At 42.6% G+C, this 60,948-nt stretch overlaps 8 protein-coding genes across 13 annotated transcripts; 3 read left to right on the forward strand and 5 right to left on the reverse strand.

Moving 5' to 3' along the window:
- Nucleotides 1-6,981: 6,981 nt before the first annotated feature.
- dolpp1 (dolichyldiphosphatase 1) lies at nt 6,982-11,424 on the reverse strand. The gene is made up of 8 exons (XM_030341976.1): nt 11,287-11,424; nt 10,537-10,637; nt 10,300-10,384; nt 10,105-10,204; nt 9,459-9,557; nt 8,758-8,886; nt 8,491-8,580; nt 6,982-8,230 (listed from the first exon to the last, which is right to left on the reverse strand). The coding sequence occupies exons 1-8, from the start codon at nt 11,360-11,362 to the stop codon at nt 8,194-8,196; spliced, it is 717 nt and encodes a 238-aa protein (XP_030197836.1). The 5' UTR covers nt 11,363-11,424; the 3' UTR covers nt 6,982-8,193.
- Nucleotides 11,425-13,491: 2,067 nt separating this feature from the next.
- Nucleotides 13,492-24,786, reverse strand: miga2 (mitoguardin 2). The gene is made up of 16 exons (XM_030342009.1): nt 24,704-24,786; nt 23,621-23,950; nt 23,178-23,391; nt 22,530-22,639; nt 22,288-22,408; nt 21,843-21,970; nt 19,802-19,925; nt 19,193-19,299; nt 18,370-18,482; nt 18,196-18,268; nt 17,431-17,517; nt 17,031-17,129; nt 16,789-16,923; nt 16,588-16,641; nt 16,254-16,370; nt 13,492-15,398 (listed from the first exon to the last, which is right to left on the reverse strand). Exons 2-16 carry the CDS (start codon nt 23,714-23,716, stop codon nt 15,204-15,206), a joined length of 1,773 nt encoding a protein of 590 aa, XP_030197869.1. The 5' UTR covers nt 23,717-23,950; nt 24,704-24,786; the 3' UTR covers nt 13,492-15,203.
- Nucleotides 24,787-27,078: 2,292 nt separating this feature from the next.
- On the forward strand, nt 27,079-30,293 carry st6galnac4 (ST6 (alpha-N-acetyl-neuraminyl-2,3-beta-galactosyl-1,3)-N-acetylgalactosaminide alpha-2,6-sialyltransferase 4). Its single transcript, XM_030341689.1, has 5 exons — nt 27,079-27,298; nt 27,413-27,556; nt 28,176-28,585; nt 28,870-28,977; nt 29,162-30,293. The coding sequence occupies exons 1-5, from the start codon at nt 27,287-27,289 to the stop codon at nt 29,346-29,348; spliced, it is 861 nt and encodes a 286-aa protein (XP_030197549.1). The 5' UTR covers nt 27,079-27,286; the 3' UTR covers nt 29,349-30,293.
- Nucleotides 30,294-30,519: 226 nt separating this feature from the next.
- Nucleotides 30,520-39,900, forward strand: st6galnac6 (ST6 (alpha-N-acetyl-neuraminyl-2,3-beta-galactosyl-1,3)-N-acetylgalactosaminide alpha-2,6-sialyltransferase 6). Of its 3 annotated transcripts, none has more exons than XM_030341686.1 (7): nt 30,520-30,639; nt 32,677-32,755; nt 32,943-33,140; nt 33,421-33,833; nt 34,094-34,201; nt 37,041-37,085; nt 38,443-39,900. In XM_030341686.1, exons 2-7 carry the CDS (start codon nt 32,732-32,734, stop codon nt 38,627-38,629), a joined length of 975 nt encoding a protein of 324 aa, XP_030197546.1. In that variant the 5' UTR covers nt 30,520-30,639; nt 32,677-32,731; the 3' UTR covers nt 38,630-39,900. The 3 variants fall into 3 exon arrangements, with proteins under 3 accessions (XP_030197546.1, XP_030197547.1, XP_030197548.1); XM_030341688.1 differs by having other exon boundaries at nt 30,525-30,639; nt 33,014-33,140; XM_030341687.1 differs by lacking the exon at nt 37,041-37,085 and having other exon boundaries at nt 30,521-30,639.
- Nucleotides 39,901-39,931: 31 nt separating this feature from the next.
- Nucleotides 39,932-45,386, reverse strand: spout1 (SPOUT domain containing methyltransferase 1). Its single transcript, XM_030341685.1, has 12 exons — nt 45,292-45,386; nt 45,158-45,197; nt 44,600-44,722; nt 44,304-44,463; nt 44,109-44,198; nt 43,970-44,019; nt 43,731-43,861; nt 43,553-43,625; nt 43,360-43,458; nt 43,170-43,272; nt 40,524-40,671; nt 39,932-40,285 (listed from the first exon to the last, which is right to left on the reverse strand). The coding sequence occupies exons 1-12, from the start codon at nt 45,337-45,339 to the stop codon at nt 40,214-40,216; spliced, it is 1,137 nt and encodes a 378-aa protein (XP_030197545.1). The 5' UTR covers nt 45,340-45,386; the 3' UTR covers nt 39,932-40,213.
- Nucleotides 45,387-46,813: 1,427 nt separating this feature from the next.
- On the reverse strand, nt 46,814-52,967 carry kyat1 (kynurenine aminotransferase 1). Of its 3 annotated transcripts, XR_003973986.1 has the most exons (14): nt 52,775-52,967; nt 52,408-52,466; nt 52,005-52,152; nt 51,569-51,718; nt 51,237-51,323; nt 51,000-51,119; nt 50,229-50,349; nt 50,057-50,133; nt 49,849-49,938; nt 49,374-49,560; nt 49,112-49,188; nt 48,280-48,366; nt 47,539-47,684; nt 46,814-47,489 (listed from the first exon to the last, which is right to left on the reverse strand). XR_003973986.1 is itself a non-coding variant. In XM_030341562.1 (13 exons), the coding sequence occupies exons 2-13, from the start codon at nt 52,458-52,460 to the stop codon at nt 47,625-47,627; spliced, it is 1,257 nt and encodes a 418-aa protein (XP_030197422.1). In that variant the 5' UTR covers nt 52,461-52,466; nt 52,775-52,967; the 3' UTR covers nt 46,814-47,624. The 3 variants fall into 3 exon arrangements, 2 of the variants coding, with proteins under 2 accessions (XP_030197422.1, XP_030197424.1); XM_030341562.1 differs by having other exon boundaries at nt 46,814-47,684; XM_030341564.1 differs by lacking the exons at nt 46,814-47,489; nt 47,539-47,684 and adding an exon at nt 47,858-48,191.
- Nucleotides 52,968-53,206: 239 nt separating this feature from the next.
- On the reverse strand, nt 53,207-56,085 carry surf6 (surfeit 6). The gene is made up of 4 exons (XM_030341565.1): nt 55,792-56,085; nt 54,997-55,227; nt 54,829-54,911; nt 53,207-54,148 (listed from the first exon to the last, which is right to left on the reverse strand). The coding sequence occupies exons 1-4, from the start codon at nt 55,883-55,885 to the stop codon at nt 53,432-53,434; spliced, it is 1,125 nt and encodes a 374-aa protein (XP_030197425.1). The 5' UTR covers nt 55,886-56,085; the 3' UTR covers nt 53,207-53,431.
- On the forward strand, nt 55,968-58,644 carry surf1 (SURF1 cytochrome c oxidase assembly factor). 2 transcript variants are annotated; one of them, XM_030341566.1, is made up of 9 exons: nt 55,968-56,179; nt 56,312-56,378; nt 56,638-56,774; nt 56,883-56,965; nt 57,048-57,239; nt 57,411-57,483; nt 58,001-58,163; nt 58,320-58,401; nt 58,486-58,644. In XM_030341566.1, exons 1-9 carry the CDS (start codon nt 56,117-56,119, stop codon nt 58,550-58,552), a joined length of 927 nt encoding a protein of 308 aa, XP_030197426.1. In that variant the 5' UTR covers nt 55,968-56,116; the 3' UTR covers nt 58,553-58,644. The 2 variants fall into 2 exon arrangements, with proteins under 2 accessions (XP_030197426.1, XP_030197427.1); XM_030341567.1 differs by having other exon boundaries at nt 56,000-56,179; nt 56,647-56,774.
- The last annotated feature ends 2,304 nt before the right edge of the window (nt 58,645-60,948 follow it).

A 60,948-nucleotide genomic window follows, 5' to 3' on the forward strand; every position in this document is an offset into this window, starting at 1 on the left:
AAACATAAATGTTTATCTTTAGAATTCACACATTGAGTTTAGTTATAGCGTTATGCAGCATTTGTTGCCAATTAAAATCGGCATCAATTAATATCTCTGTCATCTTCACCTTACCGTTTGTAAAAAAGATGACTAAATAATGTATAGTTTCTGAGAGAGATAGGGGAGTTTGTAGCTCTACACATCACAGAGACTGCTAGGGGAGTTTGTAGCTCTACACGTCACAGAGACAGGTAGGGGGTTTTGTATCTCCACGGCCATCTGTCTACTGCTGGACTCCACTTTCTATCCCCCCAAACATAAAACTTATACTGGATGAAAAACAAGTAACTAGTGAATGAATTCTGGTATTTAAGTGAGGCTGCCAGTAAACCACACATGATTATTGCATAGTAACACTCTATTAATAAATAAGAACAAAAAACCTGAGTGAGTGATTTAAATAGTTAAACAGCACTTTGAACATTCGTTCATTACACACATAATGACAATCTGTTTCACAGCAGCTCTTTGTATATCAGTTTAGAAATGCTAATTATAATTGCTAATATTGGCGATTGTAATACAAACTAAGGTGTCAGATTTTTCCTGGGTAGGTAAAATCACATAAATATTTGTGTCGTTTGAATTATACATGCCAAAACCTTAATTTTCATACCCTGAAAAAATCAATATGAATACAACTAAAAACGAGACATTTGAAGGAATATAATGACCTATACCTTCTTCCTTTTGAGTTATAAGTCACAAATAAAAATAAACTGCAGATGTTAATGTCACAGCAACCCTCCCTGACAACAGGGCCAGACGGAACCAATTAGCACAACAAGACACACCTGGCCTACCTGACCTCATACGCTGTGTGTGTGTGTGTGTGTGTGTGTGTGTGTGTGTGTGTGTGTGTGTGTGTGTGTGTGTGTGTGTGTGTGTGTGTGTGTGTGTGTGTGTGTGTGTGTGTGTGTGTGTGTGTGTGTTTTTGTCTGTGTGTGTGTGTGTGTGTGTGTGTTACAGTACATGTTGTTGTGGATTCTGACGTATGATACAGACGTCCAAAGGGCACACATCTTAGTGGACAGACAGGAAGTGGGCGGGATTGTTGTCATAATGTGCTCTACTACTGCACTACCCTGTCCAACCGCTGCACGGCTAACGACGGCCTAAGGATATCAAGGGGCTATAAGTTTGTTTAGATCACTCCAATTTCATGTGGGTGCAGTATATGCTCTTTAACATGAATATAAGATTGCATTTGAACTGAACTTCGATAGTATAATTACTTCAATACTGTTGTCCGACATTACGCTAGATTTATTAGTCAAGAAAATCCCCGGCACACCTCAAATTAAATTAATAATTATTTCAGGTTTGTCCTGTGACTGTATTGAGCGGCAGTGAGTGACACCGACACCTGGATCATTACAGAACAGCAACCAGGGCTGGAGCTGATTAAAGACTTGGATAGATCCACAAAGCAAGGCAAGGGACTTAAGGGGGCCCTCAACATCCCAAAACAAAGGTCTCTGTTTAGCACCTGCCATAGCGAAAAGCTTTTAAATTACCTAAAGTACCTATAAATATCAAAACAACATCATTCATGTTCTATGTTATTCTCTAGCATGAAGTAGGCTACACTAAACTCACATGTAGCCTACTATACAATCAGGCTTTGTTCTGTTTCATTTGATAAGCACAATTACACCCACACACTGCTAAATCTATGCCTACAACCCTGAACGGGGTCCTGTCTCACAGTTGGGTGCATGTCATGACGTCACTTAACAAGTGCATAGCATCATTTGACAAATAAAAATAAACCTAAAGCATTAATAGAGTGTTTTGAGTAAAAAATAACAGGAATTGAACAAAAAAATGCCTGAAAATAGGGAACACGATAAGCTTGGACAACATTCAATGTCCTGGAGTTCCCTGCTGGCTGGTCCATATTAAAACTGTCTTTCAAAATGCCAGTTGGCAGTAGAGTTGGAGTCTAGCTGTACTGTACACTGATGACAGAACGGTGGCTTTTAATAAAACAGTTGCATTTAAAGTCAATAGGAATTTGGCTGGTAAAAAAAAAAATGTGGGAGACTAGTTCTTGAGCAAACTATCCCATCATGCAATTATGTGTCAGTGAGACTGTACAACGAATCCGCCCTGAAGCAGCGCCTCCACACGACAGACCAGCCTTGAGTGTAAATTGGCCGGCTGTGTGCGTTTCTTTTTATAGGTCAGGGTCTTGGGGGGCGGGCCCGGTGACCCCGATCCAGGAGAGGTAACTGATGATAATAATGACCTCTCTCTAAGAATCGTTAAACCCTGCAAACACTTCCTGCTATTTGAAAATTAACTTAATGTCAACATTTATCTTATATCAAATTTCTTCGTTTGCACTTATCTGAAACTCAGCTCCCAGTTCCCTCTACAAAGCTAAGCCGCCAGTATCCCCATACAGTATATAGCGCCATCAAGTGGAGAGAGGTGGACAACGCATAAGGACTACGACGGTTACTCTTAAAGGCCCACTATGCAACTTTTTTAGCCAAAATTACATTAAGTATGCAGGTTGAGAGTTATGCTGATGGTTCTGCATCCATTTCTGGGTTGATTGGTGGGTGTGTCATTTACCCATGTCGCCTCTCCAGTGAAAAAGCGCATATGCAACTTGATCTGTTCGGACCGACACAATCCGGATGTGACGCAGCGGAAGTATCCTCGAAAATGTAGTCAGATTGTAGTTTCGAAAATGCTTTACGGCACAGACACACCCCCAAACATGGCACCGGCTAGATATAAACAGCCAGTTGCGAGGCAATTGTTGTCCGAGGTAGGAAACCCAAACGCCGCCGTGTTTGGGTGCATGATAGAGTTTAGATCGGGTTAGATTAAATAATCTCGGATATAAATAACGATCTCATCTCATCGTCATCCGTTTATCCGGGGTCGGGTCGCGGGGGGAGCAGCTCAAGCAGGGGGCTCCAGACTTCCCTTTCCCGGGCCACATTGACCAGCTCTGACGGGGGGATCCCGAGGCGTTCCCAGGCCAGTGTTGAGATATAATCTCTCCACCTAGTCCTGGGTCTTCCCCGAGGTCTCCTCCCCAATGGACGTGCCTGAAACACCTCCAAAGGGAGGCGCCCAGTAGGCATCCTTGCCAGATGCCCGAACCACCTCAGCTGACTCCTTTCTAAGTAAAGGAGCAGCGGCTCTAATCCGAGTTCCTCACGGATTACTGAGCTTCTCGCCCTATCCCGAGACGCCAGCCACCCTTCTGAGAAAACTCATCTCGGCCGCTTTTACCCTCGATCTCATCCTTTCGGTCATCACCCAACCCTCATGACCATAGGTGAGGATAGGAACGAAGATCGACCGGTAGATCGAGAGCTTTGCCTTGCGGCTCAGCTCTCTTTTCGTAACAACGGTGCGGTAAAGCGAACGCAATACCGCCCCCGCTGCTCTGATTCTCCGGCCAATCTCACGCTCCATAGTACCCTCACTCGCGAACAAGACCCCGAGGTACTTGAACTCCTTCACTTGGGCTAAGGACTCATAAATAACGATAATCGGGTTAAATAACTTCACATGGTGTGTCTGGTGTGTTTCCAGCATTCGTAGTGTTGATCAGCAGAGAAATAGTCCGCCAAGACGTTGAGGTTGCTTAGCAGCCAGAGACTCTGTCCATGCAAGTGAACGGAGCGTTCACTCTTCGTCATAACTATCAAACCAAACATCCTTCACATTCACCGAGCGAACATTCTGAAAGTAATATGCACATTTCTCGCTAAAAATGTTTCCATAAACGCATTTAATTGCGTAACTATGTTACTATTTCCACCCAGAAAAAAGAAAGATGTCGGCCGTATGCTTCTGTGCAAGGGTCACTACTATGGTCACTACAGTAACGAATTGCTTTACGGCACAGACCCACAAACACGGAACCGGCTCGATATAAACACAAGTAACTAATGGATGGTTATATTCATCATAGATCAGCCGACTAAAAAGAGACAGAGAAACCCAATGTCGGAGGAACAGAAGAAGAGAAAAGGGAGACAGACCGACAGAGAGGCCAGACACGAGTAAACGTTGGGCAAGCTTTTCAGGAATAGCGTGAACTGAAAGAAAAAGAAGACTGCAAATCAGACGCCGACTCGGCCGCGTTGCTTTTGAAATTGAAAGTACCCTTGGGTGAACTTTGTCTGCGTAATATTCTTGATTCTGATAGTCTCTGTACACATGTGTTTGCTCAACCATTTTTTTGAGCCCTGTAAAAATTGTTTTCTCGACCGTTTTGTTGTGAGCCCTGTTTGTTTCTAGCTTGCTTGGTTGCAACCATATAAACACCTTTGTTTCCATGGGTGTTTTGCTGTTCGTATGTCTCGTCCCCCAGATACAGACTGAATCCCCGAATCCAGGTTCTTGTTTATTTCGATTATTATGTTGGCCAAACCTCTTACACTGATTGTTCTGTTCAACCTAAGATAAAATAATTATAACCTAGGGTATAAATTCTCCCCGTCAACTATAAAAAATTATGGATTTATGTTTATTGCAATGCAAATACACCATTTTAAAAATGTATAACCTTGCCTACACTTTATGAACATCTATTTCGGACATGGCTCCGCGCATTCGCCGGCTTCTCTGAAAACAAATGCACATGGCTCGCGTAGAAGAGCATGGGGAAGGGACGTCAACGAGTTGTTACGACAGTGTTGTGAAATATCTACTACGAAGCTTTAGGGGGCGCTGTGTAGAGAAATGTGCGTGCCAAAACCAAGAAAACAGCCAAGAAATGCCCAAAGTTGCATAGTGGGCCTTTAAAGCAATTAATATGAACATAGGCCTATAGTTCGTTGATAGTTTTGTGCATGTAACCACATGTAAAAATACATATCGTTAATTAAATTTCCCCATTCACTAAAATAGTATTTAAATTAATAATAGCAAATATCTTAAATATCAATGCCTAAAATCATGTCAAACTCAACCCGCATCCCAGCTGCAGTTGCAACATCAGCTGAGTGAAGGATTATGTCAAGGGTAGTGATTGAGAGGCCAAGGAAAAAACAATCCTCACGCTGTACAATAATGTTGTCCCAGCAGCAGAAAGGACCAATGGCTTCAGATTGGAGCACAAGTGCTTCCATCAGCTCCAAACCAGCAGCCACATGGCTCATAACTGGCCTGTGCTGCCTGTCTGGACAAGGCCATTCTTCAACTCCAAACCACCCATAACACCACCACCACATGGGTCTTTTTAATCTTCAGGAAACAGAGAAAAACTTTCCATTCAATATGTTCCCAACAGACCATATCAAGTGTTTTGGAGCCCAGAAAACCCTATTTGTCTGTTCATCTGTGAAAAGAAGAATTGTGAAGTTTCTAATCATTTCTATGTTTCAAATTCAGGGGCACTAAAACAGCTAGAAATATATTGAAATCAAATCAGCCGTGATTAGGTTTTAAAACAATTTACTGAATTACATTACAGATTTCTTGAATTTTTAAATAGGACTATATTTAGAAAACAATTAAAAACTTAGCAAACTAAATTGATTCCACAGCAGTAGAGAGCTGTAAAAAATATAGAACTATTCTGACAGAAATATTTTTTTCTCTAACAAGTAGACCCCTGCGAGCCTTTGCCAGGGGCTGTATTATTCTCATTATTCCATTACGTGCAACTGTGTGCACCAAACGCGCGCACGCGTGTGTGTGTGTGTGTGTGTGTGTGGTATAAATAGCGGTCAATTAATATCTCAGCTGGTTGCATGTTATATTTAAGTAACTGGATTACTAAAATACACCAAACAGTAATGGGGGGGGGGGGGAGGTAAAGGGGTACAGGTCAGGCAGGAGGGGGACAGCAGGTAGGTGTTTGATCTCCTGAATGAGGCCGTGCAGCAGCACAACGGAGACGGCTTAGTACTTTATACATAATATTTGGCACAAGCTCATGGGATGATTATAGTTTCATGCATTGCGTCTACGATGTATGTGATCTCTAAATCCAAAGCTCTTATAAAACAATTGGATAATAATCATAATGTCATAATGTAATTTACATTCTGAAATATTTAAAGGTGTTTGCAGGTGGATGGATTGCTAGGTGTATACCGCACAGACTACAGATGGAGGGTTACTTACCTTTTGATTGGAATAAAACATACAGTAAGTAGGAGGCGCCATCTATTGGGAGAATGTGGCAATAGCACTATAGTAATAACACTAGTCCTGAGTCAATAAGGCATACCAACAATCAAATGAACAGTTTCTCGAACGTCTGAATACTAAACCAAGTGCAAAACAGTAACGGACAGCTTTCAGTCTATTCAGCAGCCAAGCAAAACTAAATTCTTGTAATCAGTTAATGTGAAATATATATAATTATTGTTAAATCAAACTCTTAATCAATTTATCAGCACTTGCAAAGACTATCGGAAAAGATAGCTATGAGCAATGAGAGGCAGACAGTGAATGAACATATTCTCTACTTAAAAATATATACTTTTGAAACACACGACTTGCCGAATATGGTGTTGCAGTCAGAGCAAATGATATACCTGCTATGGTTTACCCAGAAGGCTTATTTTACGGAAGCATTATTTACATAAAGCAGCTCATTAACTTCCCTCAGATTTCAGTGAGGTATTCTATTCTAGTTTCCAATGCATTATGGGCTAGTAAAGTAAGACGGATATTTAATGAAAAACCTGAACAAATTGATGGAATTGTACTAATTGTATTTTTAATAATTTGTTATAACAGCATTACTTTTTTTTGTCCAATATTAAGCCTATTCAATAATAAAATGCCAAAATATTTGCCTGTTGAAGTTCGGCATCGCTATATGATGTCCCGTTCACCAGGGTTCCTTTCTGGGCGTAGTTTTTACTGATATCTACACATTAGCTTAACTTCAGTTGTCTAATCTACAGGACTATAGATAAAACGGTACTACATACAAGAAAATAACAGCTCTGTTTGTACATAAACACATTTCTTTATTCAGCCTGATATGAGTGACACATCTTTCCTCGGTGGAGGTATGGACATTTACAAACAAGCTCCAGGTCCCGCCCCCTCACTCCACAACCGCGAACACTAGCTGCCCTTGTTGTGAGGAACAAATCATAACATGCTACAAAAAACTTGGGAATTAAAAAAAATCCCTCAACAGTTGAAGGTCTTGTCACTAAATGATACGGAATGTCAACCTTCAACTTCAGTTAAAAAAGTAAAAGAACTCCAACAACAGAAAATATTAAAAAAACTCATAACAATTAGAAACGGACTCCTGGATATCAGCTTCCCATCTGCTACTTTAAGGCGAGACACAGAAAGAACGTATTTTGTAGAGTAAAGGAAATTACCACTGAGAGTTTGTTATAGATGGTCCCTTCCTCAAGCATAAAAAGGAAAAGAAACAAGAAAGACCTAATACACAATAGTACTTAAGTGTACACTAAATGGACATTGCTTGCAAATCAGCTTTGGAACCGAACAAAGGGCCGACGGTTCCAGAAACAGACAGGTATAAGAGGGGCCTCTAACTAGTGGTAGACTGAACGTAGAAATGTCAAAGCCCAAATGGTATTTTTGCTTCAAATCTTAACCAAATTTATGTTTCTATTATACAATGAAAAAGACATGGTAATACCACTCAAAACCAACCCTCGCCATGACCAAATCAGACCCACATCAACCACCCCCCTCCCCAAGCACATTTAACCCATTATTTAAAATTAAATACCCAGCTATCCACCTTAAATAGAAAACAAAATGGATCAACAATTACATGCTGTAATGACACCCACCAATTTGCTTGAGTCTTGACCAAAGACCTTTTTGGGCGCCTTGCATCTTACAGTACGAGGCTTCTTGTCAGCGTGCATTTACAGTTAAAATATATATTAATCTATCATTAAATAGTATGCCTCTTGGAAACAGTCTTGCATGCATGAGAGAGCATCTAGGCAAGCTGTGGGAGAACGAGAGGCTATGAGTACGCTCGGGGGCCCCAAGGTCCCGGGGCCAGTCCCACACCTGGAAACGCTTTGGCTCTCCTCAATACCCCCTCAGTCCCAGAGAGGGCCCCGATGTGCTCCTCCACTGAGCGCTGGTCTGTGTCTGTGTGGGTCATTGTGTGAGTGTGTGCTCTTAACTGCAGTTTCAAAATGAGATCATTGGAGATCACTGAAGTTTTGTTCCAAGTTTTCGTTGCCTGTTCCTAGACAAATGATTTAGAAAAAAAAAAAAAAGGAATTAAAACCCAGAACACATGAAGAACAGCATTGGGATTCCTTCAGGCCCAATCCCATTTCTACCCCTTACCCTTACCACTCCCCCTTGTTTTGAAGGGGTAAGCCCCTTGTTTTGAAGGGGCTTACGCCTACCCCTTACCCCTTCAAAACAAGGGGGAGGGGTAAGGGGTATGATTGGGATTGGGCCTTAGTGTGTGACAAAGTGCATGCATTCCACTTATCTTACCTGGCCTCTGATCTGGTCACTGTGTACTCAAACCATAAGATATTTGGGATAAGGCTTGTGTCTCGCACCAGGAAGTACTCGGATATCGGCCTACGAGTTAAAAAAAAATAAGAACTATTAAATGATCGCACAGCGAGAAGAAATATGCCAATTTTATTCTTCTACAACCGATTTATTCTCATTAGAGACATGTAACAGAAAAAAGGTATGCGTGTGGATGGGAGCGAGTGAAAAAGAAAGGAAAACAGGTTATGGGTCCAATCTTACCAAGCAGCTATTTTAGGGAATATTGGCGTCAGGACCTCTTGTGTGAAGAAGAACCAAGTGATGCCGATGGCACTGCCAGCCACGCCCCCCCAGAATACCTGACTCCAGGTGTGATACAGCAGGTAGACTCTGTAGAGAACACACAGCTTGTACCAAATACTGAACATATGGAGGTGGAGGATGTGCTTTAGAGACAGTTTCTAACCAAATCATATCCACATTATGAAGGAGTATGAAGAAGCCAAATGTTTGGTGGATAGGAAAAACTATTTAAACTGGATAGGAAAACTATTTAAAACAGGATGACTCCAGTTTGTACCACAACATTTAGAAATGATGGTGGTCAGAGGAGTCCGGTGAAATCTTGGCGAGTAACAGAAAGTAAAAGAGGGAAACACCCATAGCAGCCGTCGACCACTGTACAAACCCCTCTCACATACACATGTTAGAGGAACCTACACATTCATTCATTTCAACTATTTTTCTTTTATAGTTGAACACGTGGTTTGTACTTGAGGAAGTGGAAGTATTTAGTCAGATCGCAATCTGATTTCATCTGTTAAAGATGAAGTAGCATTACTTTACAGACATTACCGTTTCTGCCTAAGGAGAATTAATACCATTTAATGCAATTTAAAACGACTTGTAATGACCAAATCATCCCATTTGAAGAAATGTTAAAAGAAAGGGAGAAACCATACCTGCTGTAGGAAACTAATAAGGCCACGCCCAACAAGACGATGGACAGGATGTGCCTCCAGAGAAGGTCGACACACCGAGCATTGTTTGTTTGATGCATTCTGGGGACAAGAAACAACTAAACTTGACACCAACATAACAACTCCTGTTCCACTGAACCAGTTCCGGTGTCGACAGGATAGTAAGCAAACCAGAAGTGCAGTAACAAAGAGCATGAGAGTACAGTATGGAAACAACATAACCTCAAATATAAAGAAATACAAATTGAACATAGAAGGTATGTACATTGAACTATTAGACAATTTAGCAGATGCTATATCAGAAGCTACAGGAATTCAGATACACGTCACTTAGGAGCTGGTATGAGTCATGCATCTTGCACAAGGACGCCTACAGATCAAACATTAAGAATCAAACACTGAACCTTTGGCAGAGAGCCCGTTGAACCCTACCCTCAATCTAACCTGACTCATGTCATGCATTGCTTGACTCAAAATAGTTTAATTAAAGTTTCAAGGTTATCCATTTTGACCAAAGCATTGTTTAAGTCAAATCTTTGGACTTTGTGACACAATGCCATCAGCTTTCCGCGTGAACAGAGCAACCAGCACAGCTCCAATGATAAAATAAACTAATGATGAAACTCACCTTAAATAAAGGAAGAGAAAGAAATACACAACAAAGAACCATATGAGCTGAGAGTGACTAGAAGGCATCCCATAGTCCGTGTTCAGAGTAGTATGCGCCCCTAGAAGTAAAAAATAAAACAGTACACATTTTGTATGAGATGACATCCAGATGGACTGTGGTACTGGGGATGCACCACTCGGCCAAAGTATTTACCTGCACATGGGCGTGGCTCCTTAATAATGTGCTTCAGTAGCCAGTTCACCACTTCATTTAGGATGAGTCCACCGAAAAACGAAATCTATAGAAGGATAATGGAACACAATTACCTTCTTTTCCGACCTTGCCCTCTAGAGAACTGGCCTGATTAGCCCGGGCTCTTCACAACTAGAGTCATCAGGAAAATGACTAATTTTACCGTGAAATCTCTGATGAATTCTAAGTCAAACTTACCGTGTGCAGCTCTCGTTTGAACATTATGAGTGTTACAAAGCCCACCAGAACTGCGATGGGGAACAGACTAATGTAGGCCAGCACATGTCCAGTTAGGTCGTCTGAAAGGGATGGACACAATATTTAGTGAGTGAAGGACCCTTTTGGTAAAAGAAGATCAAGACCAACACGCATTTGCCAAAATGACAGCAATTGAACAGCATATACGTGGACAACGACAAACACAAAATAAATGTAGTCCATATATTCTAATTGCAAGTCAAGCCAGTTAATGCCAAGAACTCTTCAACGAATTCGTAACTTGGTAGTCGTTGCAGAAAACATGGTTTGAGCAAGTTATTACTTTTCTCCAGTTGTGCATCCTCTGTGTTGTCAGTTATTTGTCATCCAGTTTTACACAATACAACTTTAATAAAACAGCAAAGTATGTCAAAGCACAAGCTGGTCGGAATGATTTGCTTTGTCTACCAGTCAACTATTACATCAACCAATTCCAATCCAACTGTCCAAATTAACCTAGCTAACTTGATAGCCATCATTGTGGATGTATGATCAAGTGCGCATGCGGCATTGGCTCACAATTGTGCAGCCTAGGTTATATCCTCTGTTCAACCTATTGCTTTCAACGGCCTCATTATTTGGCAACGTACTGACGACAATGTCCATACGCTAGTAAATTATCCAAGATACTAACAAAATGAACTTACATTAAAATAAATAATGAATAAATTAAAGATTGAGTCAACATACCTTTTGGAAACTCTACATGTGTAAGAGATATTGACCGCCATTGAGGTGGTGCCGAGCACTGCTCTTCCGACGCCATCTTACCCGGACACGACCGGGGATCACTGTGACGCGCGTGAGAACCACGTCGACCAATAGGGAGCCGCCTTCTGTTTTCAAACACCTTACGAAAGCAGTGGTTTTATCCAATCAGAGCAAGGTACTGAAAATGATCATTTTGCCCGTAGTCAAGAATTACTGAATGAACAAATAGTGGAATGAACCCCTATCGTTGGTTCCAGTTGTTTCTCGAATTGTATGCCTATGTTTTATTTGAGGATGATTGTATGACTTGAAGTTAACAAGAAAAGAATAAAAATATCGATATAATGAACGCAATTCATTACACTATTGAAAATGTAACACTGTTTTATGCCATAATAGTAATTTATGAAATTAACGATACCCTTTGTTTTAATTACACATTTAATATTGATTTATTTATTAAACAGAATCAGCCATTTTGCTCCACTACCAGATAGGCCATCCTAAGCAACAGTTTTTTTTTCTTTATGAATTACTACGAACTAATCAGAGTATAACATCTATGTTAGTTTATGATTATGTTCAAAGTATGCAAATTATTAGTTACATATTTAACTAAAAAAGTATAATATATTTTCAAAATTGCCTCTACTTTTTAGAAGTGGTTTGCATGTCACACGTAGAAAACATATATTAACATACCAAACAGATTGAATGATGTTTGATGGAGTGAAGATAAAACCATGAGAGAGAGACAGAAAAGAGTAACATGACAAAATCATAAGGCAGCCTCACCTAAAATCATAAGAGGGAGACTCACCTAACCTTAGACCTATTCAATTCAAGCCAGGGTCAACTCTTAGCAGAGCAGAGAGAAATAGATGTAAGTAAACAACAGCTGATTCCAAAATGTACAGCTGCGTCTTAACTTTGTCAGCTGCTCACCTTGTACACTGCCGGTGTAGAGATGTACATTTTAATACATTCAGTACATTCAGGGTTTAAATGTGGTCGATAGGGTTTACATGCTTAAATGTGGTCGATAGGGTTTACATGTTTTAATGTGGTCGATAGTGTTTAAATGTGGTCGATAGTGTTTGAATGTGGTCGATAGTGTTTAAATGTGGTCGATAGTGTTTAAATGTGGTCGATAGTGTTTGAATGTGGTCGATAGTGTTTAATTATGGTCGATAGTGTTTAAATGTGGTCGATAGTGTTTGAATGTGCTCGATAGTGTTTAAATGTGGTCGATAGTGTTTGAATATGGTCGATAGTGTTTAAATGTGGTCGATAGGGTTTACATGTGGTCCATAGTAGTGTTAAATGTTCTTTTCCCTCTCTCTCCACCTCATCCCTCACTCTCCACCTCAAGCTGGTGTGTGGTGAGCGTTCTGGCGCCGATTGGCTGCCGTGCATCACCCAAATGGGTGCTACATACTGGTGGTGGTTAGTGAGGTCCCCCCCCCCCCCCCCCCCCCCCCTTCACTGTAGGCGTCTTTGAGTGTCTAGAAAAGCGCTAAATAAATTTAATGATTATTATTATTATTATTTATTTGAAGAAATAATAGAATGGTATTAGCCGACATTCAAATAAATACATAATTAGGGACAAAATAAGACATTTCAAATCGATGATGTAAAAACATTGACATTGCTCATTTGATAGATTATGATACAAATGAATTGGAACAATAATGACAATAATCACTGGAACACAAAAACAATAATGCTAAACATACAGAATACAAATTGTACCATGTTTGGGTGCATTATTTCAAAATAGAAAGTCACAATCCTAAAGAGAGTTGTAGGGAACGTTCCAACACAACTATTCTGTTTTGAATAATATCTTTATATTACGGGGCAAATTAGTACAAGATATGACAAAAAGATTATTTTCTATTTTTACACACATGGATTATTATCTAAAGATGAAAATCCAAATGATGCAAGGGACACATGCAAAGCTGAATTAAATTTTCTTGAAACATCTGCTCTGGGCTTTTTGATTACGCAATCACTTAAGCAGTTTCTCACAAACATAATCCATTTTGTATATCATGTAAAATACCATTTTATGTATGATACGTACCCATATTGAACTTTTCAAAGATCATTAAAATACTTACAGTATTATAAATACAATAACAATAATGCGGGAATACAAGGAAAACAATACAAAAGTGAAAAGTAAAAATCATGAAACTGTTTATGGGATTTATGAGTCAAGATTATTTCTTGAGTTTTTCAGGAATTGTCTTTCAGCAAATACATAATTATAAAGTTCTCATAGTTACCGTTCAGTTTCAAGCGTGGATACCTTGCAATCACAAATGACTTGTTATCAACAATTGGGCGGTGACACCATAAGCTTACTCTAAGAAACGAAGAATGGTTTTCAAGAGATCTCCTCATGGTTACAAGTGCAGTATCATTTAAATGAACCTATTAAGAAGATGTAGTTGAAAAGTTGGGAAGTTGACCAGATATTTTCGAAATACAACAATGTATTCTTCAGTTAGGGAATCCTTTCCTTCAGTATCATAACATTTCTGGTACCAATCAGTCTTTTTAGTTCACACTATTATGCCCTGTTCTGTGCATCTGACGAGCTGACGTGATAGTTCTACCAAGATAAATGGCCGTTTGTAATCTGCCACCTTTCTCCTAAACGGTTCAAGGTAGTAAACAAGTATTTTTTCGTTGGAAGTAGCAATACATTGTGTGGGAAAATAGTAATTCTAAGTATTCTTTAAATTTTCTAAACCAATAGAATCACACTACGACATACATATGTACAAGCACTTCTGAGATATGATGTACCCACTCACTTAAAAAGTAACTAGAATACTTAACTATTGTCATTATCATAACTTACAAATGAGTTATAGAACTGACCAATTCCATCTCCCCAAGAGAATGACCATTCTCTATAAGAAAAGGTTAAGCCGGGACTTGGGGAATGCTACTGCCAAAGCACATATTGGAACAGAGAACATTGGAAAGTCTGAGAAAAGTACTAGTTGAACACCTGATCCACTGACAGTAACAATAAAATGTTTCTTTACCCCGCAATCTCAGTGCAGGCCGTTTTACCAACAGTTAAGAGGCCACAGAAAAAGCAGGCAGGACATATGGGTGGAATAAAATCAGTTAGTGAGTGATTCTTTTATGGAAAAAAAATATGCATCACAACATTTCAATCATATATTTCCCTTAACAACTTGGTTTATGTTTTTCCATTGCTGCAATATATTATAACAGTTAATCAGTTGAAATATCAATGATTGAAGTTTGATTGACTTGGAAATTATCAAAAACATTTTTACCAAGGACGAAGCCTTTATTACAAATATAGAACTTCTCCACGGACAAATGTGTCCCTTAAACACAAGGGGAAATGGAATAAATAGTAAATAACATTCAGGTCGCTGATCAAACTAGAGGTGTGACGGACAAGCCACCAGTTGTGACACAGGGGGGGGTATGCAGCATACACTTGATGCAATGTAAATAGTGCTCCGGCAGTGGGGTAGGGTGACCACTGAGGATCAGAGGTTTCAGATACAATCTAAATCAATCAAACACCGATTTTTGGGACTTCCTTGTTGATAAACAGTTTGTAGAGAAACATGGACACCGTGCAGCACGTCCAGGCTCCTCATCTTCATCGTTTTCTTATTTAAAACCTTTTTTACGTCTTTCTTTTATTACAGTATTGTATGACCGTAAACAAACCCGAGGGACGGGTTTGGTCTATAGTCGGATGCATCAGTTTGGATTAAAACGACGTTGTACAAACAGCAGCCTGTTGTCCATTTCTTTCTTTTCTTCTCAAAGCCTCAGTCCTATGTACATGTAGCGGCCCAGCGTCCACTGGCCCCACCGGGCGGGCTCTAGGACCCTGGGGAGCTGTCTGTGGCCGGCAGCGCTCCGTTGAGCTCCTGGAGGCCGTCGATGCCGAGGTACCCCAGCAGGATGTCGCTGCGGCGGTGGGAGAGGCTCAGGATGTCCTGGGCCAGGCACGGGGCGGAGGTGAAGCGCACCTTGTCGTGGTCAAACATGTCCTTCAGGTACTGCACAATTTGTTGCTGACGAGCAAAGAGTGGTGGAAAAAGAACACAAATAGTTTCACTAAGGTTATGATGATAGAGAGGGTTAAGATGATCCAGGATGATTTATCTCATTAATAAACAATGTTTTTTTCAGAGGTTTTTTATATATTGTAAATTAATTTAAAAAATAAATTATATATATATATATATATATATATATATATATATATATATATATATATATATATATATATATATATATATATATATATACACACACACACACACACACACACACACACACACACACACACACACACACACACACACACACACACACACACACACACACACACACACACACACACACACACACACACCAACATTTTGGGGTCAGCCAGACAATTTCATGTCCTAACATAATTGCACAAGGGTTTTCTAATCATCAATTATCCTTTGAAAACAATAAGCTAAACAATGTACCATTGGAACAGGAGTGATGGTTGCTAGAAATGGGCCTCTTTACAGCTATGCAGATAATCCATTAAATATCTGCCGTTTCCAGCTAGAATAGTCATTTAACACGTTAACACTGTAAAAATAGTATTTCCGATTGATTGAATGTTATCTTCATTGAAAAACACTGTGCTTTTCCTACAATAAATAAATAAATAAATAAATAAGGACAATTCTAAGTGACCCCAAACTTTTGAACAGTAGTGTATAAATGACAGATTTTCTATTAGTCTATATTGTTGTTGCTGATACATTCTTCCTTTGAGATAATAATTTACTAATGTTTCTTAGAAGATATGTTGATGTGCAACAAAAGTGGCGAGGGAAATGATGTGCGACGTGGTGCCCCTGTGCTTCATGTTCATCACGCCTCACCTTGAAGATGGTGCACACTTCTCTGAGCTGCTGCCTCGGCCCCAGGAACCCGAAGGCGAGGACCGGGCTCACGTGCTCCGATATGGCGTAGAAGTGAGAGATAAAGCCGTCAGGAACCTACGCACACAGAAACCCAATCAAAACATCCGCCGGGAGTTTCACAGGAATATCTTTGGATTCCATCCGTCGTGCTGCACGACATTCCCTCCACATTCCCACTTATTCCTAACCCGCTTCCACATCAGTGTCCACCGTCATGTCCACAAAGGGAACTAACTCCCATAGAAGCATCCCAAGGTCCCCGTGGAGGAGCTTAACGCCGTCTGTCACTCACCATGAGTAGCCGCCGCTTGGCTTTGAGGACGGACCAGCAAGCCGTAGCCAGCGCCTGTGACGATCCCACACACACACACACACACACACACACACACACACACACACACACACACACACACACACACACACACACACACACTTTTAGTACAAGGCCTTGTTGAGAACATAGTAGTAAGAGCTTTTGGCAGCGGACCCCCACCGTCTCCTTGAAGCTCTCGGAGAGCCAGCGGTTCCTCAGCACGGCCACCACAGAGGACGGCGGCTCCTCCAGGTCCTCGAAGGCGTCCATCAGGATGAAGTCCAGCACGATGTCAAAGAAGTTCATGCACACCACCTGTGGACCAAGAGGGAAACGCCCACGGATGACTGAAAGGGAAAGTGAAACAAATAGAGGGGATGCATGAAAAAGTGCAGGCACACCCCAAAAGGCTCATGGCTCACCCCTCGGCCCTCCAGCTCCATCTTGGTGATGGGCCACGTGTCCTCTCTCTGGGTGTACAGCAGCATGTCCTGGTAGCTCTCCAGGAAACCTTTTGGACTCTGGCGGAAAAGCAGGAAAAGAGCCCAACCAGTTCATCCCACACAGAAGCACGGTTTGGGGTTTAAGACTGGCTGTCTGGACTCTCCTTACGGGGACCAAGCCAGCATCCCATCACCATAGACATAGGCACTTTACTACACTAAATGATCTCAAATGTTTAGCCTTTATGTTAGTCAATAATGGCTCCCATTGCAGTTGGGTCAGGGGGTGTCATACATATATGGCCTGTTAAGCCCTTTGAGACTGTACCATTAAGATCTATACAAATACAAATGATTGGACCTTCTTTGCAGGATTTACCTTGTTGGCTTTTACCATCAGGCCTGCGATCATCTGTTTCCCCGTCTCCATGAAGAACGTGCGTTGAGTTCCATCCAATAGAAGAACCTGGAGAACAGAAACAACAACCGGGTTCTACCATCTCACTGTCCTCAGGGGTAAAGGGTGCTACCATCTCACTGACCTCAGGGGTGAAGGGTGCTACCATCTCACTGACCTCAGGGGTAAAGGGTGCTACCTACTGCACCAGGGCACATTGGCTCTGAACAAGGGATGGAAACGTGTGTTCGCCCGTAAAGCGCTAGTCTCTAAATGTGTTTTTGATGGCGTTTTTCCACAAAATAGGCAGCACCTACGACGTATCTCTGGACCCATCCTTTTTATTGATTTTGTATCACACTATTATGTTTGCTTTGGTATTATGCCGATGGCCCAATATATAGTCCTAAGAATAGGATTGTAGGGATTGTAAAATGACCATGACATACTGGACATCACCATGACATACTGGACATGACCATGGCATGACCATGACATGACCATGACATACTGGACATGACCATGACATGACCATGACATGACCATGACATACTGGACATGCCCATGACACACTGGACATGACCATGACATACTGGAAATTACCATGACATGACCATGACATGACCATGACATACTGGCATGACCATGACATACTGGACATGACCATGACATACTGCACATGACCATTACATGACCATGACATACTGCACATGACCATGACATACCGGACATGAAAACTATGCTCACCTGGAATGCTTGCCTCACACAATGAAGTTTTGCGAGGAAGTCTTGGTCACCGTAACACTCCAGCAGTTCAGTTCTGTTCACGGAAACAGGACACATATGAATGGCCTTATTCTCAGATCCATCCAGCGGTGCATCATATCCTAGCAGCAGAGAGCAGTGTGTTCCACTGTGTACCGGAGGGAGCGGAAGATGACCTTGTCCTCCCGCACTAGACCCAGCGCCTCTTCATAGAGAGCAGCTTGCTTCAAGGGCTGGTACGCCTCCTCCAGGGACATGGCATCGAACAGCTAAACAGGGGGTCAGAAACGTAAATCATTATAAGAAATAGTCTGGTACGTTTGGGCCGACCGTCCAGACGGATCTGGCGTTTTCGGTGCCTGCAAACACACTTTTTTGAAACCAGGTCCCAGGTTGAAAAAGAGAAAAACGGCCCCCTGCATTTTCGTGTTAGGATTCGTGAGGAACTAGAGGCGAATCGCCCCCCCCCTCCAGGTGGGCAACGTTAGATTTCCGTCTGATAATTTTTTGTTGTATTTGATTTGTAGTATTTTTGTAGCTTTAAATACAGCCTCTTGGTAAATTGAATTACTACCTGTTGATTCATTGTTCTGCTCAATCTACAAGGTTTAACAACTGCTTCCTTCTCCTAGACTGTCAGTTTGTTTGTTTACAGCGCGCAGGCTTGATGCACATGCTCCACCTAGTCTTCTTCTTTTTGGGTGGAGGACCAGCATATAGGCCTCGAATATGTACTACAGCGTATCTACAGCTAGATGCGTTTTTGCATTGAGTTCCTCATTACGGAGAAATTCCTGAAACGCTGCCAAGGAAAGCAGGGAAAATATATAGTTTTCGTCCGTGTGGACAGGGCCTAAAACAGTGGTAATAAGTAATGAGTAATAATAAGTAATGAGGTGTAGTAAAGTGTAAAGTGTAAGTGTCAAATGTATATGCAACATGAGGTAGCACATCCTGTTCTCCATGAGGAAGAACCAACCTCTGCGGCCGAGAAGAAGGAGTCATCAGAGGTGATGGTGGTGGTGTCGTCCTCGCCCTGTCTCTGAGAGCTCTCGATTCGAGGCAGGATCAGGGTACCTTCGCTTTCTGACACACCAAACACAAACCATCCAAATCCATTATTCGTAACAACAACTCTAATGTCAATGTTCAATGGACATGCTGATTGTTATAGTTATCAGGCAAAATGAGTTAGATGTCAAGATCTTTGATTCATGTTATCCTTATCAGAGAAAGTACTAAAAACGGAAACGACCAAAAGCTGCTTATTCTATCAGCAATAATACAAATGACTTACCGGTACATTGGATTATGATATTTGATATCATTTGTCATTTGACACTTTATCCATAGCAACTTACTACTTTGATAACCTGATTCAAAGTTTGACATGATATTAATGAAACTTTTAACAAATACATATTTAACAACTTAAGAGACCAGCATTGACGTTATGGAAGGATTACAAGGCTGACGAAGGATGGCAAATCCCCCCAAAACACCCTGCACCCCATGACTGCCCTTGGAGTGGCTGCCGCATGCTGAACTCCGTAGTAGTGGAGTCAGATCTAAGCGTCACGGTCCCTACCGAAGTCAGCCAGGAGGCTGTCTGGAGGGATGGAGCTGCCGAAGTCCTCCTGCAGGTGGTACGCCCGGTGGAGGAGGGTCTCCAACTTCTCTGCAAAGCCTTTGTGGCGGGCCTCGGCCTGAAGCTGAACGAAGACCTTGTTTATAGTAACACATCACTTGGTCAACAGTATTTATAGGTATAATGCATGATTAATACTGTGATAAAAACTGTATTGCATCATTAATAGCTCTTCTCCTGTTGACGCAGTATAAAGGTTATTACCATTTTTGGTAACTTCATTCTGTGTGAGTGGTTTCTGAATAATAAGGCTTATGGTACGGCCACACCAACCGCGTTACTCGCGTTGGACAACGCGAGTAACGCGCCTAACCTGACGCTTGACCAGTGTGTGGTGGTTCAACGCTTCCAACGCGTCAACGCGCCAACGCAGCTAGATGAGTCCATGTCCATGCAAGTGAACGGAGCGTTCCCTCTTCGTCATAACTATCAAACCAAACATCCTTCACATTCACTGAGCGAACATTATGAAAGTAAAATGCACATTTCTCGCTAAAAATGCTTCCATAAACGCATTTAATGGCGTAACTATGTAACTATTTCCACCCAGAATAAAGAAAAATGTCGGCAGTGGCTGCGCTGGAGTCCGAGGTAGGAAACCCAAACGCCGCCGTGTTTGGGTGATAGAGTTTAGATCGGGTTAGATTAAATAATCTCGGATATAAATAACAATAATCGGGTTAAATAACTTCACATGGTGTGTCTGGTGTGTTTCCAGCATTCGTAGTGTTGATCAGCAGAGAAGCAGTCCGCCAAGACGTTGAGGTTGCTTAGCAACCAGAGACTCTGTCCATGCAAGTGAACGGAGCATTCCCTCTTCGTCATAACTATCAAACCAAACATCCTTCACATTCACCGAGCGAACATTATGAAAGTAAAATGCACATTTCTCGCTAGAAATGTTTCCATAAACGCATTTAATGGCGTAACTATGTTACTATTTCCACCCAGAAAAAAGGAAGATGTCGGCCGTATGCTTCTGTGCAAGCTCACTACTCTCTGCCAGTGACGTCGGGTCAAGCTCCACGCTGATTGGCTACCGCGGCTATGCGTCACGCGTTGGAGCGTTGAAAGTTCAATTTTCTGAACTCCGGGCGTTGGTGCGATGGGCGCGTTACTGCGTTTACGTGCGTAATTACGTGCAACTGCCGCGCCTAACGCCCCCAACGCAACGCTTCAACGCTTCAACGCGTGTACCGCGCCTAAACCAATGGTTCCCTATGCAAAAATGCCGATTTTCAACGCCCCTAACGCGAGCAACGCGGTTGGTGTGGCCGTACCCTTAGAGTTTAGATTTATTTTATTTTTTTCAAAATAAGGTTGTGGTGCGTTTTTACGCAGATGGCAAAATGAATCCATAGATTCCTCTTATCTCCTGTCTTACACCTGGCTGACTCTTTGTGCTGGTCTCTACAAGCCTTATCTCACCCTCACTCCATGGCTTCCACTTCCTGTCTGGGGTTACTTCCTCCTACCATGGGTCCTGGTGCCAGAGGTTTAACCACCCCGTTTTCCCTGAGCCTGGTTTCCATGACTACCAAGGTTGAATGACAGGTGGTTGCCAGCTCAACCAGTTTTTTTCTGAAAGGTTCATTTTTTTCCCTGTGAATGTCAATAACCTCTAAAGACGTAGCAGCAGAATGCCTGCGGGGCCACACCCCACCTAGGGGCCTTCACTGGGCCCCTCCAACACCAGGACAAAGGCTGATGCTTTAGAACTTTATTGCAGCATTTGGAGTAAACTGATGTCCAAACTCTCCTGAGTGTGTGGTGATGGAAGGTTAAACCTGCCATCTAATTTGTCTGACTCAGGCCAGGTGATGCTGATTAAACCAGCCATCAACCACACCCTCTCCACAAGAAACTATAGACTCCTTTACATATTGTATGAGGGGGCACCCATCTGTTAGGTGCACTAGCAGAGTTAAAATAATGCAGCCTATTGGGGCCTGTATTGATACGCAGCGAGCAGTGACGTTACCAAAGGAACCTCCGCGCACGCCGCCGCCCCCTGCAGGGCCAGGCTGTTACTGGAGGAGGAGCGGCTGTGGTGGCGAATGTTCAGGGCCAGCTCCCACTTCTGAAGGGCCTCCTCAAACAGCTCCATGCCTTGGAGACAAACACAGAGACAGCGGGTCAGGGGCGTCGCCCCAGCGCTCTCTAATCCTGGTACAGCGGTCGGCAAGTAAGTTAGGATCAGGAAAACATTACATCAAAATGCATTGGACATGGGACAAGGGTTGTAAATACAGTTCAGGACAGGAGCAGCGTACCCATAATGTACATACAGTAAACACTAGGGGTGTATGTATGGATCAGTACCCATAATGTACATACAGTAAACACTAGGGGTGTATGTATGGATCAGTACCCATAATGTATATACAGTAAACGTAAACACTAGGGGTGTATGTATGGATCAGTACCCATAATGTACAGGTTCTCTGCGTTGGCGTCCTCCGCTGAGCCGGTCTCCTCCGCTACGGGCTCCGCGTCCCACGGCGCCGCCGGGGTCACTGAATGGTTTGGAGAGAGAGGGGCCCGCATCTACACACACACACACACACACACACACACACACACACACAAACACAAACGGTTGCAAAGAGAAGACCACCCATATGAAGAAAGATCATGAATAAATCAAAGACGTGTTCAGCCTACACACCGACGCCAGGCTGTGGGAGGAGCTTGAGTGTTTGCTGGGCGCCAGAGAGGAGATTCCACTCATGGTGTCATTGCTGCGCATGCTCGGGCTTGGACGACCAGGAAACGGACCTTAGACCAAAATAATAACAGAATTATTAGCTATTAAGAACTGAATATATAAATACAGTTAGAATAACTTTTGAGAAAGGAATCCTATGACAATTAGTTTTAATTTATCAGATGCAAAGCCCCACATGTGAATTTTGTTGTGTGAATTTCAAATCGTATTCCAGAATAGAGTTTGAGGTGACTGCACCGGCCTCTGTATGAGCAGAGATAAACTTGATACGGCTATGGCGGTCTCAATTGTGGAGAAGCCTAGGGAGGGAGGGGGCAGAGAGGAGGGTGAAGTATTTTTTGGATCGTTGCAAAATCTTGCTCTCTTCCGCTCTCTCAGGCTCCAAGTCGAGAATCTAAACTCACCTACTGCACCTTAGAATATACATTTTCCTCAAGGATGCCCTCAGGTAGTGCTGCCAGATTGGGCCAGATTTCCCGTTTAATCTGGCTCAATCTGGCAACCAAAAGCTTTGGTCTGGCAGTCAAACAAACAGCCTAAGCCACTACACTACCCAGCCCCTAACTAGATCTTCTTTGGATGGACCACCTCTCTTAAGCGACGAGGTTCTGCCCGTCCTCATCGGCATCTCAAGCATCCCAGCCCCATTCTTCTGCACGTCTTTGCTCTGCGTGACCTGCTTCCTCTTCCTCCCCCTCCTCTTCATCTGGTGGGCGGTGAGCGCCAGAGCCACGCTGCCCAGAGCTGTGGCAAACAGCACCTTCTTCAGGTTGGGACTCAGCTTCAACTGGGAGAATATGGACTGGAACACACAAAGGACCACACGGCCAAAACAATTCACTGGCTGGTTTGGATGTTTTGACAAGAAATATGAAACTTTGAGACGTTTATGCCACGTTAACATTTCATAAATTGCCCTTGCAATGTTTGAAATTGGAAACTAAAGAAATATGTAATTTGTTTTGAATGTTGAATTAAAAATGGTGGCTCTTATGCTGAAGGGATAGGACAGGTTTAATGTGTTAGTTTACCTGTCCAAACGTGGAGTAGAGGAAGACAGGGATCTCTGCCACAGTCATGGCCAGCGCCTGGGCAAGGGACATCCCGTCGGCCTGTCTGAGGGACATCTCAGGAAGGAAACTGCCCGCAGGCCACTCCCCCTTTCAAACCTCCTTCGCATTCACCTTAAAGTGGGTGTACCCTGCTGCCTTGGCCTTGTTTTGGCAGATACTGGTCAACGTCCAGTTCTAAACTGGTCCAGTTCCTCTGTCACTTTGTTGCGTGTAGAAGCCTTGCTGTACCAAAATCTCACAGGGCTTGTGGGTTCATTTCCTTAAATGGTGTGCCATGCTGCTCAACAACTGAAAAATACAATGCATTCATTAGACAGACACTTTCCATAAGATGATACCAAATGCTTCTGCTATTTCTCTCTCTGACTCCTGACAAATGTGTTACTATTGACTATTGACTTTACTTCTACAAATGCAATTATGTTTACTAAAGCTTAACTAACAGTTCAACCAGAGCATTGTGTATCAACTCAATCTGGTCCGCATTTGTTTAGCAAGTCTGCATCCCCATGCCCCTGAAGCATAGACAACAGGCCTACAAGTTAAGAGAATTTAACATCATTCCAACAAACTGTTTAAGTCACAGTAAACATATTATAGCCTATATATTATAAAATCTGTAGTTCCACAGAATAAATTTAATGAATACACTTGAAAACAAGATAAAAAGGAAACTATTTCACACTACCCTCTCTGAGGCCATACTTCTGAGGCCATACTGGACAATTGCTTTAATGTGGGTTATTTGTTGAATATCCAAAAACATAAGGCCTAGATTCTGTTTTGCTAATAATATGCTCTAACTTTCAACCATCAACAATCAGGTCAGGACTTTAATTGACAGATCACTTAGTCGGCTACAGCTAGCTCTGTATGATCTGTCAAATCAAAGCCTGGTCTGGTCTAGTCTGGCCAGATACATGAGGTCGTTGGGACATTGACAGGTCCACTTTCAATGGAATTCATAAAACTAGGAAACTATAAATCGCATGAGACACAGAGAGAGAAGCTCTTCTAAAGAAAGCAAAACCATGTTCCTACCTTTGGTTCTAGAGAAGGGCACTCGGCCGTCAACGCACATCACATACTAGCATGGAGTCAAGGGGCAGAACTGGAACCCTGAGCTGACCAACTGAACACACAGAAAAAAAGACCGACGTTGTTTCTGTCGAATCAGATTCAAGATGCGAGTAGCAAGTAAGGCGAAACTCCAATCAGAACTCAAAGCAAATCAGAATACCCCGCCTATCCCCTGATATTTAGTGAAACATACTTAAAACGTCCTTACACATTTTTTTATTGCATATAATTATTACACATTAATCATATGTCACATTTGCTTTATAGTCCTCATCCTTGATGTAATTTATTGAAGTTATACAAGAAAAAAACATTTTTTTTTTTTTTTTTTTCCGTTAGGAACTACAGATTTAAAATGTTTTCCCGACGGAGGTATTTGACAGACACCACAGGGGAGCATAATTAGTCCACTATTATTTTCCATTATGATAAATGACGTTTTTGAAGAAATAGTGAGTGGTATGGGTTTTTCATTATTTGCAGATGATGGGGCAATATGGAAGAGGGGGAAAAATTTGAAATTCATTGTTAAAAAATTACAGGAGGCAATCAATAGAGTGGAGGAATGGTCTTATAAATGGGGTTTTAAGTTTTCGGTAGGGAAGACAAACATAATGTTTTTTACCAGGAAAAGAGTGGGAGATGAGATTAAAGTAAAACTTTATAAACAAGACCTAAAAAGAGTAAAACACTTTAAGTTATTAGGAATGTGGTTTGATGAAAGGTTAACATGGAATATACACATTCAGAAGGTTGTGGACAAATGTAAAAAGGTTATAAATATAATGAGGTGTCTAGTTGGAAAAGAGTGGGGGGCGGATAGAGTGGCACTAAAGGGTATATATGATGGTTTAATTAGAGCGTTTATAGATTATGGGAGTGTGGTATATGGGGCAGCAGCAGAGACACATATGAAGAAACTGGAAGGGATACAGAATCAGGCATTGCGTTTATGTACAGGCGGTTTTAAAACAACACCTATAGCTGCGCTGCAGGTAGAAATGGGGGTCATGCCTATTGATCTGAGAAGGCTGCAATTGTCACTGACATACTGGGTGCATTTACAAGGACATAGCAAGGAACATCCAGCGCAAGACACGTTAAAACCTAGTTGGGAAAAAGAGAAAAAGGAAGTTAGGAATTTTGGTTGGACAGCAGTGCAGAGGGCAAAAGAAATTGGAATTGAAAAGATACAGTTTAGTCCAACAGTACCAATACCAGCACTCGCACCCTGGATTCTTCCAGATGCTACAGTAGATCTGACAATTTTAGAAAGGAAAAATAAAGATAGAGAGTTTGTTTGTAATGCCATAAGTGTGCAGGAGTATATTGATGAGTTCTATGGGTATGTAAAGATATATACAGATGGATCAAAGAGTGCAGAAAGTAAAGTAGGAGTGGCATTTTGGGTCCCGGAGTTTCGGGTGCGGGTGGGTAAAAGGGTCAGTGATGAAGTATCGGTGTATACAGCAGAAATGATTGCAATTTTATTGGCAATACATTGGGTAGAGGAAACTAGACCAGTAAGTGTTTTAATATGTTCGGACTCAAGTTCAGTTTTAACCAGTCTACAGAGCAGTAAGTCGGATAGCAGGCCGGACATTTTAATAGAGATAAAACAGATTTTATATAGAATAGAGATGATGGGTATAACAGTGGTGTTTGTGTGGGTACCGGCACATATTGGAGTGAGAGGGAATGAGGTGGTAGATAAGGTGGCAAAAGAGGCAACAAAATGTGAGGAAATTGAATTACGTATAAATATCAGCAAGATGGAGGGTAAAAACATAATTAAAAGGAAAATGAAGGAGAAATGGCAGAAGAGGTGGGAGGAGGAGAGGAAGGGAAGGTGGTTTTATAAAATTCAGAGGAAAGTAGGAGAGGCCAGGGAAACAGGAAGGAGCAGAAGGGAAGAAACCGTAATATCAAGGCTGAGATTTGGACATACAGGGCTAAATGCATCGCTATTTATTGTTCAAAAACATGACACAGGGAGGTGTGATCATTGTGAGGAGCAGGAAACGGTAGATCATGTAATGAACAGCTGTAGGAAGTATGAAGTAGAGAGACGACAAATGCAGGATAAGTTGGCAGAAATTAAAGAAAGATATGAGTTGGTGAATATATTAAGGAAGAGGTCAGGAGATAGATGCTATAGGCACGTATTTGGATATCTAAAAGAAACACATTTGATAAAGAAAATATGAAATCCGGGTAACTCAGGGTTACAATAGTAAATAAAGACGCATAAATAAACCAGTAGGTGGCGGTAATGCACATGTTTGTTTGCCAACTGCCAATAAAACCAAAAGGAAGAAGAAGAAGAAGAAGAGGTATTTGACAGTGTCAGCGATGTGCGGGAGGTTTTAATGGAGTGGTTGTAAACAGTTCTAAATATGTTAATAAGAATAATAATCACATTTCAGTGTCTAATAAGCTGTTCCATGAAAGGGGAACATGGATTAATTTCTTGATGATGTGAAACTCAGCCGATCAGAGGTCTGCTATGATCATAAAACTATAAGATAGGAGACAAGCTATGATATGAAATATCTGGTAAGAATGTGTTCAATGACTCATTTTCATCAGAGGAAATGTCGGATTAATGACGAATCAAACCCGTCCGTTACTCCCAAATCGATTATTGTGGTTTATGATTTGATTCCTTAGAAGAGCTGCTGGGTTGGTGTGGTCAGCCTCAGCCTGCTTCTGTTACTGTGGGGTGGACATGTGCTTCAGTCCCATGTCCCGGCCTCTCTGCCCAACACTGGCCTCAGAGGGTACGTCCGGGTCCACCCTGCCGGGAGGAACCAGGTGAGCTCTCTCCTTCACTCGCCCCACCGTCCCATGTGCACACCTGGATTTGACCAGCGCCCACTGTTGGCGACATGCATCGGTGATTTGGGCACGTGCGTAAAGTGTGTGTGTAGCAAGCAGGCGGCATTGTGACGGTGAATGCCAGCGCAACAGATGAAAATGCTGGCAGATATGTTGTCAATCTGGCAACGTATGTTGGCCAATAAACACAGCTCCCTATTTGGACTTTGATATCTGGGTAGACTGGGACCTGGCAATTATAGTGGATCCTGGTTCAAAGAGTTCAGGCACCCCTGGTGTAGTGCCAAGGCTACAGAATAATTGTTGGTGTCCGACTACAAACATGGTTGTAGGTCACATTGACCGTTCTAAGGCAATGATTTCGGACCATTAACCTCCAGCCACAGTCACTATTCTTGCAAAACAGCCTAGATTTGAAAGTGCGCACATCATAGGTGGCAACTTGTTTAATATACAATTAGAAAAGGATTTCTTATTTCATTTTATTCATATTATATTTACATCAATACTGTAGGTTTTTGCATGACCTTTATATGATGTAGGGTTATCACAGCATACCCTCTGCTCTCGTCTCTCTCTCCCTCTGCTCCTCTAGTTCCTGGAGATGCGCTGCAGCGTGTGCGCCCTGGTGTCCAGCTCGGGGCAGATGCTTGGGGCGGGCGTCGGAGAGGAGATCGACCGCGCTGCGTGTGTGTTCCGCATGAACACGGCCCCCACAAGGGGGTACGAGAAGGACGTGGGGAATCGCACCACTGTGCGGGTGGTGTCGCACACAAGTGTCCCCCTGCTGCTGAGAGAACAGAACCAGCTCCTCAGAAGCTCCATGGGCACCACCTACGTTTTCTGGGGTCCTGAGCGTCACATGAGGCAAGACGGCAAGGGGCGCGTGTTCAACGCCCTGCTGAAGACGGCCCGGGAGCACCAAGGCCTCGGAATCTACACCCTCACCAAAGAGAGGATTCAGTATTGCGATCAAGTGTTTGAAAACGAAACAGGGAAAAATAGGTAAAGCCAGAGAGACAGTTTATCTTGATATTATCGTGGCCCTGTCTATCGTGGAATTTGTTCTGCCGGGGTTAAGGGTTGGACCGCCCAAGGAATGTCTGCACTCACACTATTGTGACACTTTGGATAAAATGCTCACTAAATGTCAGGTGTGTGTGTGTGTGTGTGTGTGTGTGTGTGTGTGTGTGTGTGTGTGTGTGTGTGTGTGTGTGTGTGTGTGTGTGTGTGTGTGCGCAACATACATATATCTATACATACATTTTTTTGGGTTTCTTCTCCTTCAGAATGAAGACAGGGTCGTTCCTCAGCACTGGGTTCTTCACCATGATACTGGCCATGGACGTGTGTGAGAGCATCCTTGTCTATGGGATGGTCGACAAAAACTACTGCAGGTCAGAATCATTTCAATCGCATGTCCTGAAATACCTTTCACTCTGTCATGTCAACTTAGATGAGAACTCCTATAGGGTCACGTGTAGCGGGGCATCGTATGAGCAGGGGGTTTGAAACTTTGAGACGTGAACATGCGTATCCAGACCTTGCGATGTAAATCCTGAAACCTCTGCCTTCCGATAGCCGCACCAACAACAGTGTTGTTCCCTACCACTACTTCGAGCGACGCCACGTGGCTGAGTGCAGGATGTACAGATACCACGAGCACGCGCGGCGCGGGGGGCATCGCTTCATCACCGAGAAGGCCATCTATGCTCAGTGGGCCAGGCGCCACAGAATCACCTTCAAGCATCCATCCTGGAGCCACTAGCTCAGGACGGAAAAGAGGGGTCCACTCCAGTGGGCCTGGGCCCTGTGGTTGTCTAGTTTACCGTCTACACATCCTGTTGGTCATTATTTGCATAAGTGTTACTAGGTAAACAGGCTTAAATGAGAATTTTGATAGTGTTATAAAACATGAATGCACTTATCATTTCAGGGTTTACCATCAGGTTTTTCTAATAGTATAACGTAGTAGTCTAATGTATCACTTCATTAGAGCCCTGTCGGGCTTCTTTCTGATCTGCTGCAGTGTATTTCCCCATGTTACCCAGAATGCCTTTCTCCTTTAGCTCCTGCAGAGCCATTTTCTTCAATTCTGGATTCTGGAATCTACTGATTCTGTTAATGATTTTATTTTGTTGATGTTGATGTTGAAGTCGTACTCCAAAGAAAAAATTGCGCTTTACCTACTGTGGCGATATTATTCTGTGAATTTAGCCTCAGCTAAGTAAAATACTACACAATACTGTTGATGTGCTGGACATCATCAAGAGGCACCTTCTTACAATGTCCATTGTTTGGGTTATGTCTGTTTGTAACTGTATTGCTCTGCCACTTCATACATGATATAGGACAACATACCAGCCATTTGCAGTGGTAAAAAATGATTTATATTTTTTAATCATCCAAGGCACTATACTACTGGAGCTGTCCATTTTAGAACACTATATAGTACAGGTTTCCTAGTTTGTGATTTTTTTTTTTAACTGTTTTGTGAGTTATCTACTGTTTTACTAAAGGAGATGATTCCTTGGTGCCTTCTATGGAACCGTTAGAATTCATCAATTATAATGCAGGTTATGAAAATATAGCCTGTAATGTATTATCATTATTTTCGGATTATATTTCTTTTTTAAACATTGCATACAAAACTGAATTGTTACACACTGTAATGTATTAAACGGAATACAATAAAATGTAACTACTGATTTAATTATTTTTTTGTTCTCAATGATCATATTGGCAGTAGGCTACCGTTAATTAAAATACAGGCTGTACCATATGATAAACGCTTATCACACAATGACGTAGTTTAAATTAATTCCAAGGCTACATATTTATTATTTTAACACTTTTCAAAACTGGAACACATGCACCTGAAACACTTGCTATACCATTGAGTAATTTATAATAATAAAACCGTATCCAACCCTTGGAACCTAGACCGCAGTGACGAAGGGGTTGATGACGTCAGAAGTCCCCTGCGGTGTAGGAAATGGGGGAGAGACGGATCAGACGTGAATAATCCACAGATCATGGACCCATGAAACCTGAATAGGGTAAGTCTTTCGCAGTAGGTCTAATTACTAAAATTTTGTAAAAAAAAAAAAGATCTTTTGCGAAATCAACTGTGTGATGGAGCGATTGTGATGGGCTGTTTAAAGGTGGGCCTGTATGAACAGCTGGAATAGGCCTACATAACGGAATATTTAGATAGATAGATATATAATACATGGAATCTACCAAGCCGATGCGGAAACCATTCAAACGTATGTTGTTCTATGGACTATATGAAGACTCGGTTACATTTCATATATTAGCCTGCGTATCGAGGGCGTGTTTTGGTGTACGGACAAGACGAGCGCAGAAAGTGCGCAACACGCAACATTTTTTGCAGGATTCTTTGCGCAAATTATTTTTTTTGGATGGGTTGCCAGGGAACAAGATAATCTTGACACTGTTATTCATCAACAACCCCGCCTACAGCTGTTCCTTTATATACCAATTTCTAAAAACTACTTTTTAGGCCTATACAATATTATTTACGCAACACCATTATTCCACAATCATCATCCATCGCTCAACAGGTTTTTGTTTTTCACAGCCTGTTTGAGAAATGACTAGCATTTTACTGTATTGAAAGGCCGGGGGACAAGAGTGGCCTTTGAAACTTGTGTTTCCTAACATGGGAATCAGACGTATCTGCGAGCCCATGTTGTATTTTCTCTGGCATATGAGTATGGCATAATCTCACAAGGCAGATGGATTCACGAGATTACGATCCTGCGAGAATCCAATCTTGCCAGGATTCAAGTTGTTGGTTGTTGTTCGGACCAATCAGATTCGAGCAAGGAACTAAGAGACCTACTTGATGCCTTGACAGTGATAAGACAAATACCTGTACATCATCCATTCACCTGCCAACAGTAACTCAGTTACCAAACCGTTTCCAGAGATTACCTCCCGGATGGTTCTGAGTCACAGCCGGCGGGTCAGGTGACGTTGGGCCTCTTCCTGTCAGACGGCAGCAGACCTGGCTCGGGTCAGCCCATCATAACTCTTAATCTTAAATGTGGAAGTCTTAATAAAATGACTTCAGAGGAGCGCCCCCTATTGGTGCACCCTATGGGACCGCCCTATGAGAGCGCCCTATGAGAGGGCCCTATGGGAGGGCCCTATGAGAGGGCCCTATGAGAGCGCCCTATGAGAGGGCCCTATGAGAGCGCCCTATGAGAGCGCCCTAAGGGAGCGCCCTATGAGAGGGCCCTATGGGAGGGCCCTATGGGAGCGCCCTATGAGAGCGCCCTATGAGAGCGCCCTATGAGAGCGCCCTATGAGAGCGCCCTATGAGAGCGCCCTATGAGAGGGCCCTATGAGAGCGCCCTATGAGAGGGCCCTATGAGAGGGCCCTATGAGAGGGCCCTATGAGAGGGCCCTATGAGAGCGCCCTATGAGAGGGCCCTATGAGAGCGCCCTATGAGAGGGCCCTATGAGAGCGCCCTATGAGAGCGCCCTATGAGAGGGCCCTATGAGAGCACCCTATGAGAGCGCCCTATGAGAGCGCCCTATGAGAGGGCCCTATGGGAGGGCCCTATGGGAGGGCCCTATGAGAGGGCCCTATGGGAGCGCCCTAAGGGAGCGCCCTTTCATAAACAACCCAGATGTCTGACCCTGATGTGTCACATGTTTGTCTGCACTGATCGGTTGTAGGTCTATCAAAATGCAAACATTGGCATTTTGGGAGAGAGGCTCCTCACTGCAGAGCCAATGGCCCAGTCCCCCTCTGGGTCCTCCCCCCCCCGGCCCAGGTCACTCATACAACTTAGTAGCACAAGCAGCATGTCGCTGCAGCCTGCAGGCCCTCGTGTGTCTTGATGAGGGGCCAGTCCCTGGGCCGTGCCGGGACCCCCAGCACATCGCCTCCCTCTCCATCCCCGTCTGCTCAGAAGCAGCAGGAGGCTGCTTATGGATGGGCAGCCTCCCGCACCAAGAGTTGGATTATTAAAACATTTCCTCATCATAGATTACACCTGTCAAGGCCTACAGGCCATACCTCTTAAAAATGCAAGGGTTATTGTTTTGGTTCTTTACTTTAGTTATGATGAGAATCACCCCGAGCCGACCCCCCGCTGCTCATCTGGACCAGGAAGGATGGCCCCCCGGCTCATAGAAAAGGTAAGCGGAAGGGGCCCGGTTTCACATTTTTGGTTTAGGTCTGAGAAAACAACAAACCAAAGCCTTTCCCTGTAGCAGCGGCAGCCTGCGCCATAACTCCCATGCTTTGCATCACCGCCGTAGGGCATTTGATGCACCAAACTTGTTTGATTGTTGTTGTTGTTGTTGTTTGCCTACCCCATAACAGGGGCAACAGAGTCATAAGATGGTGATCTTCGGAGCCATCTTTCTCCTCACCACGCTCCTCATACTCTACAGCTCTAACAGTTCAAACGACATCATCTACGGCTCCATCCACGTGGCGGGCCGACCCCGCACAGTGAAGACCACCGACCTCAAGAAATGGGCTGGGAAAGAGGGCTATGTGCCCGTCTACGGAAACAAGGTGGGCCTATACTGTGCTGAGCTATTCACATGCTTCACGATGCGCTCACCGTCCGGCCCAATGAACTCTGCCGTTTGGAGATAATGGAGGTGTCCCTGAGCATGCACCTCACCCTCACTGCTCCTGACCAGCTGGCCGACGCCCCTGCATGTTGGACACCGCCGTCGCTGTGTGAACGTGTGCATGAATGGGTGAATGTTTGGCGATATTGTAAAGCACTTGTTGGATAGAAAGGCGCTGTATGAGTGCAGTCAGGTTGACCATGGACCCTTCTCCCCAGAGCATGCTCCTCCACTGCCGGAGCTGTGCCCTGGTCACCAGCTCCAGCCACGTTCTGGGCGCCCGCGCCGGCCGCGACATCGACGCCAGCGACTGTGTCATCCGCATGAACGACGCGCCCACCCTGGGCTTCCAGGCCGACGTGGGCCAGCGCACCACCCTGCGCGTGGTGGCCCACTCCAGCGTGTTCCGCGTGGCCCGCCGGCCCGCCGAGTTCCTGAACCGCACCGCCGGGGAGCCCGTGGTCGTGTTCTGGGGCCCGCCCACCAAGATCGGGAAGGACGCCAAGGGGACGCTGTACCGGCTCATCCAGAGAGTGAGCATGAGCCACGGCAACCTGTCCTTCTTCACCATCACGCCCAGCAAGATGCGCAAGTTCGATAACCTGTTCCAGAAGGAGACCGGACGAGACAGGTTGGGGTTTTCAAATGATGTATAAATAAAAAAAATTAACATTTTGATTTTATGATAAACTGAACATTCAAAATAAATTTGATGTATATTATATAACCATATAATAGCAATTTATAAATAGATATTATTTGTATATATTTTTTTTAAATATATATATATTATTTTTTTTTGTATGTTCAAATTATTATTTGCCGCATCATCAATGAATAATTGATGCTGTTTCTTTAAAACATGTAAATCAAATGATGGTTTGTCTCCAGGGCGAAGTCTCAGTCGTGGCTGAGCACCGGCTGGTTCACCATGGTGTTAGCCATCGAGATGTGTGATAACATCAAGGTCTATGGGATGGTGCCGCCCAGTCACTGTGGGTGAGTTACTATGGGGTCAGAACAGTCTCAGTCATTAATAATGAATGCACAGAGAAGGATTCACAATTGTATTTTGTGATTTATATATAAATTACTCTCTTCTAACAAATACATTTCAATGCACACACAAATGGATATCGGTATGTATAAATGTAAAATGTATCCATAAACAAAAATAAGTTTCACAAACACATTTCTGATCCACACACAAATGTACCTTGTTTTAAATAAATGTAATATAAATCCATAAATATATGAATTAAAAAATATTTGCAATTTTCATCAAAATGTATTTGGATGTTGTTACATTTATATACAAACTGTTAAACTTGAATTTACAAGACGCTTTTCATTTGTGAACTTGTTTGCATTTGTGTGTGAACCTCGCTGAACATACCCAGGCTTTCTTTGGAAAACCTGGCTCGACAGAGCCGAAACTCGCAATCAGAGTTAAATGGTACCACGAAGCTCACTTTAGATTAAAATTAGTTGAACCAGGTTTTCCGCTTTAGGTTCAGTGCGCGTTCACGTGAAAGGGGCGTTTTTTGCGTCACTTTTCTCACCTTTACGATAGATCAAGCAGTCTATATGCGTATAAGTGAAAAGATTCTGCATATTGTCTATAAAATAAATTTGCCAAATGCAGAATTGTTCGCATCAATCCAAATAGAATGATGATGATTTAAAAATGCATGAGCAAAGTCCATCCTGCCTTATTCTATCATTTAGGGGAATTCACTTTAAATACACCCTATTTAAGAAATGTATCGCATGTTTTCAACCGCTGAGAGGTAGCGGCTGTAGCGTAGTGGATTAGTAGACCCGAACGCCAGCAACCGGGGTTCAAATTCGCCGGTCTGTCATCATGCATTTTACCCCCATAGATGTGTTGCCAGCACGGCCTTGAAAATATGGGTTCAAGTTCGAAATAAGCACAAAAATATAATTCCATAAGCTTTAGTGAATAAGTATTCCATATACATGAGAATTGGGACTTTTTATGCTTCACATAAATTCGCGTCACTTGGGAGTCGAACCCGCGCAGAAATTCAAGACTGACGCGCTACCTCCACTCTAGCACTCTGTCACGGAGACACAATGCGCAACAGTAATCATTGTCTACATAAGGTCCAAAAGGACGATCAAATAACGAACACCCTCTGATGAGAATCTGTATCTCTCATGAAGTATGGCGACACATTAGTGCCATAATTCACTAATGTGATAAAAGATGCATTTGGGCGTATTATATTATTCCACACGCGTAGAGATTAACTGCGAGCGCGCAAATGATCTCTGCGCGCGCGCAAATTACCTCTGCGCGCGAAAACAGCCTCTCGCGCGTAACAGCCTCTCGCGAATGATGTTCTGCTCTTGCGCGCAAATTTAGTTTTGGCACTATGGGGGAGGGAACCAAGGCAGGGCGGGCTTTCCTATGATTGGCCGTTTCTGAAGCGCGATATTTGATTGACAGCCCTCCTCAGCCCTCCTCTCATTCCATTCTGAATTGTACAGTAAATGGCTGAAACGATAGTTACGTATTGTAACTCTAGATTCTATGAGTATAGGCGCAGCCTTTTAAGGCTATCGCTATTGGGTTATCCCTAGGCGTGAGCCGTAGCACTGAAAGATTTGTAATCCCCGACCACCAACAGCGTGGGCCTCAATTACGTCCGCATGCGGCGTGCCTCAACGACGTCCGCATTTTGCAGATATAGTCGAGCGCCGGCGGACGTTCTGCTCCCAATGAACAGCTTTTCTTCAGCTATTTAAAGGACATTGAGGCCGACACTTAAAAGGCTGCACCTATACTCATAGAATCTGGAGTTACAATACGTAACTATCGTTTCAGCCATTTATTGTACAATTCAGAATTGAATGTGAGGAGGGCTGTCAATCAAATATCGCGCTTCAGAAACGGCCAATCATAGGAAAGCCCGCCCTGCCTTGGTTCCCTCCCCCATAGGGCCAAAACTAAATTTGCGCGCGAGAGCAGAACATCATTCGCGATAGGCTGTTACGCGCGAGAGGCTGTTTTGAGGTAATTTGCGCGCGAGAGAGGCTGTTTTGTGCGCGCAGAGGTAATTTGCGCGCTCGCAGTTAATATCTACGCGTGTGGAATAATATAATACGCCCGAATGCATCTTTTATCACATTAGTGAATTATGGCACTAATGTGTCGCCATAATGAAGAACCCCAATTTCGTTGTTTGCACAATGACAATAAAGTCTGAAATCTGAATATCGTCAGACAATGTCAAGGGATCGGTTCTGTCCCGTAAAACCCTCTGTCTCCGGAGAGACGCCTGTACGAGAAGTGCGCCGACGTCCACGGGAACACCCACAAATGGTGACGCCATTGTCAGAGGAGGGGCTAGGAAGCTGCGCACGCCGATTTAAGTAGCCGATCTCCGGCTAGACTAAGCCGAAAAACTGCTCCCGACCAGGTTTGGTTGCAAGCATAAGTCACCATGGTGATACAGCGACGCTAAAAGAGATCGACTTTCGTGGTACAACTAACCCAGGCTTTGAGCTCAACATACCTCGCTAACCCTCTAAGCGAGCTTCGTGGTACAGGCCCCTGACGTGGCTGGATTCATAAATGCAATTTTTTCAACAAGGAACTCTCTGTAGCCAATCAGATGCCTCCGTCGTTTTCAGCCAATCACATGACTGCAGTGACTGTTTTTTTTTGCATTGTCTGTGCCGTTTGCTACTTTGACAGCACCGAAAATCCAAAAACCCAGTCGAAACTAGATGGAAAAAGTGTGTAGCTCAAAACGTGACGCAGCTTTTACTTTTACGATCATTCAAAAAACCCATGTTATTATTCCCATAGACATTTGACCGAGGGAACCGGGAGGCTCGAAGGCTGGACTCAGAGGTTGGAACTGCAGTCATGTGATTGGCTGAAAACGAGGGAGGCATCTGATTGGCTACAGAGAGTTCCTTGTTGAAAGAAATGCATTTGTGAATCTAGCGACGTCAGGAGAGTCTCAAAAATCCACATATAAATACAGTCCAGTTCACACACAAATGCAAACAAGTTCACAAATGAAAAGCGTCTTGTTAATTCAAGTTTAACAGTTTGTATACAAATGTAACAACATCCAAATATGTTTTTGATGAAAATTGCAAATATCTTTTAAATTAATATATTTATGGATTTATATTACATTTATTTCAAACAAGGCACATCTGGGATCTGAAATGTGTTTGTGAAACTTATTTTTGGTTATGGATTTATTTTACATTTAAACATACCGATATCCATTTGTGTGTGCATTGAAATGTATTTGTGAGAAGCGAGTAATTTATATATAAATCACAAAATACATTTTTGAATTCTGACCCCATACGTTACCATCACTTTATGCACATTTATCCTCCACTTCCAAATTATAGAAAATAATGAAGATTTATATTCTAATTAAATTGCTAAGAAATTCTGAAATTCATGTTTGACCAATAAGCCAAATTATATTTGGTTTTAAAGGAATTGGCTGCTTAAATCTGTTAAGAATAAACACCCTTCTACACTTACCCTTGCAAATTGTTGTAATGCGCTGAATTGTTGTTGAATTCTGAATCATCCCACTGTCTATTATGCAGCTACTAGGCTGGCAGTATTGGAGAAAGCTACCTAGCCTGGGCACTTTGTTTGAGCTAACCTGGGTTGGGACACCAAAGATACACTTATGTGGGTAATGAAATGCTTGTTTGGGGCATATGGATGTCAATTGATGGCCAACTGCCTAAATTCAAGGAGGAAGTTTAGTTAAACTAGAATCACGGATGATTTACATCTCAACATAGATAATTAACATGGGGTCTCAACAAACCGGACAAATCCTTTAAGAATATTCAATGCCTTGTTTGCCATGTAAAACTAGCAAGCATTACAATTACTCAACTTGACTCTACCTGTCCTCTCATGAGGAGCTCACCATTCATACAAACCAACACACATCTGCCAGCTGATAAGGACCCCCGGCCATCCACTGCCTGTTGGGATCCAACTTTTATCAGACAAAGCCAGGTAGAAAGGTCCTACCTCCCGTACCCCTAACATCCCCACTGGCTACACACGCAGAGCCCAGAGACTCACATGTAGGGCTTATCCTTTAATCTAACTGTTATGGATGAGCTCTGAGATCCATGCAGCATATCAACAGCCCACAACCTGGGTCCCATCCATAAATAGGCCTACGGTTTAAACAATCATGTGTTTTTCCTTTCAGAAAGAAAATTGGGGCCAAGAAGATGCCCTACCACTACTACAAGCCTCGGGGTCCAGATGAATGTGTGACATACTTAACGAACGAACGGGGCCGCAGGGGCAACCACCATCGCTTCATCACCGAGAAACAGGTGTTCGGTCGCTGGGCAAAGCAATACAACATCACCTTCACACATCCAAAGTGGTGAAGCCACCAGAAGAAGACCACCTCTTGGTGTTGCTTGGGACTGCACAGTGTTGCTTATTTATACGTTTATTACCTGGAATTTCACCCTCGGCCAGGCTGACCTGTTTCCATGACCTTTCAATATGCGTGACCTCTTAGCAGAGATATATGATGATGTTTTTGGTTTAGTTTATAAACACTGATTCCTGTTGCAACAAATTACCATGAAATGTTTAAGCATTGTTTACAGTTGAAATGATATAGAAATTCAGGTTCCGTGAAATGTGACAGCCATTTGTGTTTTGTACATAGTAACACAATATATTTTTTTATGTTTATTTTTGTTCAACTTGACATCCCAGTATCTTACTGTTTAAGCGGTATAGCATAAGTCATGTATACCTTATGCGTACCCCTTACATAATGGGATTGGCTTAACAGACATGGCCTATCCTGCAGTATACACACTATATTTCGGTTGTTGTCCAGTACTGCTAGATACTACTTTGGACCAGAACTCCACTGTACAAGCTACAATGTGTACGACGATCGCAATCAAGTTAAGTTGAATGTAAACCTAATCAGAAAACACCCTAAACAAACGCCATCAACCAGAAACCACTAAAAAGCAAATTGATGCATTCTTTAATTTCGTCAAATAATGAATTTGTCTTTTAGTATTTGTGTTTAAAATGTGATTCAAAAATCTGTAACTTTTGGATTGGGGGTACTTTTTTAATCCATGTAGGACAACTATCGCTCAGAAAGGTGTTCATGTATTTGTACAAACTCTAAAAAAGCAACGTATACAATCCAATTGTTTTGAGGATGGACCCTTGGACTGGATCCACTACAAGCCACATATTATATAAACAGTTCAGCATGGTCTTCAAATACCCGTTTACAAAGCCTTCATCTGTAACATTTCTGTTGCATGCTAAAAAAACATGCATCATAAGATAAATTGTAGTTTTTCCTCACTGGCTTTGATCCAACACTTACAGATACAGAAGATTTTGAATGTAACTAAACTAACATCAGACCCCTCTACTGTGGTCATTGGAATAAGACAAGCTTCGTGTAGGAGTTGGTTAATCATTCAAAAAGCAACAATGCAGAATTTGACATTGAAAGGTCTTTGTTAAGGGCTTACATTCACATGAGAATATTGAGAGGTCCGTCCGTATGTGGGAGACTAGTGGTAATGTATTGTACTTGAAAGATGCCTTATATCTCTAAATAAATTTTGTGCAAGATGGATTTCAACAATTTCCATCTTGAGAGAGAGAGAGAGCAAGAGAGTTAATCAATTAAAACAGGCATGTGCATTTAAAACTTTTTATTTTCGGTCCATGTTGTATTTGTTCATTACAGAAATGGCATTGTATGTTTTCTATAACATTAATAATATAGGATATTGTGTAAAATCGCTTACACCAACATGAATTTCACAATATATCCATATAACATTGCAATTAGGGGGCAAACGAAATTCAGCGAAAGCCCCAGCAGAAAATAGGAAATGGAAAATTTAGATACAAAGTTAAATGTAAAAAATACGACTAAGTCCCCCATATGGCCATGGTTCCAGCCGGCGGTGTTGGCTCTACACGGCGCCACTGGAGAACGCCGACAGGATCTTCGGCCGGAGTCCTGCCATGGAAATTAAGATGGCCTCCTTTAAGGAAAACATCAGAAGGAAAGTAAATACAGAGCCATTGTCTGACAAATCCAGGGGGATAGAGTGCAAGACTTAGATCCAGTGTTATCCAGATATTTATGAATGACCAAGCACCTAGTTATTTTATTGTGCGAGTGTTGAAATGTTTCGAGTTTGAGGCCCTGCTTCAAATGAACCAGGAAACACATAGAACGTATCAGAAGCATTATGGGTACGGAGTCCAGTTCCTGCTCACCTCTGTGCGAATGGTCCTGCTGCCTTGAGACGGGCATGTGTTGAGGTAAAGGTCAAACAGAACGCTGGGGTCCGTGACGTCCAGGTTCTGGTCGCCGTCCACACTGGCTTCCAGACCCTGGAGGCCGCCGAAGATCACCAAGAGATGCCTGAAGAGAAATACATTTAAGCGGGGATTTATGAGAGCACTTAGTGCCATATAGGGCAGCACAGTGGTTAATTTGAGCCAGATCCTGCTGGAACAAAATCCGGCACCTCTTAATTTTGGCCTCCCTGTGTTCCGGTACTTATTTGGGCAGATCCGGTACCTCTCATAAAAAAATAAAAACATGTTTAAAATAATAATATGCATATATTAATTTACAGAACAAATCCCAAGAATGTAATGTTGTTTATTAAGATTTGACGTCCTTTGAAAGTGTCAGAGATCTGTTGACGCACTGAAAAGCAGCGGGCCATCAAACCACGCCCGACACTTTTGAAATTTGCCGCATCCGAGTAGCAAGCAGAGAGTTAAAAAAGGATGCATGACCACATGCGTGTGCGCCACGCACAAGTTAATAGAAATTATGATAAATTAAATATCACAGAGCAGGATTGTGAACGTTTACAATATCTCATGTCAATTTAGAATCGGCAAAATGTGTCAGCGTTGGCCGACTAACACACAGAGATTGTGACATCCGTCAGCAACACGCAAGCTCTGTGTCAATCTACTTATTGAGTCTTAAAAACAAAATGGCGTCAACGGGTGATCTACTGATGGTATTGTGTGTATAAAGTGTCCCTTTTAATAAACAATCTGTACACTTACAAAGTTCTCAATGCCTCATTTTATATGTTAAGACCCTTATTATACTACGAAAGAAGTGTCAGGCTACTTTTAGCCTTTTAAGTGGTTTAAAATAGCGATTTAGTTTTTACCAAAACCAGTGCCCCATCTTTCCAAGTTTATAGTGTTTTGATAGAATCGGCTAAAAACAGCCAACTGAAGAAAGCGTCTATATGCGGTTTTTGTGCTCCAATAACGAACGTTTCAACTCGTTATCATACAAAACATATGCTAAATCCATTTTACACCGGAATTACCCTTTAATTGAACATACAAACACTAAAACAGATATTTTCGTTTTAAAATAAATATTTGGAAACGAAAATTCTTGTTTCCCGCAGTGTGCCTCTCTGGTATTGAGCGGGTCTGCAGGATCGCATTCGGCACAACCCAGTCGGTAAAAAAGTCACGGTCACGCACCACTCCGTAATCAAAGCTTTCCAAGCATCAGTGGTGATGGCAACTTTCTACGCTAGGGACAGGATCTCACGGAGGGAGGCTGCTGCGTCGCTGTACATTTTCTCCAGCCGCACAGTCATAGTTTGGCGACATTGCACTGCCATCACGACGGACGATGACATCGTCCATCTGCCTAATATGAATGTGTTCCATGGAAACCAGATTTCTGGCGGTCCAATCAGCGAACAGAGGGAGTGGCTGAGAACGATGACGTCTAAGGTCGCGCGCCAGTTTCAGTTGTAGTCAGAGAAAGACAATGGAGAAGGATACGAGAGAAGCTATTCGGTCTGTTGGTCTGGATCGCTGCCGAAAATCGATCAATTAAAGCCGGAGCAAGAACAAGCTTTGCAGAGTTTTGTTGGTGGCCATGATGTTGTGGCGCTTCTCCCCACCAGGTTCGGGAAAAGTTTGATTTTCCAGCTGGCTTCGTTAGTGGTGAAGGAGCCAGGTCCCGTCGCATGACATACTTCACGACCAAACGCTATACGATTGGTTACGGCAGATCCAGAGTGGCACTGGGCAGATCCAATCATTTTAAAACTTCTACAGACACCCGCCTCCAAGTGAGTGAACGTTTGTCAATTGAGCAGTTCCAGACCTTCTGTACAAATGAAATACGATGGTCTGGTAGGACCAGGCTAGCACAACCCTAGTAGGCAGTGTATATATTTTTTTGTTCCATTACCTCTAAACCCCGCACTGATTCGCCGATCCAGCCACCCTCTGCGTTCCGGGACCACCCACTTAACAAATTAAGCACTGGGTTGCACCATATTTTAAATAAATTCTAACACGATATCCTGTCTTGCTGTGATACATATTGCGATATGACAAAAAAAAGAAGACGTTTTTTTTATCACTGAATAATGTATTTGGAAACCCTCCTGGTGGTGCAACACTGACAAAGACATCAACAATAGCTTTCTGTTTTGGCTTTGCGTGGCACTCAGATTGGGTTTTGCCTGGCACTCAGATTGATCTTTGCCTGGCACTCAGATTGGGTTTTGCAGTCATTATACATAGCTTTATGCTGGCAAATTTAATAGGAATATAAATGAGTTGTGTTGCCTTTTGTTGCGGCAACAATTTCAAGGAACACTCGACAAAGTAACCGTTTTTGGTCAGCGTTTGGTCAGACAGAATTCTCTTGTTGATTAGCCATGGAAAATAAACTATTATTTTATATATATATATATATATAAAATTATTTTTATAATATCGCAAGTCAAGCAATACGAATATTGCACACGCACATGTCCCGATTTCGATGCATATATATATGGATATTTCGTGCAGCCCTACGTCACAAATGTTTCCGGTGTCCGTCTTGCATTAAATATTTTGTCTAACACTTACTTGAACGCCGGCAATGTACTTTGGTCAATGTTGCGTCCTTTTTCTGAGGTGCCTATCGTGACATCATAGCCTTCTTTATGTGGACCTTGTGTGAACACGTCGCCTGCGTCAACACAAACACATGAACGTTATACCAACGGCCAAACTACAACATGGTGTGACTAACAGCATCACTCTGCAGTGGGCGTACTCAGACAGGAGGCCAGACGGACACTGTAGCCCCAGTATAACCCTCCTTCTGTCCGGGGCACGTGAGGGGGGACAACCACGCCCTTAATCAGCCTTTTCTCTGCGGACACACACCAAAATGAATGTTGGAACCATGAATCATTATCACTTATTGTATTCAAAACATTGTAAAAAGCTAGGATAGAATTCTATACCTTCTTTCTGCTTCTTATTGAGGTGTACCGTAACTCTGAGCCCTGTTTGCAGCTTTTTGTCGATTTGCACCTCCTGTAGGAAACATGATCAGATATGATGGTTAGGTTTCATATTCACTGAGAAAAAGGCAGGAGATCATGTTTGATGCAGTCAAAAAACATGAATGAAAAAGGTGACCTTCCACATGCCACAGTTGACCAGAGAGCCTTTGCCTGGCTTGGTGGGCCGGTCAAGGATGATGCCCTCGCGGTACTCCGCCTCCTCGTCCACCCTCATGTGATGGGGGATGTCCAGTGGGTTCAGCAGACCTATCGGACGATAATCACAGTTCAAAAAAAATAAACATCCCAGTTATGTGCCCACATTTAAACCCCAACATAATAAGAAAGAATGTTTTTTTTATAAGTCGAACTCACCAGCATATTGTAGATCTTGATGCTTCGGAAAGAAACATTTCCGCAGATACCTGGAGAGAAGCGAGGCGTTGAGCTTTCACCATTTAAACAGTTGATGAATTAAGTGGTGCTCATAATAGATGGAACAATAATGACTTACTGTGGGCATTCTAGGTATTGCAGGATCCTTGCAAGCTGAATGCATGCATTCCCCTTCTTCCCAACCCCCCTGTAGTCTCCTTCGACGCTTCTGTTAGAAAAACAGCAAGATGATTTTTCTTGCACTTGCACACACTTGCATTGATTTTTGTATTAAAACAGAACAGAGGAAGTCACTATGCAACCGGTGACCTACTGGACATCCTCCCCATGCTCCTCAAAGATGATGATCTCGTCGATGCAGAACACCACGCAGGCCCTGGCGATCTGCCCGGCCAGGTAGGTGCGGAGCTCTGTGGACTGGGCGTTGTCCAGGACCGAGCCGGGCAGGGCCACGCTCACCGTGTACCCGCGACCTGAAAGGCATCAGCCTCACATTATTAATGCCACCAGGGATCAGCGTTGGCCAACATTTCATGCAATAAATATAAAGATTAAAGAACTCTAAACAGAAAGGCTAAGAGAGAGGAGGATCAGTAAAACAGGGGGTACCTCGACTTGAACGGCTTTGTGGCAGCGGCTCCTCCTTCTCAGCTGCCTCGGTCTCTGACTGTTTCTGTTTTTCTAATTGTTTTATGAGCTTGGCCTCTTTCCTCTGCTTCTTGGCCTCTTGCACTGGAAAAATCAAAACAATGAGGCGTTATTAAACTGATTGGAACATTCAGAGACATTATTCAGCTTCATCCCATTCAAGTCACGCGGCGGCGCTGTTTACAAAAATAGCTTACGCTAAAAAACTGTCTTTGGTTCAACTCCTTATCATTTCTTTGATTTGTATTGAAAGTATTTGAGGAGATGATAATATTATCATTATTGTTTCGCGGTTGCATTCGTGGTAAACAAATGGTGTAGAAATGGTGTCCTAAAGATCAGAAAATTAGCTCAGAAAAGGGACTCCTCGAAGAGGTTCTAGAAGAGAGGAGGTGGTTATAGGTGATGAATAGGTAAGAGAGGAGGTGATGATGCCTGCATGTCCAGGCGGCCGCAGGTCAACCCGGATGATGTCCTCCACATGAGGACCGGTACACAGTGCAGCGAAACATTACTCACGTTCGGCCTTCTTCTTCCTCCAGTCCACCTTGTCATGGTTCTGTAAGATAACAACACACCGGGTCGCATTAGTGTCCAAAGAGAGGAATCTCATATTATAACACAACTAGAATAACGCAGCAGAAGTACAATACCTGGGTTATTTCAACTTTGGCTCTCTTCGGTGTGCTGCCGTCCGACATGTTTACATGCTGCAACACGTGAAATTCTTTTCTATCCGGGTCATGACTCCTCGTGTCAAAATAAGAGCCCTCAAAGGGACAAACCCAGATGTGCTTTTACTTTGAAACAGATGTCCGTACCACAGAAATAGAGTGGCGAAGTTATTTATTTTAAATTATTTTATTTTATTTTGTTTGATTTGAACAGGGTTGGTTTATCATTTTTAAATAATGTATAACCTATTATGGGAGGGCGTTTTTAAACTTTTGCTGCTCGAAAACATGCTTCACTTCCAAACTCGAGCTTTGCTTCATTTTCACAGTTTAAGCAAATTAACACCCCTCCAAAACTGCACTGCAATTTTGCTGTCACTTTTTCCAACATGTAAACAATTAGAACTATCTGTTAAATCGAAATCTTAAATCGAAATACTAAATCGAAATCTAGATTAATATCTAAATCGAAATCCTAAATCGAAATGCTTAATCTGAAGCTACATTTTATAGATTTAGTTTATACATCTAAATCTTTATATATAAATCCAAATCCTAAATCCAAATCCAAATGAAATGGTAAATCTTAGATATTGAAATCCATATCCTAAATATAAATGCTAAATCTAATATTCAAATCCTAAATCAATACAACAGATGTGCTAATTGTCCTCTCCCCGAAATGTGATTAGGGGTCAGAATTTATTAGTATACTTATGAGAATTGGCATTTCTGTTAGATTTAGATTTAGGATTTAGATTAAACATATATTTCTAAATGTATATCTGTGAAAAGTGACATTTAAATTGCAGTGCAGTTTGGAGGTTATTTGCTAAATGCGTGAAAAATGAAGCAAAGCCTCATACCTGAGCGTCCTCTCCTAGAAGAAGAGCCACGCGCAGGGGCCTAGTGCTCCATTATAGGAACAAACTGATACTAAAGGATACACTGTTGAGACTCAAGCCCTGCTCTGCACGCGTGGCGATGCGTCACATACAAAGGACATACATTCTTTGGTGTTTTTTTTTTACATAAACTCCTTCAATTTGAGAGACATCTTCTCCGAACAGCAGGTGCGGTACGGCGCTAAGTGGTACGGTACGGTGCGGTATGGTGCGGTATGGTATCGTACAGCACGGTACAGTATGATGTGGTACGTTGCGGTATGGTACAACACGGTACAGTACAGTACGGTACGTTATTGTACGGCGTGGGACAGTACGGTACGGTACAACATGGTACAGAACGGTACGGTATAGTAAAGTACGGTACAGCACGGTACGGTACAGTACGGTATGTCGTGGTATGGTACTGCCCGGTATGGCACTTGATTTGTAGGCTTGATTCAAATGATTCAAATTTGAAGTCAAACAAAGCACACTTACGAGTTGATATTATTAGATGGGGGTCAAATACAGGTTAGTAGTTATTATCCTCCTTTACAAAAAGATTGTTTGGGGGGACGGAAGGACAGAGAGCTGGACGGGCACGCACACAGACACATAATATAATACCTTTTTAATAGGTTGGGCTTGGGTTTAATATTTCGAAACACAGACAGAAACAATTCACAACTTAATTAATTTACAGGTACATCATTTACCGGTGAACAAGTATGCCGTTTTTGCATGGCTCAGATCAATAACATCTTTGTTACCAGGAATTCAACATTGACCATCAACACTTTGATTTTGTGATCCTTCCTACCCATAAATCAGTGCAGCAGTTAAAAACAAAGTGCTTGCAACACAAAATAAACATTCTATGGGAGTGAGCCAAGACCCAATATTGCACCATTTATTCTTGAGAAGTCATACACTGAAATATTCCAGTATCCAGTTTGTCTTTGGCCATGAGTGGCTACAGTTATATCTCAAGGGGTTATTCCAGATTCTAAGATGAGATCAGTTGGACAGATCCACTGGAAAGGCTGAGGCATCGAGGTTACATAGCCACCAGAATGTGAAACATACAGACAGAAATTACTTATCATTTATCCACCTAAAGAAACAAATCACGATTTTCTGACAAAACGATTCAACATTTAAGATCTTCAATACCATTTATTTTATACATCAGAAATTTTCGCTCTAATTTTGCTCGGATAAAAATGATTGATAAGCTAAAGAGAGACAAAGATAATGTCCAAGATAAACCAAGAAAATAAACCTTATAATAAACCTGCCCAGTTTGGCAAAGCGCACAATGATAACTACGGATCTAAGTCCGTAGTTATCAAGTGAGTCAGACACCATGTTGCTCAACAAGGTCAATAAAACACAGAGCTCGGGGACGCCTCACATGTTGGCAGTTCACTTTTCACTAGCCCACTTTTTCATGATGTCTTCGGCAGCATTCAACGTTGAGTCCTCCTTTAGCAATAGGAGCAGAATAAAAAATATGAGAATTGATTGAGAAAAAGACGGAAGGCAAGAGGGACCATGCAAGACTTTCATTTTGGCACAGGTTCTGGGGTGGAATTATGGACAACGTCAATCGTTCTGTGTAAACTGTTTAAGAATAAAGAGTAATCCAAGCTCATAACAATTAGGCTAATTTATTTAAGTAATAAAAATAGAATAACATGCAACAAATATAGAACAAGCATACAACAAACGTATACATAATCAAAGGCCTCAGATGGGAGTTTGCCCTGCGTCTCTCTAAGAGCTCCGCAAGGAGAAGTCCCATGCATCGGCCAAAGCAAAGACTTCTCATACAGTGGCAGACAGGTCTCAGGATGCTGAGAACAGATGCGATCTCCAATAAAACTATAGTATCGTTAACCAGATGGTCCTCAATAATAGATGGATCTCCTCAGGTGCGTATCAGAGGGAGACGTAGCGGTGCCTTATCAGTTGGAGCCCCTTCTCCTCGACCTTCACAAGGGGGTCAAGGGTCAAAGGCTCATACAAACCAAGGGCAGTGTAATATGAAATGTGAAATATAATTTTCCCATTACAGTACCTTAGTGAAGCAGAATCGTACGTAGTTCTGAACCTCCTTGCCATGCTCAGGGCTGTAGAAAGCAGATACAGGGATGGCGGCCAGACCCTACAGTGAGAGGGAGACAAAGAGCAAGAGGGACAACCTCAAATCCCAGGAAAAGCCTATTGAACCTAAAGAGATAAATAAGTAAGGAATAATCACCTCAAGGCAGGGCAATAAACAGTTTGATATGCCCGGCTCGTGGACGGCTCACCTTCCACGAGCCGGGCATATCAAACTGTTTATTGCCCTGCCTTGAGGTGATTATTCCGTTTATTCTACTTCTCGCCGGCCAACATAATAAAACAATTCAAATACTTTAAGAATTTGCCTTTTTCTTATTCGTATTGCATGCTTATTAAATGTATACTCTGTTTAAGTTCATCTCCCTCGAAAAGTAGTTCCCTTTAGAACTACGGTGAATAACGTTAGCTCAGCTGTAGGTAACTCGTTTCTATAGCAACCACACAAGGCTGCATCTGATCACTAGTTTAATAATGTAGTTGCTACATTCGTATCAAGTCAGCATTAATGACGATCGATCAAACATGCACTCCTTATTCCAAGTAATTTTTATTTGCAATAAATGTAGGCTATAACAAAATTATTGCGATAGAAAACGATACAAGCGGCGTATTGATCTACTGTGCTCAGTCAGCAGCAAGTAGAACCGACAAGTCAGCGGGCAATATGCCGGATTAATGCACCCCTCCCAGCCAATCAGAATCGAGCATTCTTAAATGAAGTAGAATAATGGGGATTTAATGCTGCGGAATGAAAAATAAATCAGGTAACGCTTTTGATTCCTTACCTTTTTCTTGATCAGCCACTTAACAAATCTGTAGTCGAGGGGCTCATCCTGGGAGATTGAATCATCGGAGTCAAACGCTGTTCAAAAACAATTTGCATTGGTTACATGTATGACTTTAGCTGGAAAGACAAACCGAAGCAGACGGCGATCATGTTCCAATGACTTCCATGTCAATCTGAGGGATCACAGAATTATAAATAGTAAAAATGTATGCACGCGGAACTTTTGCTCAATTTAGCACATCATAGCAAAAAGGACTAACAGACAGAGGAGATGTCGGCGATCATGAAGTAGCCCCCCTCTGGGAGCGTGGGCCGCAAGCCCGCGATCTCCAGGCAGGCCGCCAGCTTGTTCCGCTTGTGGGTGAACAGCGTGGGCAGCTGCTGGAAGTAGCTCTCTGGATGGCCCAGGCGGTCGTACTCGGTCTGGAAGCCCTCCGCCACCGCCACCTGTCCACAACGCACAGTCAGGGCCAACGGTGGAGCTGAGGTCATGAACATCACACGAGTTTCCCTAAAATATGTGATATACCGACGGTGTGAAAATGGCCTAAAAATTATTTATAAAAGTTTTTAAATATTAGTTTAAAACAACTCCTGTTGACATATCTCAATAAAGGGCATTTGTATAACTCCAACTCTAAGTACTGAATGAAAAAGAAAAAGCCCTGCACTAAAAAGTCATCTTGACAAGACAACTGAAAACAAGCATTCCAAGAAAGGAAGGGTTGTGCGTACCTGGGCTGCAGTGGGACAGTGGTAAATAGAGTTCTGATGGACTGTTTTCAAATGTTTAATGAGGCGGCTGGGACCTATAGCCCAGCCAACCTGAAAATATAGAAATAAATAGAAATCACACAAAGAAGAAATCGTTAATCAGGGTACTGTGACCATATAGTGCTTGTTTAAAACAAGTTACAGAAACACACCAAAATAATATCAATACCTTCAATCCAGTAGCACTGAATGTCTTCCCCGCGCTGCCGATCGTAACTGTGCGTTCCCACATACCAGCAAGGCTGGCTGTGTATAGAAGCACAAATCAAGCAGTTGGTTTGTTAACAATGATACATTTATTCATAGCCCTGTCTTCTGATAATGGGCCTGCTGAATCAAACCTATTTTCACGTGCTTGGCTCCATCATAGGTGAGCCACTCGTACACCTCGTCGCTGATGCACACCACGTCGTGCTTGATGCACAGGTCCGCGATCACCTGCAGCTCCTCTGTCTTGTACACCTGAGGATAGGGGACCACAACCAACCTGTGTCTTCTTCACTCAAGTTTACACACTCTGTATTGAGCTGGACTCCACTACGTTATTATCAGATATGTGTCAGTGTAGCATTGTGATGTTGTTGCGTTAGATTGCAAATAGAGACTCTTGTTTTGAGCCACCCTACTAGGTATGCAGTGGTCTCTTATTTTGAAGGATCAGAGTGGCCAAATTATGGAAAGTTTAGTAATGGGCTAATTTGCTCTCCGTTTCCTGACTTTTAATGAATAGGTATGCATTCCTGTGCTACTTTTTTGGTAAATGACTATGTAAATATGATGGTGTCACTCTCATTGTACTAGTGTACACAAAATGTGTTTCTGTTCTCTCTGTTTCCTGACTTTGAATGAGAAAATGCAGACTGACGATAATAAATATGACATCATCTACCCGGTCGTCACACAACGCAGAGTGAACCCCGCTACATCAACAAAAACCAATGAGAGAAAAAGGCTAACAGATGTTATATTTTCACATTCAAATGTTGATGTTGAAATGACTAGAATTATGCTCTAATTTGTTGTGGAGTTGAGTACTGACATTATCCAACTGTTTTAGAATAACCACCAGTGCATCAAAGCTAATCTGTGAAGGTTCATTTTGAGCTCCTTACCTTGCCGGTTGGGTTGTTTGGGGTGTTAATAACAATGGCTTTTGTTTTTGCTGTGAATTTACTGGCCAGCTCCTCAGCGCAAAGCACCCAATCCCCACTCGACAGGTTGCTCCCGCCCCTCTGAAATCAACCAATTTTGGTTAACAATCAACCAAAAATGGGTTCCATCCATGTAATAATGCAAATATACGTATATCATTTTTTGATTTAATAAGGAAATAAGAAAATGCTCCTTACTGGCCTCAGAGGCATATAGACCTGCTTCCCTCCCGCCATCTTTACCATTGGTTGGTAGCAATCAAAAAATGGCTCAATAATTATAACCTGAAAGACAACATGCATTGAAGCCTCATTCATTACTTAATGAATTCAGTCATCTGTATGGTTTTTGCTTATTATTATTATTCTTTATTTGTTGACCGAGAAAGTAAAATATTGTAAGATAATGACCATTTTACTGAACACACTTTCCAAAACCCCAACTGTAGGTCCCTTAGGAACCTAAGGTAGGTTCATGTCAAGGTTCCCTAGGGAACCTTGACATGAAGACACCGCTTATAGCGGCTTACCTCGTCTCCTTCGTCCACCAGAGCTTGAAATGTGCAGAACAGGGCCTGGTATGCCCCGATCGTGACCAGCACGTCTTCCAGGGGCTGGATCTCATGTCCCACCAGGCGCCCGAATAATTGAGCCAGGATTGTGACAAGAGAGGGGTGGCCCTTCGCAGTGAAAATAATGACACATACAGTAAATAAATAATAATAATAGAAACCCTTACTAAGCAGGTTTTCCATTAGCAGCCTCTAGTGGTTTGAGTTGTAGCTGCAGTTGTAGAGAACTTTCTAGTTTGGATAGTTTTCATGGAGTAAATAGCTGCAGTAGAAAGTAGGATAGTGCAGGATTAAACTTCATTTAGGTTTATATTTAATTGTTACATTTTCTGGAAATATGAATCAACGTTTGTTAAAAAACAAGCGTATTGCGTGTTTTTGAAAAACGACTTACAAAGGCACGGGTGTACTGGTGCATCAAGCCGCCCCCACTCACTGCTTTACAGAAAGCCTCTTGGAGGAACTTGGGAGGGGCAAAGTCAGGGAAGCCCTGGCCCAGGTTAACGGCCTGGTAGTCAGCCGCTAACTGCGTGAACTCAACCCTGTTAAAGATACGGTGGCAGGGAGGAGAGACACCGTTGGGAGAGGGTAGGCATCCATACATATTAAGCGCTATATAAATTTCATTCATATATATATAGCATTATTATTATTATACATAGTGAACCTTCACTGAACTCACCATATATTCTTGTTTCATGCACACAGGTCCTAAACCTAGTCAGTGGACTCACCTCTTGCTTCATGCACACAGTTCCTAAACATGGACATGTCCTAAACCCTGTCAGTGGACTCACCATATATTTTTGTCGATGCCCTCCAATCTGCGCGCATGCATTTGGCGTGACATGATAATCTGACAAAAAGAGATAGATTTGAGTATTGTTCTTATTTATTAAACTAAAAGTCACATCACTTATTTGACATACGATCAAGGCATTTACATTCCGATACATTACAGACGTGTTATGGTTATTATCCGATACAGTACAGACGTGTTATTGTTATTAAGTTATTCTCATCATTATACTAACGGGTCGACCATATCTGCTGGGCATGCAAATGGTTCCTTCCATTTTTAAATGGTCACCCCTTTAATGCACTATTCGTGGTGTTAATCATCAGATAGTTTGACAGGATAAAAGCACGGTACGGAATAAATACCAGTTTGCAGTAGACCAGTCAAAACCAAACTTGTCTTCCTTCAGAACTGCGACCCTTGACCGTCGCATGCTGGAAGTTTCACACTTCCTGTATGGGCGGGGCCAAACATAGTCTCAAGAACGGGTCAAGACGGTGAAGCGCAACAATTGTTGCTGTGGGTGCAGTGAGGAATATATAGGGTTAAGACAGAGCACATTAAATGGGTTTAATCCATTGCAAGAGTTATTTACGACTATCATTTACACATGTGTATATATATATAACTTCCACATTGAAGAAAAAACAATGCTGAGTAATGAAATAATTAAATGTTTGCAAGGGTACGCTTTTCTGCATGGGTTCTTGGTAGTTAATGTGTTACTTTTTTTTAGAAAATGATATGGGGTTAGGTCTAAAGAGCGGTAGCATAAGACATATTTCAGAAAAATTATAGAAAATGTTAAAATAACATTTATTTTCTACTCAATACAGCAGAAGGTACTTTTGGATAGAAGAGGCATGGAGATAGAAAGTAAAAAAATGACCAACTCAACCATTCTTGAACGAGGGAAAACAATGATTTGCAGACAGGCACACATTTAATTCATTTAACGGCCTCTCGAAATATATCTGGTGCTTTTCCATACCCATGTCAGACAGTTCAAAGTTAATGTCCGTTCACTTCAACGACACCTTCTTCAGGTCCCCGGGGAGCACTCGGCCCTTCTTCCTGGCCCGGTCCTTCTTCTTCTCCACGTTGGCGCTCTTCTGTTTCTGGAGGTTCCTGCGCCGCTTGTCCTGCCGCCGCTGCATCTTGTCGTCCACGTTGGTCTTGCGCGTGTCCCAGCGCCGCTGCTTCGTCTCCTGGCTCTTCTCCTTCTTCTTCAGCGAGGTGCGCAGCATGGCCTCATCGTCCTTGATCCGCAGGCCCTCGGCCTTGTACAGCACGTTGGTCCACTTCATCTTCTCCTCCATGGCGCGGGCCTTGCCCTCGTCCGTGGCCCGCAGGTCCTCCAGCTTGGCCTTGCGCGCCTCCACGCGCCCCAGCAGCTGCTTGTAGTTGCGGCCGGTCAGCGGCGTCAGCTCTCCCTTCACCAGCTTCTTCTTGATCTTCTTCTTGGTCATCTTGTCCATGTAGACCTCGTCCACCGTCTCCACCGTGTTGAAGAGGATGGCCGTCTCGTCCCGCTTGTTTGCGGCGGGGGGAGCCGGGGCCGGGGCGGCGGCGGCGGGGGAGTTCTCCTCATCTTTGATCTGCTGGGCCAGCTCCTCGCCCGCCTTCTCTGCCAGCCTCTTCACCAGGAACTCCTTTCGCTTGCGTTTCTTGCGCTCCCTCTCCAGCTTTCTCTTGGCCCGCTTGGCCTGGACAGCCTCTGAAAGCGAGTCCTGAGTTCCCTGGAAACAGTTTGCAGTTTAAGGTCAGTGTCCAGAGGACAGTGGCTGGGAAACTCTTTTGTGCCGGTATTCAGATGCTACCACATATTGTACTTCTGTTATTAGTTATTTACCTCATCGTTATATTTGGTAACATTTTATGTTTTTGCGGTTATACTATATCCAGAAGGCCTGCAGTGAATCTAAAGGATTTTACCAGCTAAGGACGGAAAAAATATGTAATCGGTAACAAAATAAATACCATGTCACCTTTTATTACATTTAGCAGACCCTTTTATCCAAAGCGACTTACAATAAGTAAGTAGTATTTGTCAGAAGAAGGTGAAACAAAATATCACTGTCTATACAGCAGGGATATTCATAAAACCAACTGCCGAGCACTAACAATCGCAAGGTTAACCCATTCCCTGTATACAACAAAGATAGCTAGGATAAGATGCAACACAACTAAGGACTATACCTTAGTATGAAATACATTAAGTGCCAGGACGTACAACATACAATAAGCAGGAGGGGTGTGAGGGGGTGGCTATGCAGAGTCTGAACTCTTTGTTACCTCTTTTAGATGTGTTTGTTATCCAATTAAAAAGATTAAGACTAGTTAAATCGATGTTTCGTTGACTCACTGGAGTTATTAGGAGCAAAATACCCTCAAATAGTCCCACTTGTGCACTCCATACCTGTCCTTTAGACTCTTCAATCTTTTCATGTAGTCTCTTGCGAAGAAGATCTACTGTAGAGAAACCTGAGGTGACACCCCCACCTGTAGGAGGCAAAATGCAACCACAGTTTGAAAAAGGAGCAACATGGAACAGCACAATTGCAAATAGAATTTGTGTTGCCGTTACCGTTTGGCAACTGTGTTGTCGCCGTTTTCCCATTGGCAACTATTTTGGATCCGTTAGTTTGTGTTGCAGCCGTAGCGGCAGGGGAGGATGTAGACTTTGCATCAGGAGAGGACACAGACTTCCGTTTAGATTGTTGCGCATCTTTCTTGTCACCGACTGCTTTTTGATTTAGGCGTTTCTGTTTACGCTTGCTGTTCTTGGAAGTACCGTCTCCTTCACCCTTGAAATGAACTACACAGACAAAAAAAGGGTCAGGACTCAGGACTCAGGATGTTTGAGACGTTGTATACATACATCATCATCACTTCAACACGATTATGACCGAGATGCAACAACCGAAATGTCTTTTCCTTATTTTAGATCTGACCGAATTGTCCATTGAATTAAATAAAAACATTAATTGAATCGTCCATTGGCTTCTGACACACAAGTTCAGTTGACGATCAAATCATAGTTATGTTCTCCCTTTTGGTCGAACACTGTAAGGAATTTTTAAATAATGGCAAGGAGTGCGTTTTATTCAGAATGGTTATGGACTGTCGATGAAATGATACATTCTCAGCTCAGCAGCACCCAACAAAACAAACCCAGATAGCTTGTGCCACTAACGTTATCAGAGACTGTATACAATGGTCAAATGCCTTGCCTACCATAACATAGACCGTCCTATATAAATGTTAAAGGGACTGCTATAGAGATACAGTGTACATATTGAAGCAGTTATAACGTGTATAACGTTTTAACTCGTGATACAAACGTATTTATTGGTTTCAAAATAAATGGAGGCATATTTACCAAATTTTGAATTCCTTGGTTCATGATCTTGCCGAGCACAAATCTTACTGGCCAACTTCTGAATGTAAGAGTCTTTTGATGCCAGGTTACTCATGTCTACGGTGGTTGTTTAGCCTTAACTCACTTTACAGAACATCTCACTAGATGCATGTCACACGTGTGCTGGTCGTGCTGGTCCTGCCGACCGGGAAACCTAAACCGGAAGTAGTAACACTCAAATGGTCCCCCATTTCTGATACACCACTGTTATGTAGTGGGTCAATGGAGCTATATAATCGAACCCAGCCTCGACTCTGACACTTATCTTTGACACTATCCTTTCACTATGAACACGTTGAGGTCCACGGTGGCCCGGTCCACCACAGCGCTCAGAACATTAACCCAGAAGGTAAGCAGGAGAACATGTCACTGAAAGTTATCCAACCTTAATGGTTGTCTAAAGTCAGATTGAAACGTACAACACGTTTATAGAGACGATGTAGTTCTCCCTGTCAAGGGAATAATGTGTTTGTGTTTCCAGACCCGTAGCATTCACCTGAATAAGGTGGAATATGTCGCCAGGCAGACCGAGCAGAAGCTTCCTCACGGTGAGCCATCAGCCTCTGGCCAATACAAGGCTCAATATTACACCTACGAACAGCTTGGGTCATCCTCCTTGTATGTCATCATGGTTTTGGATTCACTAAGATCAACGTTAGTCATGTCTAGCAAGCTTCAGTCGATAAGTCTGTGAGGTTCCTGATGAGACAGAAGGTTGGTTTAGTGACCCTGGGCCAGCTGGTAATATTGGTGTAATCTTTGTTTGACTTCTTATTATGACTGTCTAATCTTGGATATTTTGTTAAGTATTCTTAGGTACGTTCACTAGCTTAAGGCGCAGTTTTTGTACGGCTGGCACCGCCTCGGTGAAAGGGGAGGACACTATGCTCAAATGGATGCTCCTCCTCATCCCAACCGCAACCTTTGGCCTCGGAACCTGGCAGGTAGGACCTCTGTAGTGGGTTGTCATGGTGTTGGTATGACTTCTGTAGTGGGTTGTCATGGTGTGGACCAAGTTAAAAACCCCTTCGCTAATGGAACATTATTTTCAGGTCAAACGACGGCAGTGGAAGATGAAACTGATTGAAGACCTGAGGCGCCTCACCACCTCTGAACCGATTCCTCTTCCTATTGAGTAAGTTCATACTTTCTAAATGCATCCATCCCTACAGAAGCATGTGTTAATAGTGTGTTTGACCATCATCTCCTGGCCACAGTCCCCTTGAGCTGAACGGGCTGGAGTACAGGAGAGTAAAGGTGCGTGGACAGTTCGACCACACCAAGGAGTTGTACATCCTGCCCCGTTCACCGGTCGACCCGGAGAAAGAGGCCCGTGAAGCCGGCCAGCTGTCCTCCAGTGGGGAGACGGGGGCCAACGTGATCGCACCGTTTCACTGCACTGACCTGGGGTAACGGACAACTCAACTATCATTGTTTTAATGAAAGTCATATATATGCCCTAAATATGCAGTACCGGTACAAGATAAACTACATGTTGCATGCTACACTCCGATTAACCATGTGTCAATTAGTCAGTAAACCTAATGATTGTGTTGATGGTCAATCTTGATGTACTTTAGCATCACCATCCTGGTGAACCGAGGGTATGTTCCCAAGAAGAAGATCAGGCCAGAGACCAGGATGAAGGGACAGGTGAATTACTCTAATTAATGTCTTATTTCCACAGAGGGCCGTAATCCTCCCTAAGCATTCAGAAAAAAGGATTGATCAACCCTTTCACATAGGTGTAATAGCGGTGTAATGTAGTTTAGTTCCACAATCACGTGAGTAGCCTTGGAAATGCATGGAAACTGAATGGATGTGGATAATATGGAAACTTTTCCATGAAGTGTCCCCTTGCATGTGGATATTATATTGATATTTTGTCTATACAGTTGCACTAGAAGGCTACAAATATTCAGATTCCTAATTCATGTTAAGCGCTAGATCTGTACTTAATCGACTACATAAAAGGGGCAGACATGCCCCAAAATAATAATAGTATTGATAATGAGCAATTTTTCAGACACATCCAAGTATAGCTATGTAGTTCATAGATGTTTATTGAAGGAAGAGGTTATTAATTATCGGAGAGCTTAATCAACAGCTGACAGTACCAGAAATTGTATTTACAGTAATTGCCAACACTAATAATCCCTCCCTCCCATAGACAGAGAGTGAGGTTGAAATAGTAGGAGTAGTGAGGCTGACGGAGGTCCGCAAACCTTTTGTGCCGCCTAACAACGTGGAGAGAAACAGCTGGCACTACCGTGACCTGGAGGCCATGGCCAGTGTGGTCGGAGCCCAGCCCATCTTCATCGATGCAGACTTTGGTAGGTCTTCGAAGAATAACAAATGACATTTTACATATTCTATACAAGGCTGTTGTACAATACTCAGGTATGAAATATAATACATTGAATTCTTTAGTTTAATATTCTGTTAGTTTTTGCCAATAGTAAGTTCATACTTGATATTTTGTCATGCAGCAAGTACCACTCCTGGAGGACCAATCGGAGGACAGACCAGAGTCACACTAAGGAATGAGCACATCCAGTACATTGCAACATGGTCAGTAACTTGAATGCATAAAAACTGAAATCAGTTAAGTTGAGCAATGAATTACTAACGATTGCTTTCTGCTTGGTTCCCTAGGTATGGTCTGTGTGCCGCAACATCCTACATGTGGTATGCAAAGTTTATAAAGAGGATAAAGCTTTGATCCAACAGAAATGCTGAAGTTGTTCTTGTAACATTTAATTTTCTTTATTCCATGTTTTGCAATGTATTATTTAATAAATCATTTTAAATCTCTGTTTGTATGAGCCTACATCCTACCTATTTTAACAAAAAAAACACTGCAATAGGAATTAGCAAATGTGGTCCATCAATTAACCACAGGCATGCCGATTCAAAGAGGATGACCCAAGCAATATAGAGGTGCGATATAGGAGTCTCTTGCCATTGAAAAAAAGTAACTTGAGTCTAGTTCAGACCTTGGCATCATACAGGCCACATGTGGCCCGCAGGCCGGTTCTGAGTACCCCGTGGTTTTTATCTATTTTAATTGGAACTCGTGGCCACTCAGTTAACACTGGAAAGGTGCTTTTATCGTGAAACTGGTTCGTGCGTGATCGTGATGAGGAGCATGTGGTTGTTCGGAAAGTATCAGTCAACTCTGAATAAAAAGTCCAGATACTCTGAACATCTGTGAGCTGTGCAGCGCATAGCCACATAGGGGGGGGCAGTAGCTCAGGATGTAGAGCGGGTCGACTGGGTCGACTGGTAACCTGACGGTTGTTGGTTCGATCCCCGGCTCCTCCTAGCTGAGTGTCGAGGTGTTCTTGAGCCAGGCGCCTAACCCTGACTGTTAGCTCCCGACGAGCTGGCTGTCGCCTTGCATGGTTGACTCTGCCGTCGGTGTGTGAATGTGAGGCAATATTGTAAAGTGCTTTGGGTGGCCAATGATTAGAAAAGCGCTATATAATGAAGTCCATTTAGATTTATTTACATCGCTGCGGTCAAGTGAAGCCCAACACACACATTGTTTGGGCTTCACTTGTGTGTGTTGGGCTGGGTACAGGACATTATACCCGGCTTGATACAATGTCCTGTACATCAGAATCAGAATCAGAATCAGAAAGGATTTAATTGCCAAGAAGGATTTTACACCAACCAGGAATTTGGCTTGGTGATCAAGGTGCATACATTAAGACAATAACAATGAACAATGAAGAAGAGATATATATATATATATATATATATAACACCATATAAACAAGCAGGAACATAAGCAATCAATTAAAAAAGGATCAAATAGAATAAATAAAGCAAAAACTAAAGTAAAGATACAAGAATTTAAGAATTTAAGATACAATAATATAAGAATTTACATATTGGTGATGGGTATGAGTGCCAGAGTCATATGGAGATTGTTGGTGCACTAGATTAATAATTCCACGATGCAAATAGAAAGCAATGAAATTAAATAAAGTGTGTAAAGTGACAACCGTAAACAAACTGCCCGACAGTATATTAAGTAACTTAATTAATGTGACTATCATTGTAAGCACAAACAGAGGATCTAGTAGCTATAATAGTAGATAGTAGTAGATAACTAGTAGTAGCTATAATAGTATTGAGTAGTAGATACCTAGAAAGTAGCTTACTAGTAGTGGCTATAAAAGTGGATAGAATAAGCTATAATAGTAGGGTAGATAAAGAGTAGTGGCTATGATATTAGCTGGTACCTTACTAGTAGTACATTTAATTATTACTAGAAACTGTGTAGTTTCTAGTGGCAGCAATTAAATAGTTAGTAACAAGTAGTTGCCATAATAATTCCAAAAAATAAAACTCAACCGAGTAAAGCGACGTTTTTTGAGTTGTACTGTGATTAATGGCTTGTAATTTGTTCATTCATAATACGAAACTATTACAATTAACAATTTTACACAAGTGAATTATAATTGATCGATAAATTCATCACACTTACTGGACAGCCGGGTCAAATATTTTCCTTAATAATAACGATGTGTTAAGGTTCTGGGTTTGAACCCCATGTCTGCAGCCCACCTGTAGGCCTCCTTGAGCAAAATGCCACTACCTGCTCTTTAATAACACGTATCAGAATTCACTCCAGAAATGGTCCCTATGGGAGAAATGGCACCGCATTTTTGGAGACCTGTTTACCGGGATACAACTATTATCAAAAAAAACACCTTTTGGCAATCAGGGGATGAGATTTTACCAATCCAATATAATAATACATAAACCCTAGAATAACAATAGGTAACCACAGACACTTTGTGGATACCTAATAATCATGACAGGAGTGCAGTTTAGTTTAGCGTTGGGGTTGTTTCAAACATCTTTCATCAAGTTCTATGACTGGTATCACAGGTTCAGGCTAACACGCTGCATTCGTGTAATCACTGTAACATGGTTTTAGCTTAATCACAGCAACATTTGTTCATTCAGGCACCACGACACTGAGTGTATGCACGGTTTGATTATGAATAAACTCACCAACTATATTAATTGTGACAGGACAGGAGGAGGGGCTGAGTAGGACTGCAATGACCTGCACAGCCAGCTTTGCACACACTGGGTATGAAA

This window comes from Gadus morhua, chromosome 19, assembly GCF_902167405.1.
Source record: "Gadus morhua chromosome 19, gadMor3.0, whole genome shotgun sequence".
Lineage (NCBI taxonomy): Eukaryota > Metazoa > Chordata > Actinopteri > Gadiformes > Gadidae > Gadus > Gadus morhua.

Excerpts from the sequence above, each read along its gene's own strand:
- dolpp1 (XM_030341976.1), bottom strand. The coding sequence starts at position 11,362 with ATGGCGTCGGAAGAGCAGTGCTCGGCACCACCTCAATGGCGGTCAATA. Across the intron at positions 8,887-9,458 it reads TTATTAGTTTCCTACAGCAG|AGTCTACCTGCTGTATCACA; the intron begins GTATGGTTTCTC and ends TGTTCTCTACAG. Across the intron at positions 8,231-8,490 it reads GTGACCAGATCAGAGGCCAG|GAACAGGCAACGAAAACTTG; the intron begins GTAAGATAAGTG and ends TCATTTGTCTAG.
- kyat1 (XM_030341562.1), bottom strand. The coding sequence starts at position 52,460 with ATGTCACGCCAAATGCATGCGCGCAGATTGGAGGGCATCGACAAAAAT. Across the intron at positions 51,120-51,236 it reads TCTATATGCCTCTGAGGCCA|AGGGGCGGGAGCAACCTGTC; the intron begins GTAAGGAGCATT and ends GGTTGATTTCAG. Across the intron at positions 49,561-49,848 it reads ACTGTCCCACTGCAGCCCAG|GTGGCGGTGGCGGAGGGCTT; the intron begins GTACGCACAACC and ends CGTTGTGGACAG.
- st6galnac6 (XM_030341686.1), top strand. The coding sequence starts at position 32,732 with ATGGCCCCCCGGCTCATAGAAAAG. Across the intron at positions 33,141-33,420 it reads TGCCCGTCTACGGAAACAAG|AGCATGCTCCTCCACTGCCG; the intron begins GTGGGCCTATAC and ends CCTTCTCCCCAG. Across the intron at positions 34,202-37,040 it reads GTGCCGCCCAGTCACTGTGG|ACATTTGACCGAGGGAACCG; the intron begins GTGAGTTACTAT and ends TTATTCCCATAG.
- st6galnac4 (XM_030341689.1), top strand. Across the intron at positions 27,557-28,175 it reads ACCCTGCCGGGAGGAACCAG|TTCCTGGAGATGCGCTGCAG; the intron begins GTGAGCTCTCTC and ends CTGCTCCTCTAG. Across the intron at positions 28,978-29,161 it reads GTCGACAAAAACTACTGCAG|CCGCACCAACAACAGTGTTG; the intron begins GTCAGAATCATT and ends GCCTTCCGATAG.
- surf6 (XM_030341565.1), bottom strand. The coding sequence starts at position 55,885 with ATGAGTAACCTGGCATCAAAAGACTCTTACATTCAGAAGTTGGCCAGT. Across the intron at positions 55,228-55,791 it reads ACCAAGGAATTCAAAATTTG|TTCATTTCAAGGGTGAAGGA; the intron begins GTAAATATGCCT and ends TTGTCTGTGTAG. Across the intron at positions 54,149-54,828 it reads TTGAAGAGTCTAAAGGACAG|GGAACTCAGGACTCGCTTTC; the intron begins GTATGGAGTGCA and ends AACTGTTTCCAG.
- miga2 (XM_030342009.1), bottom strand. The coding sequence starts at position 23,716 with ATGTCCCTCAGACAGGCCGACGGGATGTCCCTTGCCCAGGCGCTGGCC. Across the intron at positions 18,483-19,192 it reads CCTTCTTCTCGGCCGCAGAG|CTGTTCGATGCCATGTCCCT; the intron begins GTTGGTTCTTCC and ends CCCCCTGTTTAG. Across the intron at positions 16,924-17,030 it reads TGGAGCTGGAGGGCCGAGGG|GTGGTGTGCATGAACTTCTT; the intron begins GTGAGCCATGAG and ends CTTGGTCCACAG.
- spout1 (XM_030341685.1), bottom strand. The coding sequence starts at position 45,339 with ATGTCGGACGGCAGCACACCGAAGAGAGCCAAAGTTGAAATAACCCAG. Across the intron at positions 44,199-44,303 it reads GAGCATGGGGAGGATGTCCA|AAGCGTCGAAGGAGACTACA; the intron begins GTAGGTCACCGG and ends TTTTTCTAACAG. Across the intron at positions 43,459-43,552 it reads CAATAAGAAGCAGAAAGAAG|AGAAAAGGCTGATTAAGGGC; the intron begins GTATAGAATTCT and ends GTGTGTCCGCAG.
- surf1 (XM_030341566.1), top strand. The coding sequence starts at position 56,117 with ATGAACACGTTGAGGTCCACGGTGGCCCGGTCCACCACAGCGCTCAGA. Across the intron at positions 56,180-56,311 it reads TCAGAACATTAACCCAGAAG|ACCCGTAGCATTCACCTGAA; the intron begins GTAAGCAGGAGA and ends TTGTGTTTCCAG. Across the intron at positions 56,775-56,882 it reads TTGGCCTCGGAACCTGGCAG|GTCAAACGACGGCAGTGGAA; the intron begins GTAGGACCTCTG and ends CATTATTTTCAG.